The following is a 61,750-nucleotide window of genomic DNA, read 5'->3' as shown; positions in this document are numbered from 1 at the left end:
TTTAAGATCTTGCTTTTTCTTGTCGGCATTAATTTGTAATAAAATAAAATAACTTTTTTAAAGTAAAGATAATGTACGCATTTTAGAACTTTTCTGACCAACGTTTCAAGAGCAGGACCTAATCCCTAATCATGATAATCGTTAAAAGACTAAAATGCCCACCGAAATTTCTTCTCTGTACATCTTTAATTCAGATATTATTTAAATAACTAATATTAAATCACACTTTTTCACCACCGCGGTTCACATATATAAAAGTAAAAAGACAGCTATGCCCCTAACATTTGAAAAAATAATTATACAAACCCAAATTTTTAATAAAGACATAAAAATTCTGTTCTCATAATATCATTCGAGCTGTAACTTTTGATTAGTACAAAATAATAAAAATATTTAATCTATTTAATAGACTAGTAATATCAAAATATTTTTTAATATTTGAAATGATTTAAAAAATATGATTATTAATTTATCTTAAATAAATCTTTGGGTTAAATAGAATTTTAAATTAATAAAATTTTAAATAGAATTTTAAATTAATAAAATATATCTTACATATTAAGAATCTTAAAGTTATTTTATATAATATTCAAAATACTTTAATTTTTTATATATTATTTTAATAGTATGTGTTATATTTATTATAAAATATGTACAAATAAATAAATTTTAAATATAAAGATTATTTTAAAATATATGATTGTATTTATTTTAAGATTATTTTAAAATATATGATTGTATTTATTTTAAGATTATTTTAAAATATATGATTGTATTTATTTTAAGATTATTTTAAAATATATGATTATACTTATTTTAAGATTAAAATTTAATTTATTATAAAATATTAAAGTAAAATTTTTTAAGTTAATTAGAACAAACAGTATTATAATCAAAAGAAACTTTCGAAGTCCTTTCCATTAACCTCAGGTGTACCTTTTACTTCTCTCTCCATATGAAATAGAGTGAAACTATGGCACCCCTTCATTATCCTTATAAAACCTCACTTCAAATAAATTACAATTAAGGACAAATAAAAATTAAACACACACAGATTTTTTTCCAACAAATTTCATAACCAATCCTTTTTTTTTTTACCTGTTACTTTTTATTTAACTAAAATAAGTTGTATCAATTTAGAATAATCTGTTAATCTTTTCATAATTTATTAAATATTTTCGTACTTAATTTCAAATTATAATGTAAAATATATGAAATTTAAGCCAATGATTAATGTTCAAAACTCAAAAGTTCATCACCTAGAAAACTTTTTAATTTTGTGTAAAATAATAATAAGATTGCAAAAGAAATATAAAATATCACAATACTACTTTGAGTATAACAATAAAAAAAATTAAACGAAAAATTAGAAGTGTATTAATAACTCAAAAAGGTAATCATGAGAAGATTGGAGGGGTGCCAAATTCAATAGTCTAACTCTATGAAATATTACCACACTAATCGCCTATATCATTCAGCTCACTTTTTTTCCAGCTAAAATCAATTTGTATAGATAATTCGATTTCTAAAGTTATAAAGCATATATGCTTATTTCTCTGCGTCCAATAATTCTAGCTAGGTAGAAGTGCAAAAGATTTGACTTTAAATATATTCTAATAAGTGCAAACATTATATAAATAATTGTAGAATAATAATAGTTAAATAATCAAAATGTAAGTAATATATTTATATCTACTGAAAATATTAAAAAAATTTGCGTAAATAATTTTTATAATTAATCAAACATATCTAACATATTAATAATATTAAAATTATTTTAAATTCAAAATAATTTAAATTTTTATAAATTTATTTTAATATTATGTCCCTATTTATTTGAAAAATTATATTAACTTAATAAAATATGTGTAGTAGATTGTAAAACATTAAAATATTTTTTATATTTAAATTATTTAATATATATATATATATATCACATTTATTTTAATATTAGATTTCTATTTATTGTAAAATATTAGAATATACATATTTTTTGAGTTAACACAGTAAAAGGATATTATTAATCAAAATAGGATATCAATATCCCTTATTGAAATCTTGATAATCTGCATGATTATTTCTTTTCTCCGGGATTTAAATTTCATTGGATCCTAATTCATGTCTACTTTCTCTTGATTTATTTTGTGCTTTTGACACTTGGCTAGGCAGTAATTGCTCCTGCAAATCCTTACACCAACACAAACTTATAATTTTAATTAAGAATTGTGTTAATGAGGTTTTAATAAAAGTTTTTCCTCTAAAAGTAATAATAACAATAATTTTGACCAAAGTTTCAAGGGCTTGCTAAGTTTTTAGTAAAAATTTATTGGAAAATGCTTGGTATCTAGAAAGGTGAGAGAAACACGAGAGAAACTTTGGTAAAAATTTATTGGAACATGCTGCCGTTTCACTCCCAAAATCTCTCGCCCTTTTTTAATTAAAAAAATTAAAATATTAATAAAAAATAATAAAGAAAACATAATCTTATCTGCTCCTTACTCCATTTTTGCAACTCTCTCACCATCTCAGTCGAGCGGCTCTCTCTCTCATTGTCTCTCACTATTTCACGATCTCTCTCTCACTCACACACTCCTTTTCACGATCTGAAATTCTCTGGCCTTCTGCAGCTCTTACAAGAAATTAATGCTTTGGTTCTCACAAGGGCAGATTGGTTTTTTGGGAAGCTATTAATTAGAACCATTAATTACTTTAATTTCCATAAATTGTAATGACAGTGCAAATGCATCTAGTTGTGACAGCAAAGGGCCAGCTTGAAGTATTAAATTTCATCAGCTATTACTGGAAAATGCTTTGAAGATAACTTGCTTCTTCCTTTGCTCGACTACAAATTCAAAATTTTCAGGAGTTTTCCATTGTTGTCACAAACCAAGAAATTGTAAAATACACGGCCCGATTCTTTAGCGATGACCATCTCATCGTCGGCGGTCGTGTCATCATTGTCACTGGTCTTGTTCGACCGAGATAGTAAGAGAGAAGTCTGTTAGATGGAGTTTGTGAGAGAGAGTTGTAAAGATGGAATGACATAAAGGATTCGATTTTCTTTATTGTTTTTTATTAATATTTTAATTTTTAAAATTAAAAAAAGGCGAGAGATTGTGGGAGCGAAACGGCAGCACTCAAATTTATTTAAATGCAAAATTACAGACAACACAACGGAACACATACTATGTGGACCTTGAATAATCTAATCTTGAATGTTTAACTTTCATTCCACTAAAGAGAAAATATTTCAACATTAAGTTCACATCAATTTACAATCAATCTATAGCAATAAACAATTGGAAAAACCGCCACTTGGGCTTGTAGCCCAGTGGTGGACCATTGCCCTCAAAGTTAAGCATGACTTTGAGGGCAATGGTTCGAGTCCCCACGGACTCAACCTCCTCCAATTAAACATAATTGTGTGGAGATTTCTATAAACGTCTTTCTCCCTTGCGAAATGCGAGTGGAGTAGAGACATCCCTCCTCCGTGAGGGGTATTTGGGATGGGCATGTACTTCATAGAATAAAAATGTAATAATATAAGTCCCATGTATATATATCTGATTGTAAATATCAGTGTAATGACCTGCTGTCATAGCAGTTGTATATATATCTGTGTAATGCAGTAACCTGATGCTTAATCAGTTTCAAAAAAAAAAAAAACAATTGGAAAAACCATTAAAAACACATTGACAGACAAGGATGAACTAATGCACTGATATATCTTTCAACAAGACATCTATTCAGGCTACATAATCAAATAGAGTCTATCAGAAATATCATTTGCTCTTCCATAACATTCTTCACTGGGTTCAACTCCTCCAACTAATATAGTGGCAAAAACAATTATCCTGCAAGGCTGCAACTACCAATCCAAAGCATGTACTTTTCTTAAACCTGATAAGTTTGCCCTCGAAAGGGGATAGATTGCTTTTCTTTAGAATATCTTTTGCTTGCATCTCTTCTCCATTTTCAGTGTTTTACTTCTTAAATATTTTTGTTTCATGCTTTGATCATCTTGATATACTCCCATCTCTTCCATGATTTGTGTTAAATATATATTAAGGAACTTACGGAAAAGTAACCCACATGCATGTGTTAAATTTAAATATATATTAATGATAGGGCTTTGGCTAAGTTACGTTAAACGTAACTTACGTCAGACACAGCAACAATACTAGTCATGGGACTTGTCATTATTGCTGTGCCTGGCGTAAATTACGTTTAACGTAACTTAGCCGGCTCCTAATGATAGAGCTAAAGTATGTGAGATGACTCCACTTTGAAATAAAATAAAAGCAGGGACACTTGCTTTGTCCTTTTTCAACATTTCACGCATGAAAAGTAAATTTCATTTCATATTACTCCCTTATAAAATAATCATCTTTAAAATATTTCAAACTACTGCTAACATAATTTATTTCAATTTTATTAAGAAGAAAAAATATTTCACCAACATGTTCCATTTTAAATCGAGAGTAAATTAAAATTTATAATAATTTAAGAGACATTTTAAATATTGTTATTTTCAGAGACACACAATCTGAAATTTACAAATGCGTACATTATCTTTAATAATTAAATAGATGTATGGACATAAAATGAATGAAATAGCTCGCCACCAATTGTCCTTAGCAGTAAGTGAATTCCCTGTTTAACTCCAAAGCTTTCACAAAGTTTTTGCCGGTAGCCTGGAAGCAGTCCTCTTCGCCATTATCTGCAATTATTAACATACTTCAGGAGAAGGAAAGCTGAAAAATTGGGGAAAAAAAGACCAAACCCATAAGTGAAAGGAAAATTAGCTAGTTTCTCCCCGTATATATATTTCTGCAGGACCATTACAGGTTGATATGGTTGATCAGACCAGCATTTAAAGCAAGTGAACCTAATTCTGTATAATAAATTATTGCTGTTTTTCTTTAACATTGATATTACCTCAATGCATGAGCTAGTATCTACAGATACTTGCCTTTCACGAAATATGCAAAATGTTTCAGTCTTTCAGATTCAGAGAATTTTATCTTTTCTAACTAAAAGATATTTGATATAAACTGAAGCATTCTTTAGACATTCCAGCACAAAATGTATCTGTTACAAAGTTCTCCAGGTGAGAAAAAATATTCATATCATATTTTCCATTAGTTATTGCAGAATCTTCAGTATTCCAGAGCCACAAATTATATTAGTTACACTGCTCTCCAGGTGAGAGAAAATATTCATATTGTAGTTTCCATTAGTTATATAGCACATATATCAGTATAAAGCTTTCCACTAGTTCTCCAGTAAGTGGCAGAAATCGAGAATCCTACACACGTGAATATGCATAAATACAAAAGTGAGTATACACACAAAAATGAACACACTCACAAATCCAGCCAATATAGTTAATATAAGAGCACATACAGGTCTGGTCATCTTGCTGCCAGTGCACCACATTAGCCTTGTATTCTGGTACTAATTCCTCTGGCGGTTCACTCACCACCTTTCCTAATGCGTTGGACCTCCACTCCGTCTTCACCGTAATTTCAGGAAATTCATCAGATTTCTCAGCAGCACTAAATAAAGCAGCAAAAACCTCCTTCCGTAATTCATTTCTGTCCTTTGGGTGCCTAAGCAATTCCCCTTCGTTAGTATTTGGATTTTCCTTTGCACGACGGAGACAGTACAGTCAAAAGCTAATCAAGTAACCATACATGGATGAGAAATCCCTCCACCCCCTTCCAAAACAAAGTCTAAGAAATATCATAATTCTTTCAATAAAAACCCTTCCCACCATGCCGTGCGTACTGAAGGAAATATATTAGTCTTACAACAAGCTGAGAAAATAAATTAAATACCATACCCTCCAGAAGAATTCAATTGTTGCAATTTTCTTTTATGTGGAGGCCATCCAAAAGTAGAGCACATATCCTCTCATTGTTTATGAAATCATAATAACAGGAAACCAGCTATTAATAACAAAACTTACACTTGAAATTCAACTGTGATGAAAAAGGATTAAAAAAAATATATGAACTTGTTATCTTGGAAGAAGGTAATCTAAGATATAGCGAACTTCGCACATTCATATATGAACACAAAGGATTTGTGGATTTTCTAAAGCCATAATCATTTAATAATCATGAACCAAGCAATAATATATGATTATTATTTCTTTTCTTCTAAACTACAGATATTTGTGCATCAGAATAAAGTGGTACACAATGGTTGTGTGCAGATACACACGCATGATCAACAGGAAAAATCATCTGAACATTTGTATTACTAATTTGGCATACAAAGATTCTCATAATAGTTCAAAATACAAATAAATGAACATTTACATGAAGACACTGTCAATCACCCACTCCTCATTTCTCAAAGATTCATTGTTTAAAGATGAGGCAAATACTCTCCTTGTTACTTAAATAAGAATATCCAAATTCTCCACAATGGCACAATATACAAATTGCATATTCATTTTCCTGTTCAATACCAGTGTTGAGAAAAATTAGTTAAGGCAACTGGTATGCATAAATAATTTTAGCATCTATCATGGATGAACTTGCCAACAGAGTTCCTCTTGTATTCATTAAACTGACAATTATACAAAAAGTTATTGTCAGGGCATAATAAACTATTACATCCTACAACTAGTTTTCACATTACCTAAAATAGATTTCCTTAGCTTGGCTCGAAAGTGTTGCCTAGCCACAGAAAAGAAAAGGAATTCATGATCCCTCTATGATATTACAAAATAGATCATCAACCACTTTTAACGATCTCCAAAACAAGAGTCGTGTACAAAAATTATGACCAATGATTATTTAATACTCGGGAATTATGCATACCTTTTCAGAGGATTTACCAAGAAATTTTGTCTTCTCACCCAAAGTCTCCGCTGAGCGATCAATTAGTTTAGACATGCTTTGAAGAGTGAAGAAAAAACATGTTAGCTAAGAAAATGACTATAGAATGGGCATATCCTCTCCGAAGAATTACTTTATTGATCAAATTAACTTCAGAAGGAAAAATTCATGTTATCAAGCAACAGAAACAGGCAGACCAATTATTTCAAGTTACAAAATAGAAATATAAAATCATGACCTCAACTTTTATTGATTGAGAGGAACATGCATAATGTAAAGCATCACAATCAGGTTAAATGAAAATGGTTCAAGTCTTTAATTGAAACAAACATTTTTGGCTGAAATAAAATGTTGTCTTTAATAATAAGTCTAAATAAAAGCACAGATGTCATTTTGCAAATACCGGCAAGTTTTTTCAGGCCTTTGAACCATGAAGATCTAAATAAAGTACTCCATTGAGTTCAACTACTGAAATTAACCAAAGTATCTCATTCTCACTTTTGGAAGCAGTAGCAAATCGACGTTAATCAAAATGGAAGTTGAACCTTAACATATGACAGCAGTATTTAAGACTTGACTTTGGTATGATATATCAATCACAAAGGAAAATGCGATTTAAAAAATCAGAGGCCTCCATCAAGAAGATATAGCCCTTACCTTTTGCATTTCATATCCACAACTATCTGCAAGTCAAGAATAATACCAAATTAGTGATCACATGCACATGAAAAGAAAAAAGAAGAAGAAGAATAATAAAAAGAGGAGAAAGAAAGAAAGAACATTGAAAAGGACAATATGTATTAAATTGGCATCAATATATTTAAGACGTTACCATGAACCTCCTGAATCACATCCCTGTACAGCTGGAACCCTTCTCCTAGCAATTTAAAAAGAAAATCTTCCATATCCTTCTGCAAATGGTCATCCTTTGATTGTCGGTTTAGTTTCTTCTCTGAAAGTGCAGAAATGCGAAACTCCCTTGGATCCAACTTCAATGGCTTTGATGCCAGAAAAGTGCCATTAGCTGGCTGTGCAGGTTTAACATAATCTTTACCAAGAAAACTTGAAACGGTACGTCCTGATACCAGATGCCATTTTGTATTAGAAACTCTAGATTTTCCATTTCCATAAAATGAATTCTCAGAGATGTAACTATTTGATGATTTTGAAGACTCTTTACCCCTTGCCTCCCCAGCAGAAGTATGGACAGAAGATGTTGAGGTGTTTGCCTGTTTGTTGCAGAGAAATTCACCAGCCAAATCGGGATTTCCCCCTGCATTGCAATAAGCAAAAGTTATTTCTTGCAGAGTAAACACAGAACCAAATGTGTCAAGCAAACCCTTTTAGTGCCTTCCCCTCAATGTCATAATTTAATCCATTAGACCCGACCCAGTTACTTCCATTCCAAATAAACTTCACAGATTAATACAAAAAGAAAAAATCAGCACATGCTTCTGGATTTAAATTTGACATAAATAGTTGGGGAAAACAGAAAATTAAAGCAAAGTTTGGAACACAAATTGAATCACTGTAACACGTAATCTACCCAATCAATGCCAATAAAACAGAAGCCACTAACTATTAGCACGGAAACTCCTTCACAATGTTTTTGTTATAACACAAATTTTCTATACAATCACCCAACATTCATGGTGTGTAATTATAAAATTGGGGAATAAAAGACAAAATCAGCGAAGATATGCTAAACCAACAAAAGATTGTCTATCATGTACATATCCTAATTGCAGCCTAGAAAAAGAAGAATCCCAAAACGGAGCCTTCACCAGTTGAACTGTGGTACTTTTCAAAACCACAAACTCATGAATAAAGCTCCCAATTTCACTAGTATTGTGACGGTTACTTCACTTACATGAATATTCAACAAACTCGAAATCCCCATCTACAATCACATGGTTACCTACAGTATGATCAATATTAAATGAAACGCAATTATACATAACAAATATATGGGGGGAAAAAAGCAAAAGAGAGAGAAATGAATGAAATACAATTGTACATAATTTCAAATAAAAACAACAATAAATAAATAAATCAACTTCCATTAGACCAAAAATCGATTACTTGTTCCATCAATCATAACAGCATTCCAGATAAGATAATACACAAATACGACAACCAAAAAATGCAGCATGCAAAATAAGTGATTCAATAAAAAATGAGTTCCTAAGAAATATAGAAAGAAAATCCGAGAAGCTTACAAGAGAGGTTTTGGTGAGGTTTTAGGGGAATGACAGGGGCTCAGTTCTTCTCTACTCACTTCTTCTCCCCACAGTTGCTTTGAAGAATGCATTTGTTCATATAGAAAAAGAAAAAAGAGTCTGTTAAAATGGGTTTATTTATTATTATTTTATTATTATTATTATTATTATTATTATTATTATTAACATAAAGTGTATGGGAGAAGTTTAGTGCTTATAAATATATTTCACATCACTGAGTATAGCAGAAGCCTAACACTTGTAAAGGGTGATTCACAACTTATAAACATATTCTATATTACTCAGGTATGAGAGAAGCCTAATGCTTATAAAGTGTTATCCATCCTAATTGGATTTGGCATGCCAAATCCACTAGTGTGCATGCACAATGTGCCCTCCTATCACTGTCTTGGCCGAATATAATTTGCTATACTAAAACATTACATTACAACAACTAACAATTAAGTGATCTGAAAATAGAGAAAACAACAAATAAAATAAAAAGAAACCAATCACAAAATTGGAGGCTTTCAATGACATAATTAGTCCTTCTTTGAGAGCTTCAAAACAACATGTCATCTGTCTAATTCTTACATTTGTATCCCAAATTATGACTCTTTGCATCAGCAAATCCTACATGATCAGAAGGGCAGTTAATGTGAGAAGAGAAATGAAAAGCTAATAATTGTACAAGAATGCCACCATACAACAACAAATAGAGACCAAAATTTAACAATAAAGGAAAATAAAAATTAGATATAAATATGCAATAAATGGAAAAGCACTTACCATAAATTTTATTCAAATTTTTCTAATTGAATAACCTTAAGATTAACATCCATCTCCATAAATTTTTCTATTTGAATAACCTGTCGCTTCCCACAATTTATGACAAGCCTTCATCTTAACTCAGTGAGGGCTGTTCAAACGAAAACATTCTCGAGCCTTTGCAACTTCGACACAGCAGAACTTTAACTCTTCCAAATTTCCACAACTTGAAAAACCTAGTTTTTCAAGATGCTTCAACTCTGCCACGGCAAATGACTTTGGATCATCACAGTCTACAAGCTCCATGCATTGTGTACAGCTTTGAAACTTTTGGAAGCTCATAAGTTTTTGGACAGCAGAAAAACTTTTCAAGATGATGCTTAATACATTTAAACGTTTTAAACTAAGCAACTCCCAAACCAAGAATTCATTACCACTAAATATAACGCTATTTTCTGGTATCTGAACAAGATAACCACAACTGAATATTCGCGGAACATGTAGCATCGAAAAGTAACAAATCAATTGCTTTGGAAATGTAGAGAGATAATTTGTGTACTCCGGTTCAAACACTTAAGATTTACCAAGGCTTTTAGCTCTTCTGGCAACTCAGTGACGGGAGCATCTGAAAGACTAAGGTATTGTAGTGAAAACAATTTCAAAACCGTTGTTTGGATAAAATTTAAAAGAGTAAGCGAAGGCATAAATTCGAAGAAACCGCTGTTTAGATAAAATTTCAACAAAGAGAATGAAGAAAACTGATGAGTAGAATACAAAGAATTTGCTTCTGGGCTTAGCAAAAGACAAGATATTTCGATTTCTATACTGCAACGTTCATAAGCAAATGCACATAGTTGAATCAACCAAATCAGGGAGAAAATACAATACTTAATTTGAATTGCAAGCACGACTAACTACTTTGCAATTCAGCTCTGACTTGAATTTTTTAATAGGGAATCATTCGCATCAAAATGCTTAATTGATTTACGACAAACGATTAAGGCAATTGATAGTGACATATAATCAAACCTTCGTAATCTTCATAGCACAATATTAAAACAAGCGTAGAATAATCATTTCATGTTTCTAGAATTTCTCTTTAAATAAGAAACAACAAGTAATGATAACAATTTTAGGCAAAAGTTTCAAAATCATAGCTGTCAACATTTCTACATATTTCCTACATTTTTCTAAAAACATAAATAATTGAATAAAAAAATGATCGGAAAACTAACCACCAGGGCAACTTCAATGCCACCTTGGTTTCTCTGGTATCCTAGAACAGTACATGGCTCTGAAGAATGAAACGAAGGTAACAGTACAAAATCCGCCATCTGGACAACTAATAAATCATGCAAATCAGCGACAAAGCTGGCACGGTGGCTCCCATCATCAAGAATCGTTTAGTAATGGCGTTTCAATTATACAGAGATAGCTCATCATACCTTTGCTTTGCTCCTGCTCAAGTGAAAGGGGTGGTATTTCGTACTGTTGTCAATGGAAATAACATTTGTGCCACAAAAGTTTTGAGAAATAACACAAAGAAGATAGTTTATAATTACTTTTCAAACAGGTATCTTTTATTAGTGGAAGTGGCAATTTGGGTTTTCTGTGCTGTGTTGTCTTCTTATCACGTCAAAATTGAACCAACTAAACTTCTCCTTATGTAATAATTATATCAAGAATCTCAATTCTTACAGAAATCCATTTATTATTGTGTCACCTAATAATAAAATAATAAAATTTTCTTCATTAAAATAATATTTTAACGTACTATATTCTTTTAGAAATGATGTACTATCACCTACAAAACATGATAAATGTAACACATATCTAATTGACTAATATATAATTTAATATTAATTGATTAATTAATCCTTCGTAAAACAAGTTATCATATTAGCACGCTTATGATAAATCGTTACAATTCTTATTCCAATTGTTTAATTTAAACAATTCATCAAAAAAGATTTAGTAAAAATTATTTCTGCATAACATTCTTGAGAAAAAGAAATTGAGTTCAAAATTGAAAAACAAAGAATATTTGGATTTGAATTCACATCCAACTCAAACGAAACAGCGATATTCATAAAAAAAAAGTTTGAATTCTCTTCCCCAAAAAAAAAAAATTATGAGGTTGATAATAAAAATTTTTACAGTAGCTTTCAGTATTTTTAAGTTATTAATTTCCTGCAAAAATCAATAAAAATAAAAACGATTACTTTGTTGGTCCATTGGATATGACTCAAGTAATTTTGAAACAATTTTTTTTAACTTAGTGATGACAATAAAAAATCCTTGCTTGTTCTTTTTTTTGGAAAAAAATTTAATAATTATCGATAATAAAATAATGATATCTCTTTCCTTTTTTACCCTCGCAACCTAATAAAATTTCCTTATCTAATACCCATATTAAAACTCGCGCTTTCACTTTCCCTCTTCCAATTTGGCGCGCGATCTGGTCAATTTCAAAAGCCAAAAGGTCAGTCAACTCTCTAAACCGTAATTTTCTGTTTGTTTCCCGAGAAAATCCATGAAAATGAACCGTTAAGTGTAGCATTTTTAGCATGTTATGGCTGAAATTTTGAACTTCATCTGTTGCTTGTTCCTCTCGAAATGTGAAATCTTCTAATTTTGATTTTTGACACAAATTCGAATTGAGTTTTCTAATTCGATATATCGATCTCTTGTTATACAATTCCTATGTGTGATAGAATCCTGTGCTTCACTTCCTTTGCGTATAATTGCAAATTTTTTGGGTTCTGTTTCTCTTGGAATTTAGGTTTGCTTCCAAAGAGCATAACTTATTAATTTGTACAGGAGCTTCTGAAATAATGAAAGCTTCTTGCTTGACTCCTGAATTTGGAGTTCATTCTCTGACCAATTTTTTTCTTAATGGTTAATTAGTTTTTTATCGAGGCTTGGTTTTTTTGTGCATGCCATTTGTTTGCTTTCGTGCCCTCATTTCATTTGAGTTCAAATTTTCTCCATATTCATTTTGCGTGTCTCCATTTTGTTTCTTGTTTACAAAGGAGATGAAGAGTTAAGTTAGAATTTACAATTAGCTGCTCGTGATCTAATTTTCACTCGTTTTTTGTTTGGGATTAGGTCTGAGCTATTTGATGACCAAAACTCTGTAAACTTCTATGAACAATGAACCTTTGGAGTTTCAATGGATTGAATGAGTATCTATTGGCATCATCATTTTCAAAATCTGTTGTATGGAAGCTTTTGCTGAGTTCTGTCAACTATAGTAAAGCATGGAACTTCACCTAAGGAGGCAATTCACCAAGTTGGCTTTCAGATTTTTAAGTTGAATATTCTTACTGCATTTTATTCGGCTGCGTGCATTAGGATTATTTACTTAAAAACTTTTTGTTGTAGAGGTAAATGGAATATTGGCTTGGCGTGTGATGAGGTGGTGATGCAAAGACTTTAGATCGAAAGAAATGCCCTTAACTTTGCAAGATGATTATAGACCTGTGAATTAACTGGTGAGACTACAAGAAAGCTTTCTATAACAAATGAGGGACCTGTATTGATTCTCATCAATAAATATTAAAGTTGAGGACAAAATGCAATTTGTGCTTGGACAAATACACTGCATCTGATTTGTTTAGTCTTCTTGATGTTTTTGTGCAAAGTTCTAATTGCTTAAATGCTTCTGTAAGGTGCACTATATTAAACATTTTCTCAAGTTAAGGAGGAAAACCATGTGCTCTTTTCAAATTTCAAGCCATCTTGCAGTTTTTAGCTTTCTAGGATACTGCTTGAAGTATTAGTTTGTAAGATCAACGTCTAATTATTTTCTTGTCTATATATCTTAATTCTCTCTCTCTCTCTCTCTCTCTTCATAGTGCTTTCAACTTATTTCCTGATAAGTGAGGATAGAGACAGAGGGATGAAGTTCAAAGCATTTCTCACAGAGAATGAAGTAAATCTCTTAGAAAAAAGATTCCTACCTGCCCTAGACAAAATGGGGAAGGTATGCCACCTCTTCCTCACTAGAGAGACAGCTTACTTCCTCCACAACCTTCTCAGTGGCGAAGGGATTCAATGTGTTGCCCAGTTTCACAAGGAAACTCTCTTCGATGATTACTGCATCTCAAGCCAAAATGAGGACTGCATTGCCTTTGCCGTAGACATATCACTTCGTCAGTGTGCTGTTCGAAGTAGTGTCAGTAGTTGCTCTGAAATTGGTGCAGCTGGATCCGCTGCCAATTGCCTCCAAATAAAATTGGTGAAGAAGCTGCCTCCAAATTGTACTCAAGCAATGCCTTTCCTTACCTTTGAAACCAAGGGGTACAAGTCTGCAGTAATCCAAGATGTTCCAATTTCAAAACCATTGTCAAGGGCTCAAGGTCTTGAACTTCAAACTGCTTTAGATATGGCTCAAGATATACCTCCGACTCTGGTTCAGGTTCCAGATTTGAATCAGTTGCAGAATTTCGTGGACCGGATGAAGCATGTTGGTGATTTGTTAAATGTCTCCATTTGCAAATATGGGGATCTCCATTTGCAAATATCAACAACTCTGATCACACTAGGTGCTGAGTTTAGAAAATTGTTGGTTATTGGAGAGAAAGCTGTAGCTCCATCTGAGGACCGAAATTTGAGTGCTCAGACTCGATCAGAGAGGGCAATATCCAGAGGGGATGCTCAATCTGTGCAAGTGAGCATGAAGCACTTTTCAAAAAGCCTCCAGGGTCACCTAGCAAAGCCAGATTGTGCATTCTTTGGTATTGCTCCACAGGGTGCTTGCTTGACGGTGATATTCCAGTTCTTCATTCCTGGCACACGTTAAACTGATAAATCAATCAGTCTGCATTGCAGGCTTCCAGTGCTCGACCCAGGCACATAGTCTATCAATTAACCATCTCTGGCTAAGGCTCGAGCCTCTGAAGTCTTATGGTAACTTGGATACTCTTGAATATTTTGGGATTAAAATGAGAGATAATGAATGAATTAAAATCACGAGTCTAATATTTTGCTTTCGAAGTAGAATATATTCGTACAAGCTTAATGCCAAAATTGGTAATACTGAACATTGAAATGATGAACTTCTGCGTGTTTCCCTTAATATTCATATATTTTTATGTTTTGTACTTGTTGCAGAAATTTTGTGTACATAGATGATAGATGATAGATGGAAACTTTATTGTCAAATAAAAAGAGTAAAGGAAAAAGGAAAGAAATTTATTCACATTGCATAGGATTAACTTTCACTTTTATTTTTTAATTTAAATTACTATCTCACATACATAATTGGCAATTAATGGAATGTCTCAAATGTATAGCATGTGCATTAATGTAATGACAAAAGTAAATAACAGATAAAAAATAAAGGTGAACGCATTTTAGTCTCCACCATTTGAACTAATTATTATTTACTCCTGGTATTTTAAAAAAATAATTGAAAGCAACTCTATAGTAATTTTCATAATTGTTGGATCTAACTTTTTATGGATAAGATAACATTTGTATTGATATAACTTAGAACTCAAATAAATCTTACACGCAACAATAGAAAAATAAAGAATAATTAAATATATTTTAGTGGAAACATATATATAATAAAGATCCATTATTATATAGACAATAATGATGATGATAGCAGTAAGCAATTCATTTGAGATGTTCTTAAATATGCAATCGGGTTGAATTTTTATTTCACGTCACGTTAAATTTGTAGAGTTTGTTTTTCCATACAAATCATTACAAGCTCATCTACCACTCCTAATTACGCAAGTGTTCCACCAATTCTTCCTGTTTCATTTCCTAGTACTCCATTGTCGGCACCTACTCCATCTATTGTGGGCCCTCTGGAGTTGCCACCGTGTACTGCTCCTTCTTCTCTACCGGTAACATCTCCGCAGCAATCCTCCCAACCTACTTCTACCTCTACACAAAGCACTTCTTCACTTCCTGTTCAATCATCTTCCTAAACTCCACTAGATCATTGCCCCACAAGTCATCATGATATGACTACCCGAGCTAAAAATAAGATTCACAAGCCGTTACAAAAACTTAACCTCCGTGCTCATTTTAGCCCTTCTTCTGATTGTGAACCTACAACTGTGACGCAAGCTATCAAAAATCTTCACTGGCGTCCAGCTATGTCAGAAGAGTATGATGCTCTTGTTCGTAACGGGACATGGAAGCTTGTTCCACCTCCCATCCCTTCCAATATTGTTGGCTGCAAATGGATTTTTGTATTAAAAGACATTCCAACGGTTCTGTTGACAGGTTTAAAGCTCATCTTGTTGCCAAAGGGTTCAATCAATGGCCTGGTGTGGACTATTATGACACTTTCAGTCCAGTTGTTAAGTCCACCACAGTACGGCTTGTTCTTAGTATTGATGTTAGTCATGGCTGGCCTCTTCGTCAATTGGATATCAATAACGCCTTTCTTCAAGGTCAGCTTTCCGAAGATGTTTATATGGCGCAACCACCAGGTTTTATTGATTCTGATCATCCAAAATATGTTTGTGCTGAATTCTCCACCAAATATTTTCTGATACATCATTCCTTGCTTCGATTAACTCTATAGAATGACTCTTCCATGCTTGATTCTTGGTAATGGTGATGGCATGTATACTATTCAAACTAAAGTTGAGGACCATTGATGGTGCTTTGGATAATTGATAGAGTAAGGAATGTGAACAATATTTATTCAAATGACTTGTCAAGCGAACGGATAGGTATCCTTGACAATTTGCAAGCAGGATTTGTTTTGTAGCCATTATAGTATTTTGTAGATATTGCGAATTATTTGTGAGGTACTGAACTGATTGATGTTCTAATTAGAGATAAAACACAAATAATTGATTATGTTTTACTTAACATACTATTTACATAGCATTAGAGCAGAAAAATCATCAATGATATTTTGAAAATAATTGATTATATTTTGCAGAAGACAGGAAAGAGAGAGAGAGACTGAAATAAAAACAGAGAACAGGGCAAAAATAAAGTATACTTAATATTTATTACATACAATGCACATAAATAAAGTATCAATTGGTTTAAGTCATATATATGTTCTTCTCGCTCGTCTTTTGACAGGAAATTAAATCGCTAAGAAGATAGAACAGGGCAAAATTTGACAACAAAAAGTAAAAAACCAGAGCATCAATTCCATTAATTCAACATTTAATTGTGATTTGCAGAAGACAAAGAGAGAGAGAGAGAGAAAGAAACTAACCAGAAATCAAATAAAAACAGTGAAGAAAACGACAAGAATAAATTTCTTTTAAATTCTTCTTTTTAAAAGACAAACGCACTCACCAGAAATCAAATTTTGCGACCACTGCTCAGGAACGAGGTTGGAAACAGGAACGAAAAGCAATTTGAGTGGCTTCATCCTCCCATTGAAGTCGGTTCCACCAGAGTGTGTATCCACGAATAACAACATTACGCTCTGTTGCACTGTTGGAATCGAGCGGAAGCCTTCTAAGCTGATCGCATCTACGTACCTCCATTTTTTTGAGATGAGTGAAAGGCAATGGCTTCCAGTAGATGCTCCTCAAAATTGGTAAATACGATAAATGAAGACTTTGGAGATTTTCAAAAGGGCTTATGTGTCCCATCATCTCAGGAGTCTCAGCAATTTCTCCGACGCTGATTATTTCTTCCATAGCATCGCATTGCAATAGCTCAAGAGACTTGAGGTTTGGAGCAAAAACGAGGAATGTCACATCTTTCAATTTACCGCAACTAAATATGGTAACACGGTGAAGGCTGCGGAAAACAAAAGGTTCCCGCCTTTTTCGTACTATCTCTGTATAATCAATCTTCAATTCTTCCAACTCAATACCTTCATAAATATATAATTCATTGAGGTGGTTTAGATCTGCGAAAGCCGCAGCATCAATAATCGACTTTGTATCTCCGGCCAACTGGAGGAAAAGAGATCGAATACAACTTTTTAACTTATTTGAGCTCAAAAAGATTTGGAGAGCCTGATAACTTCCCAAGGTCAACTCCAATACCTCTAAATATTTCAAACCGAGCAATTCCTGTACTAAAACTTCACCCCCACCAAATAAAACGCTGTCTTCTGGTGCTTCATGAAAACATTCATAGCCAGTAGCGAACATTCTCAACACACGTAACCCTGAAGAATTTGATATTAGTTGCCGTGGAATTCTAATTAACTTGCTTGTCCACCTCAAATTCAAACATTTCAGATTTACCAACAACTTTAACTCTTCTGGTAACTCTTGTATTTCGGTGCGTGAAATATCAAAAAGTTCTAGTGAACCCAACTTTGACATCCCCAAAGGTAATTGAAAAGTAAAATTCCCGCAGTTTGAAATCTTCAAAACTTTGAGAGAAGGCATAAATTGGAAGAAGCCATCCGCGATCATCTCCAACTCCTCATTAAAGTCAAGAAATAAAGTGAGGAGATCAGGGCATGTGGGAACCTCCGACAGAATTTTAATTTGGTTTTGCATCAATGACAATCTTGTCACATTTTCCGATTCTCTAACAGCCGGTGCCTGTTCTAATCCAGCGCCTGCACAAACCAAAAAGTGTCTCCTCTCCTCAATTTCACAAGCTATCCATAGAGCCATATCACGAACAACGTCATGCATTTTTACTCTATCATCTTCTATCCCTTCTAGTAAACACGCATGAATAAGAGTGCCCACAATGTAGTAACCTTGGTTTTCTGCACTAAACCTGTCAGATTCCTCTAAGAATCCCTCACCAATCCAACAATCAATCAAGTCCCATTTAAGAATTCCATAATCTTCGGGATATAAACAACAATATAAGAAACAAGATCTAATCGTCTCATTCTGCAAACTATCATAGCTAAACTTTAAAAGAGGATACACCTCTTTTCCCAAACCTGCAAACTCAAAAGCTGATCTTCTTAGCACTTCAACTGCGTGTATCCACTCCTCGGCTGTCCTTTTGCAGGCCATAGCTCGACCAATAGTAATAAGTGCGAGTGGCAAACCACCACACTCTTTGGCCACAATTTGGGCTAGCTCAACGATATCATGATGACTCTGAAGAGTTTCTTCCCCAACTTTTTCTCGAAACAGTTCCCAAGCATCCTTTTCTGATAAGCACGCCACTAGGAACTTCCTGTCAGCTTCCATGCTACCACAAACATCGATGAAACGGGTTGCGAATACGACTTTTGAGGTAGTATTTTGTGGTCCGGGAAGTGGAACGCCCACTTTTGTTAAATCAACCCGCTCCCATAAATCATCTAACAACAATACAAATCTCTTCTCTCCTAAACTCCGCAGGATGTCTACAGCTTTCTCCTCAAAACTTTTATTCTTCCATGAATCATCAGACAGACCTATCTTCTTCCCAATATCGTCTTGAATTTTTTCAAGTCGCAGGTCTTTTGAAACTACGACCCAAATCACACAATCAAAGTTGGTGGGACTCTCAAGAAATTTATTGTTGATATGGGTCAACAGTGTGGTTTTACCAACACCGCCCATACCATATAGGCCAATGATTCCCACTGATTCTTCTACAAGACATCTCCAGACTTGTTCAAGTTGTGATTGCAAGCCTACTACTGTTCGCTCAATGGGTCTTTCATCTGCTACAGGTTCCGGAGCTCTCTCGGGCACCACCTCAGTAGCCACCGCCTCAAAAACTCCCTCGGCGATTAAAGCCTTCACATCTTGTAGCTTTTTAGCCACTTGTTTTCCGAACTTGTAGCTTGACCTGCAGTTCTTGGAACAGTAGCCTCCAACACATAATTCGCCAATTTCTTCAGAGCCGTCTGTGATAAGTTCATCGGCTCCAGTTTTAACAGCATCCACCCTCGAAACCCACCATTCCACTTGGCCCAGCCTTCTCATTTGTTGCCGTTCAGCATTGACAACCCTCATCATCACATCGTTCTTTGCTGCGATTAGTCTTCCCAGTTCAGTCTCCAAGTCTACAAGATTATCTGGGAGGTTACGAAGGTATGCTGCTTTTCCAAGAAAGCAATCCAAGCAACGATTGAAAAGAGCACCATCGCATGCGATCTGAAAAATGCTACACATCTTTGGAATTTTGTTAAGAAAGAAAATTGATTGAGTTTGATAAACTGAAGCTGCTGTAGGCTGTGGAAGAGAAATTTTAGTAATGACCTCTGTTCGTTATACGGCAAAAATTTTAAAAAGATTTAGGCATTCGGGCCCCACTGTAATTGCCTTTAAGAAAAGAGCATCGCACATTCACACTTGCAAACATGAACCGCTAACTTTTGAAGGAAAAACAGTAATTACCAAAAACTAATTTTGAAAAATAATAAAACAAGAATTTGAAAAAGACTATTCGACTACTTTTTACTTGCGTTTAATAAAAAGAGCCTAATCGTCTGTCCTACTTGTATTCAAAAGAATCCATTTTAATTTGTAGTTTAATAAAAGAATACAGCTGGTTGTTTTGTCACTTTTGCTTTTGGGGTGGAATATGATCTCGCTTTTTCTTGTTAGTTTTGAAAAACAATAAAACAAGAATTTGAAAAAGACTATTCGACTACTTTTTACTTGCCTTTAATAAAAATTAAAAAGAGCCTAATCGTCTGTCCCACTTGTATTCAAAAGAATCCACTTTAATTTGTAGTCCACCTAGTTGTTTTGTCACATATTATTTAAATCAATAATATTAAATAAAGCTTCTCCACCGTGGTTCACATATACCCTAAATATTTAGAGAATTGATCATGAAAATTTTTAAATTTTTAATAAAGATGTTAAGATTTTTTTTTATCATTATATTTTTTGAATAGTAATTAAAAATAATTTTAAAATTTTTTAATAAATAGAAAATAATATATATAATTTAATCTATCTAATAGATTAGTAATATTAATTTTTTTAATATTTGAAGTAATTTCAAAAATATAATTATTAATTTATCATAAATAAATCTTTAGGTTAAATGGTATTTTAAATTAATAAAATATGAATATCTCACATATTTTATTAAAATTATTTTATATAATACTTAAAATACTCTAAATTTAGTATGTTTTATTTATTATAAAATTTACTTTAATATAATAAAATATATCTAATGGATCATAAAATATTAAAAATTATTTTAAATATTGATATTATTTTAAAATAGATATTATTTATATTTCTGCAAGATCTTCTCTACACTTTTTAACTCTTTTGTTATTGTTATATTCTTATTTATGCCGTAATATGTCTTAAATTTAAGGAGTTTAGATAAACACAAAAATTAGTGCACACTGCAACATAATGGTCCCCTAATTTAATCCCAAATTAAATTAGCGACATTAGCTGCGGCTCCATATTTGAAAAGTATGCTCTTCAATTATTAAGAGCATGAAAGGGAATGCAGAAAAAAAAAACAATTATTAAGAGCATGACCTGGAAGATTGTGAATGAGCACTTGCACAGTTGATAATTGTAGGGGCCACCAACTTGTGAATATCGGCACAATTATTGAGGATTGTAGGGGCCACCAATTTATAACAATTTTAAAAAGACTATACAATTTGTAGTTTAATAAAAGACCCTCATCTCTAATTTTTGTTACATGTGTAATTACATATTCTTAGGACTTAATTACCTAATAAAAGTTTTGAGATAAATAATTTCTCTAGCATCATATCATACTTAAGATTTTTTGTTCAATTTTTCTTATGGGGCAAACTTTATTTCAATTATTTTATAATTTAATATTGGACTCTTTCAAGCTCTATCTCTTAAATGTTAGATGTCAAAATTAAATTACCTGCATTTTCTGTTTTTATACTCATTAAGTTAAAGAGTGGACAAAGTTCAAATTAATTTTCTAACCCTTTATTTCTTTTAAGATTCAAACTCGGAATCAATAAAAAAATTACGTAACGGCAAATAAAAAATTCAAGCGATTTCTTTATCATACATTTTAACCATTGAATAACATTTGTATGCGTAATAACTATATCTCTTTATGGCATAATTTAAGTACCTCCAAGTGTGTGTTAACTTAATCATCATGGGACAACATGCATGTTTATATACCATTAGTAGATTGCAATGATATCCGCACAAGAATGTGGATAGTGGAGCATTGCTGATGCTATTACAAATAGGCTTTAGTATGAAAGCGAAATAGCTTCTTTTTGAGACATTTGTTCAACTTCTTTTAACGTGTCCAGCTCTCATGCAAGAACCTTTTTTCTCCTTTCAGTACACCCCTTTTCTTTAATCTGTCATCCCTTTCTCCAGAAGAATGATTTTTGGATGGAAGTGCTTTATTTCGTTTTCATTTCACCAACCAAAACGGAAACTTGTTTTAAAAAAACCGTTGAGTTGTCTTTTCTTCAAGCTTAGCCGGGATCGTAAGAAAAATTTCTCGAAAAAATTAAATGGCCAAAGAAATGAAGATCTAATATTCAATGGACACCTAGCATAAAGTATCGTCTCGACTACTTTATACTTGTGCTTAATCAAGGAGTCTACAATCTTGTTATACAGTATTAAAAAAAAATAAAAGAGCCTACCCCACTTATATTCAAAAGAATCCACTTTTATATGTAATTTATCAAAAAAAAAAAAAAACCATTTTAATTTGTAGTTTTATAAAAGATTCCAGCTGATTGTGTTTGTCACTTTTGCTTTTGTGGAATATGATCTAGCTTTTTCTTGTTAGCATTAATTTACAATAAAATAAAAGAAAGGCCGGTAACGTTAAAAGTAAAAACAATTAAGGTATTTTAAAATAATTTAATCTATCTCTTATAAAAATAATTTAATCTATCTAAAAAACTAATAATATTAAATTTTTTTAATATTTGAAATAACTTTAAATATGTAATTATTAATTTATCATATTTTTAGGTAAAATAAAATTTTAAATTAATAAAATATATCTCACGCATTATATTAAAATTATTTTATATAATATTCTAAATTTTCTAAATTTTTTATATATTAATTTTAATAGTACGTTTGTATTTATTATAAAATCTACTTTAATATAATAAAATGTGTATGATAGATTGTAAAATATTAAAACATATTTTAAATATTGATATTATATTTATTTTAGGAATATATTTTTATTTATTATAAAATATTAGATTCAAAATCTTTAAGTTAATTAGGACAAAATGTATTATGATCAAAAGAGAGTTTTGAAGTCCTTTCCCTTAACCTTAGGTGTAGTTTTTATTTTTCTATGTATGAAATATTACTTTAGCACTAATGGTGCATTTATTAGATAGAAATTGGAATAGATTGGAATCGAAGTGAGTTAAAATAGGAAAGGAAAATAGGAATCATAATAATTTGTTTACTTAAGCTGTAATAATCAGAATCAAAATGAGTTAGATTATTACAAATTACTAAAAAGACATTAATTAACTATTGTCATAATTATTAATTTGTATTTTAATTATTGTGATTATTTTTATTCAAAAAATTGTATTACTACTAATTATTGTTAATCTTAATAATAATATTATTAACATTAATATATTAATTAATAAATTAATAATAATAATAATAATAATAATAATTGTCATCATCATTGGAGATATCATTATTGGTGACAATTGCTGCTGCTGTTGGATTGCGAACAATGAAGATGAAGTTAGCGTTGTCAATAATTTTGATTCACCAATCCAAAAAATAAACACACTATGAATGTCTAAGGATTTGTTTGAGATTGAGATGCTGTGACTTTTAAGCTACAACTGCTGTGGAAAAAAAGTTATAACTATAAAAAAAAATTAATAATATATAGCAAATATAAATTTTAAAAAAATTATTAAAGATGTAATATATTTTCTATGATACATGTGAAAAATCATATCAATATAACTTTCAATCTGCAGCAGCTAGTATTTATCAAACACTTCAGTATTGTAACTTAAAATCTATGGCTGCCCAATCTCAATTCCAAACGCACTCTAAATCATTTAACTCATTTTTTTTCCTACTAAAATCAATTTGCATAGAGATTCCATTAATAATTAATATTCTTTATCTTTTTTTCTTCGTTATAATAATCATCATCTATGTTTCTAACCGTAAAAGAAATCATTCATCTCACTCTTTTCCTACTAAAATCAATTTGTATAGAGATTTCGTTAATCATTAATATTCTTTATCATTTTTTTCATCCTTATACTAATCATCATCTCTATTTTAAAAGAAAACAATTTCTAAAGGTATATGTTTCTTTCTTTGTGTGCAATAATTCTAATAATATAGAAGTGCAAAATATTTGACTTAAAAAATTCTAACAAATGCAAATATAATTGTAGGTTAATAATATTTAAATATTTTTAAATGTAAATAATATAGTCATACTTATTGTAAAGATTTTAAAAAATCTTAAAGTTAAATAATTTTTATATTAATAAAAAAACTCACGTATTAATCTATTAAAATTATTTTACATTCAAAATTCTTTAATTTTTTGTGAATTTATTTTAATATTATATTCTTATTTTATAGAAAATTTATATTAATTTAATAAAATATGTCTAATAGATTGTAAAACATAACTATTTTCGATGTTTTGTACAATGCCTCCGACTTGGAGGTGCTTTGTGTTTGTGGGTTGTTCAATTTCAGAGGATATTTATGCAGACACATTCTTTGTGTTCTAAACCAGAGTGGCATGCAGGAGATCCCATCTCACTACATTCTTTCTTGATGGAGAAAAGATGTTAAACGCTCTTATGTTCTTGATCACAGCTGCAGTGGCATTGATATTAAAAATCCGGTGCACAGGTATGATGATTTGTACAAACGCATCGTGCAGGTCGTCGAGGAAGGCAGGCAATCTCAAGATCGTTATAATGTTACTTTACAAGCTTTGGATGAGATATTGAACAAGCTTCATCTTGTAGAGGATCATCAAGTGTAATTTATGTAGTTGAGAGCTCTAGATTTTGTAGATTCAGCTTTAAGCTTCTGTATGACGTATTTGATTTCCCCTTTGTTGTAATTTAAATAATAATATTGCTGCGGAAAGCCTTTGGTCTGTGAGTGAATGAATAGCATGACTCTTGAATAAAACTACAGATTTTAATTAAGATGGGTATCAAGATAAGTAATATTAATGGAAAAACTAGAGAATGAAATTCTTGGAAATTAAAAAAAAAAATTCAATTCTTCCCAAAAAATAAAACTATGAGGTTGATAATAAAAAATTTTACAATAGCTTTCAATATTTTTAAGTTATTAATTTTCTGCAAAAATGAATGAAAAAAAAAATAATTACTTTGTTGGTCCGTTGGATATGACTTAAAGTAAGAAATGTAGTTTGATTACATATAAGGAGCTAAATAATTGATTTTACCTTCGAGAAAAAAAAAAAAAAAAAAAAGAGCATTTCTTTGTTGTCGTATTTTTCTAATAGCATTTAAAAAAAATAAATGCTGCAAATGACAATAAAATATTCTTTATTATTCTTTTTTCTTATTAAAAAAAAGGTTAATAGTGATATCACTTTCCTATTTTACCCTCGCAAACTAATAAAATTTGCTAATCCAATACCCTATTAAAACCCGCACTTTCGCTTTCCCTCTTCCATTTTGGCGCGCGATCTTCTCAATTCCAAAAGCCAAAAGGTCAGTCAGCTCTCTAAATCCATGGAAATAAACCGTTAATTGTGGCATGTTATGGCTGAAAATTTTGCATCTGACCTGTCGCTTGTTCCTCTCGAAATGTGAAATCTTCTAATTTTGATTTTTGAGACAAATTTGAATTGAGTTCTTCTGATTCGATGTGTCGATCTCTTGTTATACAATTTGAGAACACCAGAAGCTGACCAGTTTTGTTTTTTAATGGTTAATTAGTTTTTGATTGAGGCTTGGTTTGTTTGCGCATGCCATTTGTTTGCTTTCGTGCCCTCATTTCATTTGAGTTCAAATGTTCTCCTTATTCATTTTGCGTGTCTCCATTTTGTCTCCTGTTTACAAAGGAGATGAAGAGTTAAGTTAGAATTTACAATTTGCTGCTGGTGATCTAATTTTCACTCGTTTTTTGTTTGGGATTAAGGTCTGAGCTATTTGATAACCAAAACTCTGTAAACCTCTGTGAACAATGGACCTTAGGAGTTTCAATGGATTGTATGAGTATCTATTGGCATCATCATTTTCAAAATCTGTTGTATGTAAGCTTTTGCTCAGTCCTGTCAAGTATAGTAAATCATGGAACTTCCCCTAAGGAGGCAATTCACCAAGATGGCTTTCAGAGTTTTAAGTTGAATATTCTTACTGCATTTTATTTGGCTGCATGCATTAGGATCGTTTACTTAAAACTTTTTGTTGTAGAAGTAGACGGAATATTGGCTAGGTGTGTGATGAGGTGGTGATGCAAAGACTTTAAATCGAAAGAAATGCCTGTAACTTTGCAAGATAATTATAGATCCGTGAATTAACCAGTCAGACTACAAGAAAGCTTTCCATAACAAATGAGGGACCTGTACTGATTTTCATCAATAAATATTACAGTTGAGGAAAAAATGCAATGCCATTTGTGCTTGGAGAAATACACTGCATCTGATTTGTTTAGTCTTCTTGAATATTTTTGTGCAAAGTTCTAATTGCTTAAATGTTTCTGTAAGGTGCACTATATTAAACATTTTCTCAAGTTAAGGAGGAAAAGCATGTGTTCTTTTCAAATGTCAAGCCATTTTGCAGTTTTTAGCTTTCTAGGATACTGTTTGAAGTATTAGCTTGTAAGATCGACATCTAATGTTTTTCTTGTCTATATATATCTTAATACTCTTCTTTTCTCTCCTTGTAGCACTTTCAACTATTTTACTGATAAGTGAGGATAGAGACAGAGGGATGAAGTTCAAAGCATTTCTCACAGAGAATGAAGTAAATCTCTTAGAAAAAAGATTCCTACCTGCCCTAGACATGGGGAAGGTATGCCACCTCTTCCTCACTAGAGAGAAAGCTTACTTCCTCCGCAACCTTCTCAGTGGCGAAGGGATTCAATGTGTTGCCCAGTTTCACAAGGAAACTCTCTTCGATGATTACTGCATCTCAAGCCAAAATGAGGACTGCATTGCCTTTGCCGTAGACATATCACTTCTTCAGTGTGCTGTTCGAAGTAGTGTCAGTATTTGCTCTGAAATTGGTGCAGCTGGATCCGCTGCCAATCGCCTCCAAATAAAATTGGTGAAGAAGCTGCCTCCAAATTGTACTCAAGCAATGCCTTTCCTTACCTTTGAAACCAAGGGGCACAAGTCTGCAGTAATCCAAGATGTTCCAATTTCAAAACCATTGTCAAGGGCTCAAGTACTTGAACTTCAGACTGCTTTAGATATGGCTCAAGATTTACCTCCGACTCTTGTTCAGGTTCCGGATTTGAATCAGCTGCAGAATTTCGTAGACTGGATGAAGCATGTTGGTGATTTGGTAAATGTCTCCATTTGCAAATACGGGGATCTCCATTTACAAATATCAACAACTCTGATCACACTAGGTGCTGAGTTTAGAAAATTGTTGGTTATTGGAGAGAAAGCTGTAGCTCCATCTGAGGACCGAAATTTGAGTGCTCAGATTCGATCAGAGAGGGCAATATCCAGAGGGGATGCTCAATCTGTCAAGTGAGCGTGAAGCACTTTTCAAAAAGCCTCCAGTGTCACCTTGCAAAGCCGGATTGTGCATTCTATGGTATTGCTCCGCAGGTTGCTTGCTTGATGGTGATATTCCAGTTCTTCATTCCTGGCACACGTCAAACTGATAAATCAATTTTGGGCCAAGCCGAAATAGCATTGACTGCTGCCTCCTCACTTTTCATTCGTCAATTTCCGAATATCATGGCTTTTCGGAATGTGTTCTATGCATATGCGTTGCGCTGGGTCCAATTAAATTAGGTATATTATTTATTTATATGGAAATTTTTTAATAGAAAAGATATACAGAAGATTTTTCTAGAAAAATTTAAATTTAAAGACTGTGTTGTAAAAGTGCATATATTATTTATTTATATGAAGATTTTTTAATATAAATCCGAACTTTTAAAAATTTAATTATTTATAAATTTAAGAGTTAATATAAATTGTGGCGGGTCTAGGCAACTATTTTAAGTATTATTTGATATTTAATCATTATTTGATATTGCGATCGGGCATGCAGCTGTAACTTAAAACTACGTCACCTTCTTCATTCTACACTTTTATAACAAGAAACTTGTAATACCAACAGATAATTTGGCCAATTTAGGTGTTGCGGTGGATTCTTTTACTTGATCGGTCTCATGTTGCTTCTCTTTTGCATAAGGTTGTTTTTAGGCGCCTGAATTTTAGTTTATCTAGCTTTTAGGCTGCCCAACTTTCAGTTCTTGTTATATTTTTATTTTGATTTTGATAAAATCTCCTCACTTTGGTGAGGATTTCTCCCCCAATAATAATAATAATAATAAAATATCACCTGTCGTAATTTTTAGCAATCTCACCCTCATTCATTGAGGGGTTTTTTCTTGTTAGCATTAATTTTTAATAAAATATACAGCACCGATATGCTCACAACATTCAGCCCCACATATAGCACCGAACGGTGCGTTTCAAGATAACTATAAAATGGTCACTGTAGATGGATAATTACGCAACACGCGCATTGAGAAAAAACATACGCGCTCTCTGGCAGAACAAGCACGCACGCTCTGGCTCTTTCGCTCTCTCCCTCAATCCTACCAATGCAGCAATCACCATCGGCTTCGTCTCTCTCTCGCCCGTCCATTGCATCTCTCACAGCGCCTCACTCTCTCGGCTGTCTCAAAAATTCGACTTGCAGCCTCACTCTCTTAGCTTCACTCGTCGATTTCTAGCGGTAATTTGCTTAATTAATTCCAAATTTGATTGTAAAGATAATTAGTTGTAAAGATTCAGCTGTCATTTAGTTAAACAATGGAAGCTTGCTGCAACACACCATGAATTGAATATAAATTATTGTGACAAATAATTGAGGATAATGTTTATTCAATATCTACATAAAATTCTTGCACCGTAAGTAGTGATAAGTTTTTTATTTGTTCATCTTGCCTTCTTTATTTTTTCGGATGACAACAAGATGTTTAATTTTTTTTTAATAGCACATACAAGCTCAGCGACATGGACATTTTCAGCAGCTACTCTTTCAACAAGATAATGAATATGGAGTTAATAGGTAGTTATTTCTCAGAATAAGAATGTACTTGTATTGTATTAGTATTTTAAGAATGAAGAACACAGATTTTTGTTTTATTGTCATTCATATTCTGATACAACACTTAGCTTGTGGATTTGATGTACAAATTTTCTACAAATTTTTCGCAAGCTTTCAGTTGTGGGTTTGGAAATTCACTTGTGCTGGAGGACATAATGATTGTACATATATAATTATTTCCAGCAATCATAATTTTCTAAAAATCTGGAAATAACACATAATTTCCAACAATCAATATAGAGAACAACAACACTTCATCAGTTGATTGTCTTTGGTCTGGTTGACAGAATTCTGGTCATCACTCCGGCCTCTCAAGCACAGACCTACATCCCAATCACTCATGTTGATCAAAACCTGCAAAGCAAAGAGAATAATGTATTACTGCGACATGTAGTTCGAGCTCCATAATGTACACATATGCATATAGATGCTTCCCCTCCCCCAACTTTGAAGGGGAGGGATTTTACCATTAGCAAAATTCATCATAAGCTAAAACAGATCTAAAGAAGCAACATAAGTTTCTTTAAACTTAAAAAAAAAAAAATTTTAAAAAGGCTTGGTGTCATGGTGGATTGGTGCCTGTTTTAGGCAAGTTCCAATTTATTCATTTGGAACCGGTACTATGTAACTCAATATATTCTTTCCAAGATAGGCATCTTCCATCATTCTCATTCTTGACAGGTTAAGCCAATGTACAGGATGCAATTATCTAAAAGAAAATTCTAGCCAAGCACAATATATATTTTATAGAGTGGAATCATTTGGGAAAGAAAACAAAGAATTCACAGAATTCAAATAATAAAAAAACTCCACAAAAGCAAGTAGCCAGATGCCAGATGCCAGAATCTCAAAAGAACATCTAACAATAAAGAACCCAAATAAGAAACAAACAAATGAACTGAAAAAGCACCCGATCCAAATTGCCTCGGCTCACAGACGCCATAAAAGCTTCCCCTTTTTAAGCTTCGTTGAACAAAATAGCAAAATCTCTTAAAACTCACTAAGCTAAGTGTTTTTGTTTTCAGACACAAAACTAAAGTAACTGACTTGCCCAATACAAAGAAAACTTTACGACAGAATCTAAAAAGAATTTTAAACCGTGCTGATATTCTCAACACACTGAGCAAAAAATAGTTTACCATGAAACAGAACTAAATCTTCACAAACTCATAATCCCACACAAACCAAATTTGAAATTAATGTAATGAATTGAAGCAAACTACCTTCAGAATTTGATTAAGGCAGCTGTCAGAGACGAGACAACGGCAGTTGAGGAGAGAACCCCACGGCGGAAGCCGCAATTCAATTTTCTAAGAGAGCCGAGAGAGTGAGGCGCCGTGAGGGAGCGTGACGCAGCCGACCGCCCCCGGGGAGGGGGGGCGCTTACAGTGAGGAGGAAGCGTGGTGAGATTTGCTGGCGTGAGGGAGAACGCGCGTGGGTTTGGAATGGCGCGTTTGTGTTGCGATATTTCCGCTACAGTTAGAATTTATACTGAGCACAAAACGCACCGTTCTGTGCTCAGTGTGGTTCTCACTGTGGTGAGAATCTCATTTTCCTAAAATATAAGCAGCCACTAACGTTAAAAGTGAAAAACAATTAAGCAGTTTAAAACTTTTCTGACCGACGTTTCAAGGCCAAAGCCCAAAGGCTAATCATGTGATTGCTGAAAAGACTAAAATACCCACCGAAATTTTTTCTCAGTATATTTTTAATTAGATATTATTTAAATCAATAATATTAAATAAATCTTCTCCACCGTGGCTCATATATACCCTAAATATTTATAGAAATGGTCATGTAAATTTTTAAATTTTTAATAAAAAATATTAAGATTTTTTTAATCATTATATCCTTCGAATAGTAATTAAAAATATTGACTTTAAAATTTTTTAATAAATACAAAATAAAATAAATAATTTAATCTATCTAATAGACTAATAATATTACAAATTTTTAATATTTGAAATAATTAAAAAAATTTAATTATTAATTTATCTTAAATAAATCTTTAGATTAAATAGCATTTTAAATTAATAAAATATATCTCATGCATTATATTAAAATTATTTTATATAATATTCAAAATACTCTAAATGTTTTATAAATTCATTATGTTTGTATTTATTATAAAAGAGCATTGGACAACAATGAAAAATTCTCAGATATCTTAGAGGCATTTCCAGAGCATGTTTATATTTTAGTGGTGACAAACCTGTGTTACAAGTGTGTAGATATGGCAGAAGATGTTGATTCCGAAAAATTCCTTCTAGGATGTTTGCTCACTTTTGCAGGGGGAGAAGTCTCATTGCAATCTAAACTTTAGTAATAAGTTACGTTTTCTACCACTAAAGCAAATGATATAACAATTATTGAAGGTTGCAAAAAAATATTATGGATAATGAATTTCCTATAAGAGCTGGGTGTAAAACGAGACAGCTATGTTATGTACTGCGACAGTCAGAGTGCCGTTCAAAGAATTTGATAAACCATTCGAAATCTAAGCATATTGATGTGAGATATCATTAGATACGAGACGTGCTTGAGAAGCAACAGCTACAGCTTGAGAAAATTTACACAACAGAGAATGGGTTATGTATGATGACAAAGTCATTATTCAAGGAGAAGTTGAAAAACTATATGCAGAGAGCAGGCTTGTGGTGCCCCCCACATGATCTAAAGGGGGAGATTTGTTGTATTCATCTCATTTGGAGGCCCAAAAGCTCATAGTCCAAAAAGAATTGTTTGGTGTACAATTATCACTAAGTTTTGGACTTAAATGAAATTTACCATTAAAAGTAGCTTTTTAAATGCTATAAAGAATAAAAGCGAGTGGCGGCTAACATTAAGAAAAGTAGAAGAAGAGAGAGAGAGAGAGAGAGATAGAGAGAGAGAGAGAGAGAGAGAGAGAGAGAGAGAGAGAGAGAGAAATGGTGATTCCTTTGGTTTTGGGGCAAAGGTTTCCATCTTTGGTCACAATCGAAAAAGTGAATTTAACTATTTTTCTCAAATTTAGAAGATAAGTTGATAGCATCGCCTTATACAATCCTACTAATCTTAATTTTTGTTTTATCCTCTTGTTAACTATTATTTGAGATACATACTTATTAGAAATTATTATTTGAGATACTTATTAGAGACTGTTATTTGAGATACTTATTTATTAGAGACTGTTATTTTAGATATCTACTTATTAGAGAGACAAATATTAGGCTGTATTGTAAGTCAAGATTATTGAAATTCTTGATGTTGTTAACCTCTAGTGTTATATAAGGAAGAATTTGTGCTATAATCTCATTAATATAGTAGAAGATTATCTCATACTAAGATGCTGTGGTTTTTTCTATTTTTGGTATTTCACATAAAAATTTGTGCCTCTTGTAATTAGTTTACTGTTTTGGATTGTATTAATTTATTTTTTACCTATTTATTTATGGTACATATCATGTTTTAATCACACAAAGAGAAAAAGCGTTTTGTTTTCACTTAATTTGTAGTTGTTTGTGTAAGCTCATTCTCGACAATCAGAATCTCATTTCCATGATTAACAAAATTACCTTCATTCCAAATTCTAAAATCCAACTTTGTCCTGATTAATTAATGAAAATATAAAAGAAAAATAAAATTAAAATCCTGAAAATGAAATTGGACAACACCTAAAATCGAACCAGCAGCACCCATACCAAAGTCGAACTGCTGACAACTGGCCATGGACCTCGCATCAAGCAGCAGCACCTGCCGTCATTAGTGCAATAAACTAGTAGCTCCCCGAATCGCAGCCACAACATCTCCCATCGTTAGCACAACGAAACAGCTTCTTCCTAAATTGAAACAGTAACACCTGACATTGCCAGAAATAATAGCCGTTGAAGCGTCGCAAGTCAATCTCACATGAAAGCAACAGCCGATAGGCAGCCACTACAAAAATGATGATGATAATGATGATATTTTTTTTGAAATGATGATAATGCTTCTTTGGGAAAAAAAATGATGATGATTATTATTATTGTTATTTTTGGCATAATAAATAATTATTGTTGTTTGTTATTATTAATTTTATCATTATTAGTATTGAAATAAAGTAATTATTGTTATTAACAATAATTTTTTTGAATAATAATAATGTAACAAACAATAATGATAATATTATCATCATTATTATTTCTTTTTAATGATATGACAAATATTATAATAAATATTAAATAATAATAATTAGAATAACAAACCAAGGATATTTTAGTAACTTAAAATAATTCATTCCGATTCGAGGACAACATAAACACATCAACGGTAATACAACTCATTTCGATTTCAGTCTATTCTGATTACTGATAAGTAAATGAACCATAATTGTTTTTCTACCAATTATTTTATTTTATGTTAAATTTTAAATTTAGATTATTTTTTTATCTATAAGGCAGTTAGAGATAATATCGACACACCAATATAATACTGAGAACATTTGCCAGTCAACTTAAGACTACTTGTAGAAGTTATCAACTTAAGACTACTTGTAGAAGTTACCAACTTCAGTCCCCAAAGCGTCTACCCTACAACCAGCATAGTGAGTGTTATAAAAAGTTTTTTTTTTTTATAAAGAATAATTTGTTTATTTATTTTTAAATGATTTTAGTTATTCAGATAATTGATTAATACTGAAAAAAATATATTTAATAAAAATAAAAATTATTATTTTTCATTTATTGATTGATATGTTCAGAATTTATTTTTTTTTATTTTTCATCTTAATTTTCTGTTAAATTATATTTTGATATGTTAATTTTTATTTTTATTTTTATATTTTATTATTATAAGTATATTTTAAGAATAAAGGGAAAATAAAATAAACTCGACAGTAGAAGACATTAGAAAAAGAAATGTGGGCGGCCGAATTAATTAATTAATAAAAAGGACAGCGGCTACTTGCATTAATTTAAAAAAGGAAAAAAGATAAAGTTTGGAATCACTAGTGTGGCGGCGACTTCTATTATAATGGAGAGCATAATCAGTAATTAAAATATGGTGAAATCAGAATTTGAGAATTACCGTGTGAAAGTCAGGAAGCACCTGCCTGCCCAAAATTTTGTCATCGTGATGAATAGTATGTTTCTGGATTTTTGGGGGCCCTGAAATAGTGGAAGCCACTGTTTCAAACTAGAACAACATAAGGATATAAGCAGTGACATTGAAGACGAGAGAGGGAGCTTGAGGTTGGGGGGAATGCACTCGTAAAGAGGGAAGAACAAGAACGTACCATGACCATATTCCAAATTGAATTTGAACTTGCCAATATGCATGATTGGAGTACATTTGTCAAAATACCTATATAGACCTAAAGTGAATTTAGACCTATAGATTAACATACACATTATGTCTATATGTGTATATGAATCCAAAGTGGATTTAGATCTATAGATTAATACGAAATAAAAATAAATTATAAACATGTAATTAAAAATAATGAACTTTAAACTTATTTGAGAGTTCAATTAATTCTATAATTTATATTTTTGAGCATCATCCTTCCCCTTTATCTTAAAAAATTAACCGCATGTATGTGATACGAATTTATATATCAAATTAGAGCCATCAGAGGGGGCGCAAGTGGAAGAGCTCAACCAAGAACCCACAGTCAGTCAACCCAAGGAGGACATTCACCATGAGCCAGTGCAAGAGAATCAACGGCCCAAACGAAACAAGAAACTTCCAGACTGGCTACGAGACTACGTCGTTTAGGATGATCTGTAAAAGCATTGTGATTGGCTGCGTTTGTTTTGGATTCTTTTTTGTCATTTTCTGTTGCGTTGTCAAATTGGTTATTTTTTATTGTCTGTTATATATTGCGGGATTTTGTCATTTTGGGAAGGCAAGAAATGAATGGACCACTTTTCTTCCTCTCTGTGACTCTTCTTCTTTTCTTCTTTTTCATTTCTCAACTTCCAGTTCTTTCCTCTGGAGCAAACACTCGCTCGAAGTAGTGATAATTTTGATATTGCTCAGTTTCACGAATTAAGAGCGTATCACTGGTGCTTTCATTGATCATGGCAAATTCTGAAATTCTTTATGCTTTACAGACCCTTCAAGCAACTTTTGACGCCAAACTTGATGGGTAGCAACTGTCCATCCATCAAACAATCCAACAATTCATGACATCAGTTGACTCTCGTTTTGAGGAGTTACGTACATAAATTCATGGGTCTTCCAACAAACCAGTTGGTTCCTCCAACCCTTCACACCCTTCATCTTCTAAATATGATGGCGTTCTTACTGGTTCTAAAGTTTCTCCAGTACTTTGTTCCATGAAAATGGATGTGCCCAAATTCGATGGGTCTGACCCAAATGGATGGATTTTTCGAATAGAAGAATTTTTTGACTTTCATGACACACCTGAGATCCTCCGACTACGGATTGTCTCTTTTCATATGGAGGGTCGCGCTGCAGCGTGGTATCAATGGATAAAGAACAATCACTTGCTCACTACTTGGCAAGAATTTTTAGCTAACTTGCGCTATCGTTTTGGTGCTTCTTTGTGTGAAGATCCCCAAGGTGATTTGTCCAAATTGAGTCAAACTACCACGGTTGCAGATTTCCAGTCAGCTTTTGAAGATTTAATGAACAAGGTCACTGGAATTTCTGAACTTCTTTTGATTAGTTTTTTCATCACTGGTCTGAAACCCAACATTCGACGGGAATTGCTTTTCTCTAGACCGTCTTCACTAATGGAAACTTTAGCTCGTGCTTTTGAGGCCAAATATGACGAAGTGAAACAGAGCTCACGCTCATGGCCTAAATGGCAGCAACCATATCCCCTTTCACATGGTTTCCAAACACAACCCAAACCCATTTATCCATCCTCATCACTTGCAACTGTTACCACAGCCATCACCCCCGTATCATCTTCAACTCTTCCCTCACAAACCCACAATACCAATAAATCAAACACTTTACCTGCATTATTATCGACACCAACATTACCAATTCGCCGTTTGTCTTCGGCTGAACTTTGCGACAAACGCGAGAAGGGTTTATGTTACAATTGTGACAAAAAATACAGCAACAATCATCTCTGTCGCAGTAAATTTCTACTTCTCATGGGCACGGATGATGAAGAATTGGAACCCAAAAATAACGAGGAACCATCAGAATTGGTAGATGCTGGTATTACTGGTGACATCTCTAGCTTAAATGCTCTAGCAGGGCAGGCCAATCCTCGCTCTCTTCGTTTAATTGGAGAAATTGATTCGCACACCTTTCAAGTGCTGATTGATAGTGGCAACACTCACAATTTCATAAAACCGGCGTTAGCGGAACGATTGGGGTTAGCCATTCATCCAACTACCAATTTCCGAGTGTATATTGGCAACGGTGACTTCCTGGTGTGTAAACAGTTCTGTCCTCAAGTGAACTTAACAATGCAAGGCACGGCTTTTATGGTAGACCTCTTCATTTTGCCAATTGAGGGCACATATGTGGTCCTTGGCATTCAATGGCTACAGAAATTGGGCAAAGTGTCCTATGGAGTTTTCTTTAAATGAGCAACCAGTGATGCTTCATGGTGATTTGTCTTCTAATAATTTGATCACTTATAATCAATTGCAGGTATTGGTTCAAAGTGATACCGTGACCAGCCTTTGTGCCTTACAACCAGTGCCCGCTATCGATGCTTTGCCTTCATTTTCCATCACAGACACTTCCTCACTTGAATTTCCTTTTTCCCTTCCTGCTCAATTTCTCAACCTTTTACAGCAATACAAACACCTATTTCTCCAACCTTCTAGCCTACCACCGCACAGAACTATTGACCACAAAATCCATTTATTACCCAACACAGCCCCCGTCAATGTTCGTCCATACCGCTACCCACACTTCCAGAAATCTGAAATGGAAAAACTGATCAGGGAAATGTCAGAGTAGGGCATAATCCGACCGAACTAAAGCCCTTTTTCCTCCCCGGTTCTCTTGGTCAAGAAAAAAGATGGCACCTATCGGTTTTGTGTTGACTATCGTGCATTAAATGCCGTAACCATCAAAGACAAATTTCCTATACCGACAATCGATGAGTTGTTTGATGAACTTGGGGGCGCCACCATTTTTAGCAAATTGGATTTGCGCGCGGGATACCATCAAATTCGTGTCCACAACCGCGACATATACAAAACGACATTTTGAACACATGAGGGCCATTATGAGTTTCTTGTCATGCCGTTTGGGTTGACAAATGCCCCATCCACTTTTCAAGCCACAATGAATCAGATTTTTGCAGCTCATCTCCGGAAATTTGTGATCGTTTTTTTTTATGATATCTTGGTTTATAGCTCCTCCATGGCCGAGCATTTGCTTCATCTTGAGAAAGTATTAGCTTGTTTACATCTTCATCAATTTTTTATTAAATTATCCAAATGTTTGTTTTGCCAAGCCGCTATTGAGTATCTAAGCCGTATTGTTTCAGCCTCGGGAGTACAAGCCGACCCCCAAAAGATTGATGCCATGCTTAATTGGCCAATTCCACGTTCTATCAAACAGTTGAGGGGTTTTCTTGGTCTCACTGGATATTATAGGCGCTTCATCCGTGGTTATGCTTCCTTGGCAGCCCCACTCACTGATTTGCTGCGAAATGATGCCTTTCAATGGAATTTGACAGCCATGGAGGCCTTTGAAGCTCTTAAACAAGCAATGGTGCAAGCTCCAGTCCTTAAGTTGCCGAATTTTACTTTCGAATTCGTCATTGAGACCGATGCTTCTAATGTAGGCATAGGAGCTGTACTTACACAACATGGGCATTTAATTGCTTATTTCAGCAAGAAGTTGGGTCCCAAATTGCGGGCTTCTTCCACTTACATCAAGGAGTTGCATGCAATTGTAGAAGCTGTGTATAAGTGGCGGCAGTATTTGTTGGGCCGATTCTTTGTTATCCGCACGGATCATAAGAGTATCAAAGAACTCCTTCAACAAGTGATACAAACACTAGATCAGCAAGTTTATCTCCGCAAATTATTGGGTTTCCAATTCAGAATTGAGTACAGACCATGTTGTACCAATAGCGCCGCTGATGCTCTATCCCGTGTCCATGAAACAGCTCCTGAGGATAACATCAACATCTCCCCCACTTGCCTTTCTTTCAACAGCCATCCTTCATTTGAATTGCTGCAGTCATTACTTAATGAGAATACCACATTACCTGATTTAATATCACTTCACCAGCAACTTTTACAAGGCAAACTGTCAGTTGACTTCTCTGTTCAAAACGGATTTCTTCTCCACCGTCAGCGTTATTACATCAGTCCTACCTCCTCTTTAAAAGTCGTACTATTGCAAGAATTTCACTCTACACCACTGGCAGGTCATGTGGGTGTCACTAGAACCTTAATCAGATTATCTTCAACATTCTATTGGCCCAAGATGCGTCATGATGTGGAAACGTTTATCCGAGAGTGTTTAATATGCCAGCAAACTAAGTATTCCACTCAAGCCCCTGCTGGTCTTCTTCAACCATTGCCGATACCTAATATGGTTTGGGATGAGGTCACAATGGATTTCGTTATAGGTCTTTCGTTAGCACAAGGTTTCTCGGTCATATTGGTTGTTGTCAATCGTCTTACAAAATTTGCCCATTTTGGTCCGTTACCCTGTCAATTTACTGCCCTCAAGACAGCTGAACTCTTTGTGGACATGGTCATTAAAATACATGGTTTTCCAAGTTCAATTATCTCCGATCGAGACCCAGTGTTCTTGAGCAATTTTTGAAAACAATTATTCCTCTTAAGTGGCACAACTCTTCGTCATAGCACGGCATACCACCCTCAAACGGATGGTCAAACGGAAGTGGTAAATTGAGGATTGGAGCAATATTTACGAGCTTTCACTCAAGACAAACCACGGAAGTGGGTTTCCTTACTGAGTTGGGCAGAATTTAGTTATAATTCTCATTTCCACAGTGGCTTGAAGATGTCTCCCTATCAAGCTTTATTTGGCCGATTGCCTCCAACTATTCCTCATTATGCTAAGGGCTCTACTTCAATCCAAACTTTGGAGGACATTCTCCTTGAACGTAATACTCTTCTCCAATCTTTAAAAGCTAATTTGAGGCAAGCACAACATCGAATGGCTCAGAAAGCTAATGCCCATCGCCGTGAAGCTCACTTTGAAGTAGGGGATAAAGTGCTGGTTAAATTACAGCCATATCGACAGACCACTATAGCTTCTCGCGCCTGTCAGAAGTTGGCCAAGTGATACTACGGGCCATTTACGGTACTTGCTAGAGTGGGGTATGTAGCTTACAAATTGGAGTTACCCAATACTTCCAAAATCCACTCGGTTTTTCACATCTCTGTCCTTAAGCATTATCATGGCAACGACCCTGCTATTTCACATCCTTTACCAGAGTTGAGTGTGGATAACCATCCTCTTTTGCTACCGGCTGCCATTTGTGCAACCCGAATAGTTTTGCAACAGGGGAAGCCAACGCTTCAAGTGTTAGTTCAATGGACCGTCAGTTCACCGAAGAATTCGTCTTGGGAAAACTTTGACGCCTTTTGTAAGCTCTATCCAGCATTTCACCTTGAGGACAATGTGTGTTTTCAAGCAGGAGGGAATGATACGAATTTATATATCAAATTAGAGCCATTAGAGGGGGCGCAAGTGGAAGAGCTCAACCGAGAACCCACAGTCAGTCAACCCAAAGAGGACATTCACCATGAGCCAGTGCAAGAGAATCAACGGCCCAAACGAAACAAGAAACTTCTAGATTGGCTACGAGACTACGTCGTTTAGGATGATCTGTAAAAGCATTGTGATTGGCTACGTTTGTTTTGGATTCTTTTTTGTCATTTTCTGTTGCGTTGTCAAATTGGTTATTTTCGATTGTCTGTTATATATTGCGGGATTTTGTCATTTTGGGAAGGCATGAAATGAATGGACCACTTTTATTCCTCGCTGTGACTCTTCTTCTTTTCTTCTTTCTCATTTCTCAACTTCCAGTTCTTTCTTCTGGAGCAAACACTCGCTCGAAGTAGTGATAATTTTGATGTTGCTCAGTTTCACGAATTAAGAGCGTATCAGTATGGGTAAATAAAGTACATTAAGGACTTAATTATTTTTCTCCATTAAATATTAAAGTTAGCTTCAGCTGAAATGCAATGCAGTTTCTTAGATTTAACTGTTTATATTTTGTTTACTATTTATAATATTAAATTTTTGCTGTGATGATCCTCTAGGAGAGAGAAAAAATATTAAAAAAATATTTAACATTAATGATAACAAATCTCAACTATTGATTAACCATAAATCTGAAAGTTATTAACGGATGATGTAGTGGATTTTCCAATGTTTTAACAACCATGCGAAACCATAACCATTCTCTGCCAATTAATCAATAAAATAATAATTGTTATCACAACAGTAATTTAAACAAAATTACATTCTTTTTCCTCATTTTTAAGAAAAAAAAGGAACGAAAGCTACACATTTTTCAAATTTTATGTTATATTTTCCAACTTATGTGCTGCACATGTAGTAGTATTAAACTTAAAAATTATAAAGAAAAAAATTTCAAAATAACAATTAAGTTATAATTATTGGCGATCGCATGCATGCTTTCAAATTAAAGTAGTCGGCCATCAGTTGATGTGATTTTTTGGCATTGAATGACAATTTTAAAATGACATGTCAAGCAAAAGGATAAGCACATTTGACAATATGCCAGAGTTTGGTCTTATTAGCCCTCATAGATATTGTGAATTTATGAGGTACAAATTGATTGAAGCTCTATTTTGAGATAAAACACAAACAAATTTCAAATTATCCAAATATGAATTATGTTACGTAACATACACTAATGTTGGTGTTAAAAGGAAAAAAAATGATGAAAATAATAGTGTAAAAATAAAATCATCCAAAAAAAAGTGGGTTGAGATGTAATTGGTTAGGGTGACTAGAAAATTTTAATGACACAAGTGATAGAAATTAAACACATTAAGGATTTATTATTTTTCTACCCTAAATATTAAAGTCAACTTCAGCTGAAATACAATGCAGTTTCTTAAATTTAACATTTATGCTTTGTTTATTATGTAAAGTATTAAATTTTGTTGTGGATGCATTTTTCTAGAAGATCCTCTAGAAGAGACGAAAATAGTAAAAAAATATTTAGTATTAATGACAACTAATCTTAACTATTGATTACCCATAATTCTAAAAGTTATTAACCGATGATGCTGAGATTAGTGTGTTTTCAAGCATGTTGATGTGTCATCCCCCATAAATCAATTACACGACAATTCAATCAAGAAATCAATTAATGTTTTAATTTAATTGCCAGGCTCAAGCCCAGGCTTTAAGACCAAACTTGGGCCTAGGTCCGATCAGGTCTCGGCGCCCTTCCGGCTATTGATTAGAGATCCCTTGAGCAAGAGTTCACTCTTTCGGTGGAGAATTATTAATACCCAAACGAAAATACTTGAACAAAGAAATTGGTTTTTGTTAGAACAGAAGAAATTGCAAAAGGTGGAATTGACCATAGAAAATCAAAACTTTCAAAAAATTTATTGTCATTTCATTTTCGGTAAAGAGGGCTAATATACTTAAATATTTTCCCTGTTTTAATTCTATTCATTCTAGACGTGTGCATTTCAGTGAGATTATATCTTTTTACAGCAAGTTTATGCGTGAATTGGTTTAAGTCGTATGTTCTTCTCGTTCGTCAATTGACAGGAAATTATATCGCTAAGAAGATATAAATAAAGTATCAATTTGTATTAAAAAAAAAAAAAGTGATGGCAGTGCCGGCAAATTTATGAAGCATTAATTCCATTAATTCAACATTTAATTGGAGATTTTCAAAAGACAAACGCAATATAAGAGTTAAAAACAGAGAAGAAAACAAACGACAAGAATATATATAAGAGTTAAAAGACAAACGCAATCACCAGAAATCAAATTTTGCGACTAACCGCTCAGGTTGGAAACAGGAACGAAAAGCAATTTGAGTGGCTTCATCCTCCCATTGAAGTCGGTTCCACCAGTCTTCTTTTCCACGAATAACAAATTTACGCTCTTTTGCACTGTTGGAATCGAGTGGAAGCTTTTTAAGCTGATCGCACCCACTTACCTCCATTTCCTTCAGATGAGTGAAAGGCAATCGTGCAGGTCGTCGAGAAAAGATGTTAAACGCTCTTAAATGAAGAGTTTGGAGATTTTCGAAAGGGCTTATATGTCCCATCATCTCAGGAGTCTCAGCAAATTTTCCGACGCTGATTATTTCTTCCATAGCATCGCAACGGTCTAGATCGAGAGACTTGAGGTCTGGAGCAAAAACGAGGAATGTCAAATCTTTCAACTTCTGGCAGCTATGTATAGTAACACGGTGAAGGCTGCGGAAAACAAAAGGTTCCCGCCTTTTTTGTACTATTTCTTTACAATCAATCTTCAATTCTTCCAACTCCTTAGCCCTATCAATCCATAATTCATTGAGGTGGTTTAGATCTGCGAAAGCCGTAGCATCAATAATCGACTTTGTATCTCCGGCCAATTGGAGGAGAAGAGATCGAATACAACTTTTTAACTTATTTGAGCTCAAAAAAATTTGGAGAGCATGATGACATCCCAAGGTCAACTCCAATACCTCTAAATATTTCAGACCGACCAATTCCTGTACTAAAACTTCACCCCCACCAAATAAAACGCTGTCTTCTGATGCTGCATCAAAACGTGCAAAGCCAGTAGCGAACATTCTCAACACACGTAACCTTGAAATTTTGATATTAGTTGCCATGGAATTTTATTTAAACAAATTGTCCACCTCAAATTCAAACATTTCAGATTTACCAACAACTTCAACTCTTCTGGTAACTCTGTTATGTTGGTATTTGAAATATCAAGAAGTTCTAGTGATGAACCCAACTCTGACATCCCAATAGGTAATTTCAAAACTTTGACATGCCCACAGTTTGACATCTTCAAAACTTTGAGAGAAGGCATAAATTGGAAGAAGCCATCCGCGATCGTCTCCAACTCCTTATTAAAGTCAAGAAATAGAGTATGGAGATGAGGGCATGTAGGAACCTCTGACAGAGTTTTAATTTGGTTTTGCATCAATGACAATCTTCTCACATTTTCCCATCCTTTAACATCCGGTGCCTCTTTTAATCCAGCACCTGCACAAACCAAAAAGTTTCTCTTCTCCTTCTCAATTTCACAAGCTATCCATATAGCCATATCACGAATAACGTCATGCATTTTTACTTTATCATCTTCCACCTCTTCTAATAAACATGCACGAACAAGAGTGTCCAAAATGCCATATCCTCGGTTTTCTGCACCAGACCTGTCAGATTCCCCAAAAAATCCCTCGCCAAACCAACAATCAATCAAGTCCCATTTAAGAATGCCATAATCTTCAGGATATAAACAACAATACAAGAAACAAGATCTAACCGTATCATACTGCAAACTATCATAGCTGAACTTTAAAAAAGGATACACCTCTTTTCCCAAACCTGCAAACTCTGAAACTGATCTTCTTAACTCTTCAATTGCACGTCTCCACTGCTCCGCTTTCTTTCTGTAGGCCATAGCTCGACCAATAGTAATAAGTGCGAGTGGCAAACCACCACACTCTTTGGCCACTGTTTGGGCTAGCTCAACGATCTCATGATCACTCTCAAGAGTTTCTTCCCCAACATTTTCGTGGAACAGTTCCCAAGCTTGCTTTTCTGATAGGCATGCCACTTTAACCGGCCTAGCTCTCATGCTGCCACAAACATCGATGGAACGGGTTGTGAATACGACTTTTGAGGTAGTATTTTGTGGTCCGGGAAGTGGAACGCCCACCTTTGTTAAATCAACCCGGTCCCATATATCATCTAACAACAATACAAATCTCTTCTCTCCTAATCTCCGCAAGATGTCCACAGCTTTCTCTTCAAAACTTTTATTCTTCCATGAATCATCAGATAGACCTATCTTCTTCCCAATATCTTCTTGAATTTTTTCAAGTCGCAGGTCTTTTGAAACTACGACCCAAATCACACAATCAAAGTTTGTGGGACTCTCAAGAAATTTATTGTTGATATGGGTCAATAGTGTGGTTTTACCAACACCGCCCATACCATATAGGCCAATGATTCCCACTGATTCTTCTGCAAGACATCTCCAAACTTCTTCAAGCTGTGATTGCAAGCCTACTATTGTTGGCTCAATGGGTCTTTTATCTGCTACAGGTTCCGGAGCTCTCTCGGGCACCACCTCAGTGGCCACCGCCTCAAAAACTCCCTCGGCGATTAAATTCTTCACATGTTGTAGCTTTTCAGCCACTTGTTTTCCGAACTTGTAGCTTGACCTGCAGTTCTTGGAACAGTAGCCTCCAACACATAATTTGCCAATTTCTTCAGAGCCGTCTGTGATAAGTTCATCGGCTCCAGTTTTAACAGAATCCACACTCGAAACCCACACTTGCACTCGTTCCAGCCTTCTCATTTGTTGCCGTTCAGCATTGACAACCGCCGTCATCACATCGTTCTTTGCTGCGATTAGTTTCCTTAGTTCAGTCTCCAAGGCAACGAGGTTATCTTGGAGGTTACGTATGTATGCTGCTTTTCCAAGAAAGCAATCTAAGCAACGATTGAAAAAAGTACCATCGCATGTGATCTGAAAACAGCCACACATCTTTGGAATTTTGTTAAGAAAGAAAATTGATTGAGTTTGATTAACTGAAGCTGCTGTAATTGCCTGTGGAAGAGAAATTTTAGGAATATTTATTAGAAAAATTTTTAAAAGATTTATTAGGCACGTCCGATTCGGGACCCACTGTAATTGCCTTTAGACAAAGAGCATCGCACGTACACACTTGCAAAACACGAGCCACTAACTTTTGAAGGAAAAACACTTAGTAATTATCATTTAGCCTTTTACCCACTGCCCCCGAAGATAACAATAACTCTGAATAATGACTAATGAATGACCCGATTGTAATTACCAAAAACTAGTTTTGAAAAATAATAAAACAAGAATTTGAAAAAGACTATTCGACTACCCCACCTGTATTCAAAAGAATCCACTTTAAAATCATTTTAAATTGTAGTTTAATAAAAGAATACAGCTGGTTTTTTTGTCACTTTTGCTTTTTTGGAATATGATCTCGCTTTTTCTTGTTAGGACTAATTTGTAATAAAATATAAGGAAGGCCGCTAACGTTAAAAGTAAAAGAAATCAAGGCATTTTAAAACTTTTCTGACCAACGTTACAAGAGGAAGGGTTAATCATGATAATTGTAAAAGACTAATATACCCACCGAAATTTCTTCTCTCTACATTTTTAATTGAGATATTGTTATTTAAATCATTAATATTAAATAAAGCTTCACCACCGTGGTTTATATATATATATATATATATATATATATATATATATGAGAAAATGACAGTTACACTTTCAATATTTATAGAGCGGTCATGTAAATTTTTAAATTTTTAAATTTTTAAATTTTTAATAAAGACATTAAATTTTTTTTAATTATAATATCCTTTAAATAATAATTAAAAAGATTGACTTTAAAATTTTTTAATAAATATAAAACAATATAAATAATTTTTTCTATCTAATAGACTAGTAATTATAATTCTAGTAATGACCTCTGTTAGTTATTCTGGAAAAAATTTAAACAAATTTAGTGCACACTTAACCTTTATACCACTTGTACTAATTAAGTTAGAACAATAATTTCTATAACTATTATCTCTTCAAGTTAATAAAATTAGACTGCGTTTGATATAACTTTTCAAATAAAATTTATTTTAAGTTAGTTTAATCTTAACATTATGATAATAGAGATATAGTGTAATTGGAAGTATGTTAGTCTCTTCCTTTGCAAACATTATAAATTACTTAATTTTTCCAATTTCATAATCAACTTTGCAAAAAATAGTTTGTAACCTAAACTGCGTGTAGTAATTTTTTTTTTAAATATTAATTCATGCATTGAAATTCGATTCAAGACCCAAATTCTAAAATGACTACTTCTTACAATTGAAATTAGAATATAAAAAAATAACGGAAAAACATTCTTCCAATAAGAGTTCTAAAATTTTAATTAACGATTTCGATTAACAGAAACTGCCCCGGAAGATAACAATAACTCTCAATAATAACCCAATAGTAATCACCAAAACCTATTCTGAAAAATAATAAAAGAAGAATTAAAAAAAAAAAAAAAGACTAGACAATAGAGATGTTCGATTCTGGACTACTTTATACTTCCCTTTAATAAAAGAGCCTAATCGTCTAACGCACTACTATTTAAATATTTGAACTTTAATTTGTTGTTTTAATTTGTAGTTCAATAAAAGAATCCAGCTAGTTGTTTGCTTTTGTGGATCTTACTCCTCTGTGGAATATTACGATTTGCTTTTGTGGAATATTATATCTTGCTTTTTCTTGTTAGCATTAATTTGTAATAAAAGAAAATAAAATAACGTTTTTAAAGTAAAGACAATGATAATTGAGCTCCACGTGGCTCACCAAAAAAAAATAAATAACGCTTTTGTGGAACATTAAGATCTTGCTTTTTCTTGTGGAACATTAAGATCATTTAGCTCACTTTTTTCCTGCTAAAATCAATTTGCATAGAAATTTCGTTAACCATTAACATTTTTTGTCCTTTTCTTCACCCCTATGATAATCATCATCTCTGTTTCCAGCTGTAAAAGAATCGATTGCTAAAGTTATAAAGCATATATGTTTATTTCTCTGTGTGCAATAAGCTTTTGCACTTTTAAATTCATTCCACTAAAGAGAAAACATTTCAACATTAAATTCATATCAAATTTACAATCAATCTATAATAATAAAAATTTGGAAAAACCATTAAAAACACATTGACAGTCAAGGATGAACTAATGCACTGAGATATCTTTCAACAAGACATCTATTCAGGCTACATAATCAAATAGACTCTATCAAAAATATCATTAATTTGCTCTTCCATAACATTCTTCGCTGGGTTCAACTCTTCCATAACATTCTTCGAAAGGAGATAGATTGCTTTTCTTTGGAATATCTTTTGCTTGCATCTCTTCTCTATTTTCAGTGTTTTACTTCTTAAATATTTTTGTTTCATGCTTTGATCATCTTGATATACTCCCATCTCTTCCATGATTTGTGTTAAATATATATATTAAGGAGCTTACGGAAAAGTAACCCACATGCATGTGTAAAAAAGAAAATAAATAAATAAATAAAAATGTAACCTGAAAAATTGTAACGATAGAGTTAAAGTATGTGAGATGACTCCACTTTGAAATAAAATAAAAGCAGGGACACTTGCTGTGTCCTTTTTCAACATTTCACGCATGAAAAGTAAATTTCATTTCATATTACTCCCTTATAAAATAATAATCTTTAAAATATTTCAAACTACTGCAAACACAATTTATTTCAATTTTATTAAGAAGAAAAAAAATTTCATCAGCATGTTCCATTTTAAATCGAGAGTGAATTAAAATTTATAATAATTTAAGAGACATTTTAAATATTGTTATTTTCAGAGAGACACAATCTGAAATTTACAAATGGACCACTTATCTTTAATAATTAAATAGATGTATGGACATAAAATGAATGGAATAGCTCGCCACCAATTGTCCTTAGTAGTAAGTGAATTCCCTGTTAGTAAGTGAATTCCCTGTTTCACTCCGAAGCTTTCACAAAGTTTTTGCCGGTCGACTTTTCCATATTATGACTCTGCATTTTTTAAATAATTGCAGGAGACAAATGAAATTGAATTCACATTGACCATAAAATATATAATTGAAAATTGATTCACATCACTCTCAAATAGAACAAGTAATATTTTGTGACCATAAAAAAATTAATAAACAAGAAGCAAGCAAACTTTGTCAAGCAACAGTAAGCATACACTAACATCAGCAATAGAAAACGAGACAAAGAAATGATAAAATGACAGGAAGGGAAAAAAATGAGAAAAAAAAAATCACAAAAGAAAGCAACCACCAAAGATCATATACAAACCCTGCTGATCTGCTCCATAATCTCTCCATCCCAGTTGATGATGTTGATGATGCCCCCTTCAATCACTTGTCAGTTGATTTGAAAAATGGAAGCAATGCATTCTGAGTTGCTTGATCCTCCCATTGAAGTTCTTTCCACCAATCTTCCTTTCCCTTGATAAGAATTTTACCTTGGCCCGCCCCTTGAAAATCCAGTGGCAGCTTCTTAAGAACTGGGCATTAATACAAAAATTCTGCATACATCTGGGAATGGAAATGCCTTCCAGTAGACGCTCTTCAAATTTGGCAGCTTCTTCAAGTAAAGAACTTGGAGCTTTGTAAGAGGTTCAAGATTTGACATCATCTCTTCACCTAATTTTCCTACATTGATTATGTCCTCCATATCACTTTATGTTAACAATAAAGTTAACATAATCAATAGCACAACTTGGCTTTGAAATACAGGTTATATGGTTTGCCACTAAACAAACTAATAAGAATCAAGTGAATCTGCCAGCATCTTGAATGCTAACAGTGTCTGCTTAATGAAAATATATCTGCTGTCAATGGATGGCTGTAGATGGAAACCTTACCTGTTCTAGAAGTTTTCCTGCTTGAACATGACCCTTCTGAGCGAACGCATCAATAGCCTGACAAGGAACTGTATTCTTACTTTATGGCTTTTAAAACGTAAAAGGCAATTGACACATACAAAGCTGCATGTTCAGGGCATATACAAAATGTGTGAGAAAACATAAATGACATGAGAGAAAGTACATACAGCCTTACAATATTCTTTCATTGTGCCCCTATATTCCATCACAGCTCTACAAAGAGCCTGGAAGCGGTCCTCTTCGTCATTATCTGCAATTGTTAACATACTTCAGGAGAAGGAAAGCTGAAAAATAGGGGAAAAAAAAGACCAAACCCATAAGTGAAAGGAAAATTAGCTAGTTTCTCCCCGTATATATATTTCTGCAGGACCATTACAGGTTGATATGGTTGATCAGACCAGCATTTAAAGCAAGTGAACCTAATTCTGTATAATAAATTATTGCTGTTTTTCTTTAACATTGATATTACCTCAATGCATGAGCTAGTATCTACAGATACTTGCCTTTCACGAAATATGCAAAATGTTTCAGTCTTTCAGATTCAGAGAATTTTATCTTTTCTAACTAAAAGATATTTGATCTAAACTGAAGCATTCTTTAGACATTCCAGCACAAAATGTATCTGTTACAAAGTTCTCCAGGTGAGAAAAAATATTCATATCATATTTTCCATTAGTTATTGCAGAATCTTCAGTATTCCAGAGCCACAAATTATATCAGTTACACTGTTCTCCAGGTGAGAGAAAATATTCATATTGTAGTTTCCATTAGTTATATAGCACATATATCAGTATAAAGCTTTCCACTAGTTCTCCAGTAAGTGGCAGAAATCGAGAATCCTACACACGTTAATATGCATAAATCCAAAAGTGAGTATACACACAAAAATGTACACACTCACAAATCCAGCCAATATAGTTAATATAAGAGCACATACAGGTCTGGTCATCTTGCTGCCAGTGCACCACATTAGCCTTGTGTTCTGGTACTAATTCCTCCGGCGGTTCACTCACCACCTTTCCTAATGCGTTGGACCTCCACTCCGTCTTCACCGTAATTTCAGGAAATCCATCAGATTTCTCAGCAGCACTAAATAAAGCAGCAAAAACTTCCTTCCGTAATTCATTTCTGTCCTTTGGGTGCCTAAGCAATTCCCCTTCGTTAGTATTTGGATTTTCCTTTGCACGACGGAGACAATACAGTCAAAAGCTAATCAAGTAACCATATATGGATGAGAAATCCCTCCACCCCCTTCCAAAACAAAGTCTAAGAAATATCATAACTGTTTCAATAAAAACCCTTCCCACCATGCCGTGCGTACTGAAGGAAATATATTAGTCTTACAACAAGCTGAGAAAATAAATTAAATACCATACCCTCCGGAAGAATTCAATTGTTGCAATTTTCTTTCATGTGGAGGCCCTCCAAAAGTAGAGCACATATCCTCTTACTGTTTATGAAATCATAATAACAGGAAACCAGCTATTAATAACAAAACTTACACTTGAAATTCAACTGTGATGAAAAAGGATTAAAAAATATATGAACTTGTTATCTTGGAAGAAGGTAATCTAAGATATAGCGAACTTCGCACATTCATATATGAACACAAAGGATTTGTGGATTTTCTAAAGCCATAATCGTTTAATAATCATGAACCAAGCAATAATATATGATTATTATTTCTTTTCTTCTAAACTACAGATATTTGCGCATCAGAATAAAGTGGTACACAATGGTTGTGTGCAGATACACACGCATGATCAACAGGAAAAATCATCTGAACATTTGTATTACTAATTTGGCATACAAAGATTCTCATAATAGTTCAAAATACAAATAAATGAACATTTACATGAAGACACTGCCAATCACCCACTCCTCATTTCTCAAAGATTCATTGTTTAAAGATGAGGCAAATACTCTCCTTGTTACTTAAATAAGAATATCCAAATTCTCCACAATGGCACAATATACAAATTGCATATTCATTTTCCTGTTCAATACCAGTGTTGAGAAAAATTAGTTAAGGCAACTGGTATGCATAAATAATTTTAGCATCTATCATGGATGAACTTGCCAACAGAGTTCCTCTTGTATTCATTAAACTGACAATTATACAAAAAGTTATTGGCAGGGCATAATAAACTATTACATCCTACAACTGGTTTTCACATTACCTAAAATAGATTTCCTTAGCTTGGCTCGAAAGTGTTGCCTAGCCACAGAAAAGAAAAGGAATTCATGATCCCTCTATGATATTACAAAATAGATCATCAACCACTTTTAACGATCTCCAAAAAAAGAGTCGTGTACAAAAATTATGACCAATGATTATTTAATACTCGGGAATTATGCATACCTTTTCAGAGGATTTACCAAGAAATTTTGTCTTCTCACCCAAAGTCTCCGCTGAGCGATCAATTAGTTTAGACATGCTCTGAAGAGTGAAGAAAAAACATGTTAGCTAAGAAAATGACTATAGAATGGGCATATCCTCTCCGAAGAATTACTTTATTGATCAAATTAACTTCAGAAGGAAAAATTCATGTTATCAAGCAACAGAAACAGGCAGACCAATTATTTCAAGTTACAAAATAGAAATATAAAATCAGTCTTTAATCGAAACAAACATTTTTGGCTGAAACAAAATGTTGTCTTTAATAATAAGTCTAAATAAAAGCACAGAATGTCATTTTGCAAACACCGGCAAGTTTTTTCAGGCCTTTGAACCATGAAGATCTAAATAAAGTACTCTATTGGGTTCAACTACTGAAATTAACCAAAGTATCTCATTCTCACTTTTGGAAGCAGTAGCAAATCGACGTTAATCAAAATGGAAGTTGAACCTTAACATATGACAGCAGTATTTAAGACTTGACTTTGGTATGATATATCAATCACAAAGGAAAATGCGATTTAAAAAATCAGAGGCCTCCATCAAGAAGATATAGTCCTTACCTTTTTGCATATCATATCCACAACTATCTGCAAGTTAAGAATAATACCAAATTAGTGATCAGATGCACATGAAAAGAAAAAAGAAGAAGAAGAAGAATAAAAAGAGGAGAAAGAAAGAAAGAACATTGAAAAGGACAATATGTATTAAATTGGCATCAATATATTTAAGACGTTACCATGAACCATCTGAATCACATCCCTGTACAGCTGGAACCCTTCTCCTAGCAATTTAAACAGAAAATCTTCCATATCCTTCTGCAAATGGTCATCCTTTGATTGTTTCGGTTTAGTTTCTTCTCTGAAAGTGCAGAAATGCGAAACTCCCTTGGATCCAACTTCAATGGCTTTGATGCCAGAAAAGTGCCATTAGCTGGCTGTGCAGGTTTAACATAATCTTTACCAAGAAAACTTGAAACGGTACGTCCTGATACCAGATACCATTTTGTATTAGAAGCTCTAGATTTTCCATTTCCATAAAATGAATTCTCAGAGATGTTACTATTTGATGATTTTGAAGACTCTTTACCCCTTGCCTCCCCAGCAGAAGTATGGACAGAAGAAGTCAAGGTGTTTGCCCGTTTGTTGCAGAGAAATTCACCAGCCAAATCGGGATTTCCCCCTGCATTGCAATAAGCAAAAGCTATTTCTTGCAGACACAGAACCAAATGTGTCAAGCAAACCCTTTTAGTGCCTTCCCCTCAATGTCATAATTTAATCCATTAGACCCGACCCAGTTACTTCCATTCCAAATAAACTTCACAAATTAATACAAAAAGAAAAAATCAGTACATGCTTCTGGATTTAAATTTGACATAAATAGTTGGGGAAAACAGAAAATTAAAGCAAAGTTTGGAACACAAATTGAATCACTGTAACACGTAATCTACCCAATCAATGCCAATAAAACAGAAGCCACTAACTATTAGCACAGAAACTCCTTCACAATGTTTTTGTTATAACACAAATTTTCTATGCAATCACCCAACATTCATGGTGTGTAATTATAAAATTGGGGAATAAAAGACAAAATCAGCGAAGATATGCCAAACCAACAAAAGATTGTCTATCATGTACATATCCTAATTGCAGCCTAGGAAAAGAAGAATCCCAAAAAGAAGCCTTCATCAGCTGAACTGTGGTACTTTTCAAAACCACAAACTCATGAATAAAGCTCCCAATTTCACTAGTATTGTGACGGTTACTTCACTTACATGAATATTCAACAAACTTGAAATCCCCATCTACAATCACATGGTTACCTACAGTATGATCAATATTAAATGAAACGCAATTATACATAAAAAATATATGGGGGGAAAAAAGAAAAAGAGAGAGAGAAATGAATGAAATGCAATTGTACATAATTTCAAGTAAAATAATTGTTGATGCGAGATTCTGGTTGCCTTCTCTACCAAGACCAGGACCTCTGCTCGACCAACTCTACCATGACCAGGATCTCTCCTCGTAAGGTTTCTTCCCCAAAAATTCATGCGAACACAAAAGCAGGTCAGGGTGCGCCGGTCGTTTTCCCGGCGTAAATCCTCCGACGCTCAAGTCAGATATGAAGGTTCTGGGAATGTTTGCCACGAATCTTATGGCTTCTCTTTAGTTTCAGTTCTTAGAGCTCTCTTTTCTTAGTTGCAATCTCAAAAATTCTAACCCTTTTACCTTCGTTGGCTACCTTTTTATAAGCTTCCTCTGAATCCCGATCTTCCGTAGTCCACGCCCCTTATTCTCCCCCCCCCGGGATATGGATGCCCCATTATCGCCATTGTGGGCGAATGGAGATGGACTTTGTGCCTTGATTCTCGGATAGGAATGCACGTCTTGCCAACTGTCGTTGACCGGGTCTCCTCGCTTCTCGACCTCTAGCAGGAATGGCCTTATGCCTCTAACAGGAGTTTGACCTCGTGAATGGCATATTCGTGGACGAGCAGAATATTCCTACTCCTGTTCCCCTGCTACCTGGCTCTTACAAGACACACCTGTTTGCAGAACTCTGCCATCAAATATCTGCTCATCACGTCTGGTCTCGTCGAAGTATTTCCCTCAAACACCAGTCCCCCAGTTTCTGGTGTTGGGTAATGTAATGGACCAGCAGTAGAAACTCAATCGGTTCTTGCTCGCGTGGGACTGGAAAAGACTGCCAAGAGTCGTGTCGCATTTAATTGCAGATGAAGTGATGTGGCAGAAATCCACCCCTCCATTTGAATTTCAAACCTACGGTTGCAAGATTCTCGGAATATGTGTCATTAAATGCTGGCAGCCCAAGAGTTTGCTTCTCAGTAAGAAAACCCAAAATCCTCAAACACGAACTCGTCATTTTCTCCCTTCTTGTCTCTCCGGCGAATGAACCTCGGCATTAAAGCTTTCATCCCTATCTCTCTCTGATCGAATCCCTGCTTCAGGTATTTCTTCTATTTTCTCGGTCTTGGTTAGTTGTAGATAATTTCTTTTCTCTGTGCTTTGCTTGGGGTTGTAGTTGGTGGTGGTGTTCTGATTATAGTTTAGGGAATGTCGAAGGGTAAAGAGAAAATCGTTGAGATTGATGACGACGAATTAGGTTTCTTGTCTAGTCTGCTCACCGATCCTGCTTTTGACCCCGGGATCCCCTTAGAACCCATTAGGTCTAGTGTTGGGACTAGCGCTAGGAGGATGTCCCCCCAAACAACCTCCACGAGCGGAAATAGTGGTGAGGAGGGATCTTCTGGCTCGGAAGACACCTTGAGTGAGGATCCAGGGGGTGATTCCGGTGGGGAATATATATATATTCATTTATTTGTATTTTGAACTATTATGAGAATCTTATATGCCAAATCAGTAATACAAATGTTCAGATGATTTTTCCTGTTGATCATGCGTTTGTGTCTGCACACAACCATTGTATATCACTTTATTCTGATGTGCAAGTATGCGTAGCTTAGAAGAAACGGAATAATATGTTGAGATATAATTAGTAATCTAGTAAATTGAGCAAGAAGTTTGAAGGGTTATTTGGTTTGTTTTTCAACGTAAAGTAAAGGGTAGAATTGATGTTTGCAATGTGGCTTTGGAAATGTAAAGCATGATTAATGTAATCTCTAGAGTTGTCTATAATGCATATAAATATAGAACTCTGGTTGTATGAAAAGTAAGAGAGAAACGAAAAAATGAATTAAGCAATAAAGTTTCAGAAATTTCCAGCAAAATACTCTGTTCTTAAATAAAAATTTTTCTGCACTTCCGCTTGCACCCAACAAATTTGGTATCAGAGCTTTTCCAAAACACCCTCAAAATGACATCAAATACCCTACCCACATTATTCTCATATGCTCCCAGTCAAGTTCCAATATTTGAAGGGGTACATTATGAATATTGGAGTAATCAAATGGAAACCTTTTTCCTCTCTCAAAATTTATGGGATGTTGTTGAAGATGGATATGCTGAACCACCAGAATCTGCAAGTTCTTCAGATTGGACTCCAGCACATCAACAGCAGTACAAAGAAAACATACAGAGAAATGCCACGACACTTCGATATATCCAGCAAGGTGTTAGTAAGTCAATTTTCCCCAGAATATTTGGTGTCAAAAAGGCCAAAAATGCTTGGAAAATCCTAAAACAAGAATTTCAAGGTTCTGAAAAGGCAGTCACCATCAAGTTACAGACTTTGTGGAAAGAGTTCGATAATTTATCAATGAAAGACAGAGAAGGAATTCAGGATTTTTGCAGTAGAGTTACTGAGATTGTGAACCAGATTAAAGGTTGTGGGGACTCCATTGAAGACAAGAAGGTGAATGAAAAGGTGCTGAGATGTCTTCCTCCAAAGTTTGATCATGTAGCAGCAGCCATTGAAGAATCAAAGGATTTGTCCAAGATGACTTTTTCAGATTTGTCAGGATCATTACGGTCTCATGAGCAAAGAATCAATCGACCTTCAAGTCAGCCTACAGAGCAAGCTTTTCAGTCAAAGATTAATAATTCAGATCAGAATAAAAGCAGCAAGAAAGACCAGAAGAACGGAGGCTCGTCTCAAAGAAACGAGCAGCGTGGCATAGGGCAAAGAGAACAGAACGACAACCGCAACAAGTGGAAAAATGACAGAGGGAATTCACAGCAAAATTCAGATTCTCAGTGCATCATTTGTAATCGGTCTAATCATGAATCAAAAGATTGTCGTTATAAATGCACAAGGTGTCGCATTCCTAACCATTCTCAAAGGGATTGCTGGTATCAAAATAAGAAAGGCAAAAATGAGGCAAATTTTACAAAAGAATGTGATGGAGATTACTTGTTTTATTCAAGTAAAGGTGCTGAACGTGAATCATATAATTTGTGGTACTTGGATAGCGGTTGTAGCAACCACATGACTGGAGAACGTGACATTTTCATCAACCTTGACCAAAGTTTTAATTCGCAAGTGAAGCTTGGAGATGGAAAGATGCAGAAAGCTGTGGGAAAAGGCACTATTGCTGTCCATACAAAGGGAGGTAACAAAAAGCTCATTTATGACGTTCTTTATGTTCCAAATTTAACTCAAAACCTCTTGAGTGTGGGGCAGCTAATTCAAAAGGGTTTTTCAATTTATTTTGATGATGAAAAATGCAAAATCATTGATAAAACTAATAATCATACAGTGGCCGTTGTTGAAATGTCAAAGAACAAAGTTTTTCCTCTTGTTATGCCACTTGATGAGAATGTTGCTCTCAAAACTGAAAATTCAGATTTGTCAAATTTATGGCATCTCAGATATGGTCATTTAAACTATAAAGGGCTGAATTTGCTCAAGCAAAAGAACATGGTGATTGGCTTACCTGATGTTGGAAGATATGAAAAAGTTTGCGAGGGCTGTATATATGGAAAAATGCATAGACTTCCATTTCCTAAAAATTCATGGAGAGCCAAAGCTCCGTTGGAGTTGGTGCATGCTGATATTTGTGGTCCTACAAGGACTCTCTCTCTCAATAACAGGAGATATTTCATTCTTTTTGTTGATGACTATACAAGGATGATGTGGATTTATTTTTTGAATGAAAAATCAGAAGCTTTCTCAACTTTTCTTCAGTTTAAAGCTCTTGCAGAAAGGCAAAGTGGATGCAAAATGAAGACCTTGAGAACTGATCGTGGTGGTGAATTTATCTACACTCCATTCATGAATTATTGCAGGGATAATGGAATTCAAAGACAACTTACTGTCAGCCGAAGTCCACAACAAAACGGAGTTGCAGAACGGAAGAACCGTACCATTGTAGAGATGGCAAGAAGCATGTTAAAAGGCAAAGGCATTCCTAACAACTTATGGGCAGAAGCATGTCATACAGCTGTGTACATCCTCAACAGGTCTCCTACAAAAGCTGTTAGAGACAAAACTCCATTTGAAGCTTGGCACAACCGAAAGCCAACTGTTGATCACTTGAAGATTTTTGGGAGTATTGCTTATGCTCTTATTCTAGCTCAAAACAGAGAGAAGTTTGATGAAAAAGGTGAAAAATATTTGTTTATTGGCTATAGTGATGAGTCTAAAGGGTATCGGTTGTTGAATCCTACAACAAATAAGCTTGTTATCTCAAGAGATGTTGTATTTGATGAGGCATCAGCTTGGCAGTGGGAAAAAGATCAATCTCAAGCATCTAGCTTTTTCGAAGCTCCTGTATCTCCACCAAATTCTTCACAGCAAAATAATTTGGAACCAAATTCTCCAAATTCAGCAGCAGAAAGTTCTTCGGATGATGAAAGCCCTCCAAGGAAGATAAAGTCAATGAGAGAAATTTATGAGTCATGTGAACTTGCTTTATTTTCTTGTGAGCCTCAAGACTTTGAGGAGGCCTCAAGAAATGAAAATTGGATCCAAGCAATGAACGAGGAAATGGCCACCATTGTGAAAAATAAAACTTGGGAGATGGTTAATTTGCCAAATGGAAAAGAAACAATTGGGCTGAAATGGATCTTCAAAATCAAGTACAATGAAGATGGTTCAGTTAAAAAATATAAGGCGCGGCTCGTTGCCAAAGGATACTCTCAGCTGCCTGGAGTTGATTTTACAGAAACGTTTGCTCCCGTAGCTCGAATGGAGACTATTCGAACTGTTCTTGCCTTGGCAGCCCAAATGGAATTACATGTGTTTCAACTAGATGTAAAATCGGCATTTCTAAATGGTGAAATTGAAGAAGAGGTTTATGTTGAGCAACCTAAAGGATATGAAGTGAAAGGTGAAGAAAACAAAGTTTATCAACTCCGAAAAGCCTTGTATGGCTTGAAGCAAGCCCCTCGAGCGTGGAATAGCAGAATTGATAGATATTTCGTTAAAAATGGATTTGACAGAAGCTCAAGTGAACCTTCTCTTTATGTCAAAAAGGAAGGTACTGATTTCCTTATTGTTTGCCTTTATGTTGATGATCTAATTTATTGTGGCACTAATCTGAAAATGGTGGAAGAGTTTAAAAAAAGCATGCTAGATGAATTTGAGATGACTGACTTGGGCTTAATGAAGTATTTTCTTGGCATTCAAGTGAAGCAAGCCAGAGGAAAAATCTTCTTTTGTCAAGAAAAATACGTAGAAGATTTGTTGAAGAAATTCCACATGTTCAAATGCAAACCAGCACCTACTCCTATGGGTTTGAATGAAAAATTGAAACATGATGAAAAAGAAGAAAAGGCTGACGCAAGAATCTATAGAAGCTTGGTTGGTTCGTTGATTTATCTAACCAACTCAAGACCTGACATTTTGCACTCAGTTAGTGTTCTTTCTAGATTTATGAATGATCCAAGGAAGTCCCATTATATTGCAGCAAAGAGAATCTTAAGGTATCTTCAAGGAACAAAAAAGCAGGGGATCATGTATGAAAAAGAAGACAATTGCAAGCTTGTTGGTTTTACTGACAGTGACTGGGCTGGTTCCCTTGATGACAGAAAAAGCACATCAGGTTATTTATTTTGTCTTGGTACAAATGTGATTTCATGGAGCTCAAGGAAGCAGAAGTCAGTAGCTTTATCCTCAGCCGAGGCAGAGTACATTGCAGCAACTGAATCAGCTTGTGAAGCCGTTTGGCTTAGAAGAATTCTCAAGGATTTGCAGTTCAATCAAGATGCTGCAACAACAATTTATTGTGACAACATGTCAGCCATTGCTCTAACAAAGAACCTCGTATTTCATGCTAAATCTAAGCACATTGAGCTGCGTTATCACTACATCCGTGACTTAGTAAGCAAAGGAGAAGTTAATATGGAGTTTATCAGCACTAATGAGCAGCCAGCAGATTTTCTGACCAAAGCAATCATTATTGAGAAGTTTGAAAAATTCAAGAAGCAATTGAAGATTACTAATTAAGAGGGGGTGTTGAGATATAATTAGTAATCTAGTAAATTGAGCAAGAAGTTTGAAGGATTATTTGGTTTGTTTTTCAACGTGAAGTAAAGGGTAGAATTGATGTTTGCAATGTGGCTTTGGAAATGTAAAGCATGATTAATGTAATCTCTAGAGTTGTCTATAATGCATATAAATATAGAACTCTGGTTGTATGAAAAGTAAGAGAGAAACGAAAAAATGAATTAAGCAATAAAGTTTCAGAAATTTCCAGCAAAATACTCTGATCTTAAATAAAAATTTTTCTGCACTTCCGCTTGCACCCAACATAATAATCATCTATTATTGCTTGGTTCATGATTATTAAACGATTATGGCTTTAAAACGTCTACAAATTCCTTCTGTTCATATATGAATGTGCCAAGTTTGCTATATCTTAAATTATCTTCTTCCAAGATAACAAGTTCATATTCTTTTTAATGTTTTTCATCACAGTTGACTTTTAGGTGTCAAGATTTGTTATTAATATCTGGTCCCCTGTTATTATGATTTCATAAACAGTGTACGGATATGTGCTCTAACTTTGGAGGACCTCCACGTGAAAGAAAATTGCAACAATTGAATTCTTCCGGAGGGTATGTTCTTTAATTTATTTTCTCAACTTCTCGTAAGATTAATATATTTCATTCAGCAGGCACAGCATGGGGGGAAGGGTTTTTATTGAAAGAATTCTGATATTTCTTAGAATTTGTTTTGGAAGGGGGGTGGAGGGATTTCTCATCCATATATGGTTACTTGATTAGCTTTTGACTGTATTTCCTCAGTCATGTAAAGGAAGATCGAAATACCGACGAAGGAAAATTGCCTAGACACCCGAAAGACAGAAATGAACTACAGAAGCAAGTTTTAGCTGCTTTATTTAGTGCTCCTGAGAAATCTGATGGAGACCGAATGGAGGTCCAAAGCATTGGGAAAGGTAGTGAGTGAACCGCCGGAGGAGTTGGCACCAGAATGCAAGGCTAATGCGGTGCACTTGCAGCAAGATAACCAAACCGGTATGTGCTCTTACATTAACTATATTGACTGGATGTATGAGTGTGTGCATTTTTTTGTGTATACTTTTGTATTTATGCATATTTATGTGTGTAGGAATTTCTGCCACTTACATAATTTAATCCATTAGACCCAGATACTTCCTTTCCAAATAAACTTCACAGATTAATACAAAAAGAAAAAATCAGCACATGCTTCTGGTTTTGAATTTGACATAAATAATTTGGGAAAACAGAAATTTAAACAAAGTTTGGATCACAAATTGAATCACTGTAACACGTAATCTACCCAATCAATGCCAATAAAACAGAAGCCACTAACTTAACTCCTTCACAATGCTTTGGTTATAACACAAATTTTCTATACAATCACTCAACATTCATGGTGTGTAATTATAAAATCGAGGAATAAAAGACAAAATCCGAGAAGATATGCTAAACCCACAAAAGATTGTCTATCAGGTACATATCCGAATTGCAGCCTAGGAAAAAAAAGAATCCCAAAAAGGAACTTCATCAGTTGAACCGGGCTACTTTTCAAAACCACAAGCTTATGAATAAAGGTCCCAATTTCACTAGCATTTTGACAGTTTCTTGAATTCACAAAACTTAAAATCCCCAGCTACAATCACATAGTTATCTAGAGTATGATCAATATCAAATGAAACACAATTATACATAATAAATATTAAAAAAAAAGGAAAGAAATGAATGAAACACAATTGTACAAAATTTCAAATAAAAATAATAGTAAATAAATAAATCGACTTCCGTCAAGCCAAAAATTGATTACTTGTTCTATTGATCATGACAGCATTCCAGATAAGATATTACCCAAAAAAGACACACCAAATGCAACATGCAAAAGAAGTGATTCTATCAAAAACGAGATCATAAGAAATATTGAGAGAGAATCTGAGAAGTTCACAAGAGAGGTTTCGGTGAGGTTTTAGGGGAATGAAAGGGGACTAGTTCTTCTCTACTCACTTCTTCCACCCACTATTGATTTGAAGAATGCATTTTGTTTATATAGAAAAAGAAAAAAAAAGTCTATTTTAAAATGGATTTATTTTATTATTATTATTATTAACATAAAGTGTAGGGGAGAAGCTTATTGCTTATAAAGGTATTCCACATTGCTCGAGTATAGAAGAAGCCTAATAAAGAGTAATCCACAGTTTATAAATATATTCTACATTGCTCTGGTATGAGAGAAGCCAATTGCTTATAAAGGGTTATCCACACTAATTGGATTCGGCATGCCGAAATCATCCACTAGTGTGCATGCACAATGTGCCCTCCTATTGATGTCTTGGCCGAATATCATTTTTCTACACTAAAACATTACATTACGACAACTGACAATCAAGCTCTCTAAAAATAGAAAAAGCAACAAATGAAAAAAAAAGTAGCGAAATTGGATGCTTTGAATGACATAATTAGTCCTTCTCCGAGAGCTTCAAAACAACATGTCATCTGGTTAATTCTTACATTTGTATCCCAACTTACTACTCTTTGACATCGGCATATCTTACATGATCAGAAGGGCAATTAATGGGAGAAGAGAATTAAAAAGCTAACAATTGATGCGAGAATGTCACCGTATAACAACATATATAAAGTAAAATTTAACCATAAAGGAAAACAAAAGTTAGATATAAACATGTAATAAATGACAATTTTAGATTCCTTTGCATTGTTAAAACCGAGTGAAAGCTTCTTGAGAATTGGGCATTCAGATACAATAATTTCCCTGACATGTGGAAAGGGTGACTCATTCCAATAGACGCTTTTTAATTTTGGTAGAACTCGCAGACGAAGATACTGGAGTTTTGCAAAAGGGTT

The 61,750-nt window shown here is 34.0% G+C and overlaps 5 protein-coding genes and 3 long non-coding RNA genes across 12 annotated transcripts; 3 read left to right on the top strand and 5 right to left on the bottom strand.

The window, feature by feature from the left end:
• Positions 1-4,634: 4,634 nt before the first annotated feature.
• LOC18035871 (putative nuclear RNA export factor SDE5) lies at positions 4,635-8,751 on the bottom strand. The gene is made up of 5 exons (XM_024181136.1): positions 8,670-8,751; positions 7,684-8,124; positions 7,509-7,534; positions 5,407-5,647; positions 4,635-4,720 (listed from the first exon to the last, which is right to left on the bottom strand). The coding sequence occupies exons 1-5, from the start codon at positions 8,749-8,751 to the stop codon at positions 4,635-4,637; spliced, it is 876 nt and encodes a 291-aa protein (XP_024036904.1).
• A 3,543-nt stretch (positions 8,752-12,294) lies between these two features.
• On the top strand, positions 12,295-14,752 carry LOC18036283. Of its 3 annotated transcripts, none has more exons than XM_024180873.1 (3): positions 12,295-12,320; positions 13,223-13,332; positions 13,696-14,752. In XM_024180873.1, exon 3 carries the CDS (start codon positions 13,740-13,742, stop codon positions 14,640-14,642), a length of 903 nt encoding a protein of 300 aa, XP_024036641.1. In that variant the 5' UTR covers positions 12,295-12,320; positions 13,223-13,332; positions 13,696-13,739; the 3' UTR covers positions 14,643-14,752. The 3 variants fall into 3 exon arrangements, with proteins under 3 accessions (XP_024036641.1, XP_006427353.1, XP_024036642.1); XM_024180874.1 differs by lacking the exon at positions 12,295-12,320 and adding an exon at positions 12,790-13,130; XM_006427290.2 differs by lacking the exon at positions 13,223-13,332 and having other exon boundaries at positions 12,297-12,320.
• Positions 14,753-17,119: 2,367 nt separating this feature from the next.
• On the bottom strand, positions 17,120-19,951 carry LOC18036282 (probable disease resistance protein At5g63020). Its single transcript, XM_006427289.2, has one exon. It carries the CDS (start codon positions 19,864-19,866, stop codon positions 17,152-17,154), a length of 2,715 nt encoding a protein of 904 aa, XP_006427352.1. The 5' UTR covers positions 19,867-19,951; the 3' UTR covers positions 17,120-17,151.
• Positions 19,952-25,388: 5,437 nt separating this feature from the next.
• On the top strand, positions 25,389-27,670 carry LOC18035769 (checkpoint protein HUS1B). Its single transcript, XM_006427288.2, is given in 3 exon segments — positions 25,389-25,409; positions 26,590-27,393; positions 27,396-27,670. Coding segments are annotated over 2 exon segments (1,035 nt in total). The 5' UTR covers positions 25,389-25,409; positions 26,590-26,633.
• A 752-nt stretch (positions 27,671-28,422) lies between these two features.
• LOC112096815 lies at positions 28,423-29,036 on the top strand. The gene is made up of 2 exons (XR_002904642.1): positions 28,423-28,625; positions 28,888-29,036. It is a non-coding gene; the product is annotated as an uncharacterized LOC112096815 (long non-coding RNA).
• Positions 29,015-30,557, bottom strand: LOC112096814. The gene is made up of 2 exons (XR_002904641.1): positions 30,224-30,557; positions 29,015-29,354 (listed from the first exon to the last, which is right to left on the bottom strand). It is a non-coding gene; the product is annotated as an uncharacterized LOC112096814 (long non-coding RNA).
• An 11,360-nt stretch (positions 30,558-41,917) lies between these two features.
• On the bottom strand, positions 41,918-44,731 carry LOC18036032 (probable disease resistance protein At5g63020). Its single transcript, XM_024181135.1, is given in 2 exon segments — positions 41,918-42,747; positions 42,750-44,731. Coding segments are annotated over 2 exon segments (2,739 nt in total). The 5' UTR covers positions 44,659-44,731.
• Positions 44,732-48,068: 3,337 nt separating this feature from the next.
• On the bottom strand, positions 48,069-48,909 carry LOC18036031. 3 transcript variants are annotated; one of them, XR_002904632.1, is made up of 3 exons: positions 48,778-48,909; positions 48,590-48,646; positions 48,069-48,377 (listed from the first exon to the last, which is right to left on the bottom strand). It is a non-coding gene; the product is annotated as an uncharacterized LOC18036031 (long non-coding RNA). The 3 variants fall into 3 exon arrangements; XR_002904633.1 differs by having other exon boundaries at positions 48,786-48,909; XR_002904631.1 differs by lacking the exon at positions 48,778-48,909 and having other exon boundaries at positions 48,590-48,767.
• Positions 48,910-61,750: the final 12,841 nt, after the last annotated feature.

Source organism: Citrus clementina, unplaced genomic scaffold, assembly GCF_000493195.1.
Source record: "Citrus clementina cultivar Clemenules unplaced genomic scaffold, Citrus_clementina_v1.0 scaffold_7, whole genome shotgun sequence".
Lineage (NCBI taxonomy): Eukaryota > Viridiplantae > Streptophyta > Magnoliopsida > Sapindales > Rutaceae > Citrus > Citrus x clementina.
Note: the sequence above shows the minus strand (reverse complement) of the source record. Positions and strands in the feature narration are given on the sequence as shown.

Bases quoted from the DNA above. Each gene is read 5' to 3' on its own strand.
- LOC18036283 (XM_024180873.1), top strand. From the start codon at position 13,740: ATGAAGTTCAAAGCATTTCTCACAGAGAATGAAGTAAATCTCTTAGAA.
- LOC18036282 (XM_006427289.2), bottom strand. From the start codon at position 19,866: ATGTGTAGCATTTTTCAGATCGCATGCGATGGTGCTCTTTTCAATCGT.
- LOC18035871 (XM_024181136.1), bottom strand. From the start codon at position 8,751: ATGGGGATTTCGAGTTTGTTGAATATTCATGTAAGTGAAGTAACCGTC. The intron at 8,125-8,669 runs GTTTGTGGTTTT...ATTGCAATGCAG, and splicing joins ATTGGGAGCTTTATTCATGA to GGGGAAATCCCGATTTGGCT. The intron at 4,721-5,406 runs GTATGTGCTCTT...TAATAATTGCAG, and splicing joins GCAGCAAGATGACCAGACCT to ATAATGGCGAAGAGGACTGC.